General features: G+C 40.7%; 2 protein-coding genes across 4 annotated transcripts; one reads left to right on the top strand and one right to left on the bottom strand.

Moving 5' to 3' along the window:
- Positions 1-2,040: 2,040 nt before the first annotated feature.
- Positions 2,041-16,445, top strand: LOC139468109 (bifunctional apoptosis regulator-like). Its single transcript, XM_071249843.1, has 9 exons — positions 2,041-2,101; positions 2,210-2,305; positions 4,175-4,511; positions 5,306-5,489; positions 5,848-6,001; positions 7,345-7,493; positions 7,984-8,148; positions 8,286-8,485; positions 10,991-16,445. Exons 3-9 carry the CDS (start codon positions 4,303-4,305, stop codon positions 11,175-11,177), a joined length of 1,248 nt encoding a protein of 415 aa, XP_071105944.1. The 5' UTR covers positions 2,041-2,101; positions 2,210-2,305; positions 4,175-4,302; the 3' UTR covers positions 11,178-16,445.
- Positions 16,446-17,777: 1,332 nt separating this feature from the next.
- On the bottom strand, positions 17,778-44,313 carry LOC139468107 (inactive rhomboid protein 2-like). 3 transcript variants are annotated; one of them, XR_011653667.1, is made up of 16 exons: positions 44,262-44,313; positions 42,421-42,555; positions 39,379-39,694; positions 37,999-38,112; positions 36,896-37,032; positions 35,551-35,790; positions 32,299-32,410; positions 30,679-30,753; positions 29,873-30,034; positions 29,527-29,615; positions 28,862-28,925; positions 28,361-28,543; positions 25,948-26,048; positions 24,153-24,306; positions 20,408-23,398; positions 17,778-18,737 (listed from the first exon to the last, which is right to left on the bottom strand). XR_011653667.1 is itself a non-coding variant. In XM_071249841.1 (15 exons), the coding sequence occupies exons 2-15, from the start codon at positions 42,525-42,527 to the stop codon at positions 22,958-22,960; spliced, it is 2,295 nt and encodes a 764-aa protein (XP_071105942.1). In that variant the 5' UTR covers positions 42,528-42,555; positions 44,262-44,313; the 3' UTR covers positions 17,778-22,957. The 3 variants fall into 3 exon arrangements, 2 of the variants coding, with proteins under 2 accessions (XP_071105942.1, XP_071105943.1); XM_071249841.1 differs by having other exon boundaries at positions 17,778-23,398; XM_071249842.1 differs by having other exon boundaries at positions 17,778-23,398; positions 38,005-38,112.
- Between the last annotated feature and the right edge of the window lie 11,098 nt (positions 44,314-55,411).

The following is a 55,411-nucleotide window of genomic DNA, read 5'->3' as shown; positions in this document are numbered from 1 at the left end:
GCCATGTTGGTATATGCTTGGACTGTCAGCCAGCAATACAACCAGTGGCCATGTTGGTATATGCTTGGTCTGTCAGCCAGCAATACAACCAGAGGCCATGTTGGTATATGCTTGAACTGTCAGCCACCTATACAACCAGAAGCCATGTTGGTATATGCTTGGACTGTCAGCCAGCAATACAACCAGAGGCCATGTTGGTATATGCTTGGACTGTCAGCCACCTATACAACCAGAGGCCATGTTGGTATATGCTTGGTCTGTCAGCCAGCAATACAACCAGAGGCCATGTTGGTATATGCTTGGACTGTCAGCCACCTATACAACCAGTGGCCATGTTGGTATATGCTTGGTCTGTCAGCCAGCAATACAACCAGAGGCCATGTTGGTATATGCTTGGACTGTCAGCCAGCAATACAACCAGAGGCCATGTTGGTATATGCTTGGACTGTCAGCCAGCAATACAACCAGTGGCCATGTTGGTATATGCTTGAACTGTCAGCCAGCAATACAACCAGAGGCCATGTTGGTATATGCTTGGACTGTCAGCCAGCAATACAACCAGAGGCCATGTTGGTATATGCTTGGACTGTCAGCCAGCAATACAACCAGAGGCCATGTTGGTATATGCTTGGACTGTCAGCCAGCAATACAACCAGAGGCCATGTTGGTATATGCTTGGACTGTCAGCCAGCAATACAACCAGAGGCCATGTTGGTATATGCTTGGTCTGTCAGCCAGCAATACAACCAGAGGCCATGTTGGTATATGCTTGGACTGTCAGCCAGCAATACAACCAGAGGCCATGTTGGTATATGCTTGGACTGTCAGCCACCTATACAACCAGTGGCCATGCTGGTATATGCTTGGACTGTCAGCCACCTATACAACCAGTGGCCATGTTGGTATATGCTTGGACTGTCAGCCAGCAATACAACCAGTGGTCATGTTGGTATATGCTTGGACTGTCAGCCACCTATACAACCAGTGGCCATGTTGGTATATGCTTGGACTGTCAGCCAGCAATACAACCAGAGGCCATGTTGGTATATGCTTGGACTGTCAGCCACCTATACAACCAGTGGCCATGCTGGTATATGCTTGGACTGTCAGCCACCTATACAACCAGTGGCCATGCTGGTATATGCTTGGACTGTCAGCCAGCAATACAACCAGTGGTCATGTTGGTATATGCTTGGACTGTCAGCCACCTATACAACCAGAGGCCATGTTGGTATATGCTTGGACTGTCAGCCAGCAATACAACCAGTGGCCATGCTGGTATATGCTTGGACTGTCAGCCACCTATACAACCAGTGGCCATGCTGGTATATGCTTGGACTGTCAGCCACCTATACAACCAGAGGCCATGTTGGTATATGCTTGAACTGTCACCCAGCAATACAACCAGTGGCCATGATGGTATATGCTTGGTCTGTCAGCCACCTATACAACCAGAGGCCATGTTGGTATATGCTTGGACTGTCAGCCAGCAATACAACCAGTGGCCATGATGGTATATGCTTGGACTGTCAGCCAGCAATACAACCAGTGGTCATGTTGGTATATGCTTGGACTGTCAGCCACCTATACAATCAGAGGCCATGTTGGTATATGCTTGAACTGTCACCCAGCAATACAACCAGTGGCCATGATGGTATATGCTTGGTCTGTCACCCGGCTGTAACAATCAGTGGCCATTCCACCCCAACCCCTCACCAGACAGACAGACAGACGGACTGACAGCTCACACGCCCTCTAGAATATCTAACAGTCAGTCCGATATGCGATTCTCCAGTCCTCAACTGCATCCACAATTGCTATCAAGAAAGAGTGTGTTCGTTTTAAAGGGTAGATACGCGGTTGTTTTATACAACATATCCATGTTAGACTGACCACTTTCAACATACACGGATAGAAAAGATGTTAAATAGTGAAGTTCACATGAAGTGTATGTTGCCACCACCACATACATACATTGATTGTCGTCGGTATGCATTATTTACCTCGATGGCCTGTTCGATTGGATTAAAGGCTGGCACGGTTAACCATTAAATTGGGTGTCTCTTACGATGTGTACAAATATCAGCTTCAGAGATTTGCGGTATTTTGTGCCAACAAACACTACGTTATAATAGATGACGATGACCGAAACTAAGTATGGTTAAAAATGGTTCAGAATTTAAATTTTTTTTTTTTTTTATCTTTGTAGCACGCGACCAATCATGGGAAAGAAAACAACTGCATGTTCACGTCACAGATTACATACAGATTATCGTCGAGGGGCATGACACGACAGTGAAACAAGGTACATACTCATCAGAATTTAGAGATACCGAACTGTGGGTGTCAAATCTACCTCACAGACATATTGTCAGTGGGAATTTATAATCAGCAGCACCGGAATTCAACTAAGAATAAGGTTTTGTTTTGAAATTATGTCAATATGAAAATATTACTTATCTAGTTACAGGTATGTGCAATATCTCGTTCCATTTATTAATGATGTAGGTTCGACTTTTAACCGTGCATAGGTTACTATGACACAATGGCATATATGTAATATGATGTCATTACCTGGAACCCAGGTAAAATGATATGCTCTTGGCACATATAGTAACTTATAGTATTGTCCCAACACAGAGTAACTTTCTTCATCAGAGAGTTATAAATACCATAAAAAATACCATGGTCATGGAACCTGTGTCCTGCATGTGAGGATTGTCCCCGCAAAGTGAAACTGAAAGTGAGATGTTGTAACAGCTGCACCATCATACTGTGTTTTATTTATGTTTAAATTATTACAGCAGTACAGTAAAAGTTTCCAAGGATGGGCTCTTATCCTATTCAACTGTTGTAATGAAGACATGATTACAATATAGATATCGTACAAGGAAGGAATTCTCAACATCTTATCTTTATAAAGGCATAGAACACTATACTTATACTTTCAAAATGCTGAGACCTTTATAAGTGCAGAGTAGTTGTATGTCAAATAATTATTAATTAAAGAAATTATTCCTATTTGAGCTGGGATGGGTAACTCGGGTACTCAGGTCGGGTGGGTACTGAGTAGGACCCGGGTACCCACAGGATTACCAGGACCTGTGGTTAGTCATGTGATATATTGTTTAATGACAAAAATGATCTAGAACTCTATGGTTACACTACAAGTCACTGATATTCGCAATTCTTTTTTATATGAACGCATTCCTTCTGACTTTTTTATGTTTGAATAAAAATATAGCAACTTCAGTGAATGCATGATCGTTTTATGAGTGTATCTAAATACATTTTGCCAAGGCTACAGTTAAACTATTCCCAATTGGACATTTTGTACCCATCTCTTGAGAACTACAGCAAATACCAGAGTATGGTAGACCAATAGGGGGTTGGGTATCTGTGTAGTAAATTTGGACTCGTCCCAGCCCTAATTCCCATACTACAGTGTGAAATAGGTAGTTAACTTGTTAGGATATGTTGGCTTTGAAAAGCCTTATAGTTTGGTCAACTTAGACTCAGTGTGTCTTGTCTGATTTTAATAAAGAAATGAATGACTCATTGTCGTTGTTTATTATACATTAAAACACTGCAGGGAGAATAAACCATCAGGGTCGCCTCAAGGTTTTTTCTGCCTGCAGTGTTGTTTTGTAAGATAAACAACGACAACAAGGCATTCATTTCTTATTTGAGATATCAACATTATGTACAGCTTCTTTAAGAATGTTAAAAAAATGTACAAGCTTTAAAAATATTCACCCGTATTTAAATAATGATGACTCCCTGAATGGACTCCAGCCTTGTCAATGCAGGACAAATCTTTTTTATGAACAGGTCATTTAATTTGGTATTTCCTGCATATTCACACAATTTGTACATCAATTATCTGTATATTTTCTTCCAATGCCGATTGTCATATCGCTCCCACTTTTGGATGCGATCATTAGGCCATTGTTTATCTACGCTGCCCAGCTACATCTACGGGAAAGAACTCACTAGACACTTCCCTCTCAAAAATAACATCATCCAATTTACGACGTCATCAAATTCGAATCTACATAAATGACGTCTTAATAGAACAATGTTTTATTGTGAAATAAACCATGCTTCGTTCTTTATTGTTCTTTGCAATTTATTGCGTAGCCACCTTATATTGATTAAAAACATCTTTATGCAGTGACTGTGAATGGATGGGACTGCAGTTCGGATGTTGATGCCAGCTGCGAGGAGACTCCACCACCACAGACCTACTCTCATCACTGTTTGAACTCCAAATCAAGTTTCCTCTTGTTCTTGAGGATCTGAATGATGGCTACACTGTCTAGGACTGACTCGGATAGTGACTTTATGTGCAGCTGCTGCTATGAGCTGATGGTGGATCCGACGACGCTAGTGTGCGGCCACAACTTCTGCCGGGTGTGCCTGTCACGTTGGTTCCTCACATCCAACAAGAAAGAGTGCCCTACGTGTCGCCAGGAGTGGCAGGGACACCCCAAGATTAACACAGCACTCAGGTAGGACGATTAGAAGGGTTAGACCTGGCTCCAGCACCTTGAAATAACATGGTCCCCAGTATTCTATGTTTGTTGTAAGAGTCATCTAATGAGGATCTGGTGGTATGACTTCTTGCATGTCATCGTATCACGATGGCTTTGATTGTTGCTCATGCTTTCAGTCACTGGTTTGTCTGGTCCAGACTTATTGTTTACAGCCTTCCGTTATGTCATTGGAATATTGGAATTACTCACTCTTTCAGTGGTGTAAGAGTCATCTGAAATGATGGGTGTTATACTTAGGATTTGTCGTGTACAGATTTGATTTATTTACAGGCTGCTGTGAACAGTGTAAGAAATAACTGCCTGCCTGCCTGCCTGCCTGCCTTTTCAGTCTGGCTGCATGAAATTTTCCTCCACCTGCCCGACTGTCTGGCAGAGAATTTTAAGACTACTTATGTATTCAGTTTTATCATAACTCCTCGTAGATGCTCAAGTAATTGTTTGTATTATTTCAACTGAATAATGACGTGATTTGTCTCTTATTTTTCGCAAATTTTCAATGTTTATAATGTCGGAACATGGGCAGGTAAGTTTGAAGATGGGCAGGCAATATTTCGGGGTCACCTGCCTGACTGTCTTGTTGGGTTTTATAATTATTTCAAACACTGGGTGTGAAATAGCTAGAATATTGCTCACTGTGGAATAATACAGCCTCCATGCTCATGACCAACCATTCACTGATCAAGAATGTTTCATCTATGAGAAAAAAATGATCAGTTTTATGATTATGACAATCATCTGAATGTTTTCAGAAATATGATGAAGAAGATGTACAAAGACAGAATGATGGAAAGAGAAGAGGAAGTATTGAATTTAGAGAATGTAGGCAAGGTGCAGGAATTTGACCGGCGTCTTTCCGGCACAGGGAGCCACCTACAGAGAGTAAACCCGGGGGAGTTCTGTAAGGGGATCGTCATGACCCTAGGGGTTATTCTGGTGAGGGATATTCCAAGTACAGTAGTACTTAGTCCACAGTGACTTAGGTTGTAGACGTTTACCACTGAATTGACATCCATGACCATAATCAGAACAAAATTGGGATTGGAACTCACTATCAGCAGATCCTGGCATGGCTGAGGGATGTAATTCTGATCAACAAATTACCACTGGGCCCCTCAGAGTCTACATTGATCAGTTAGGTTGCTAAAATTAAGTTTGCTTATATTATCCCCTTTTGACTTTCAATATGGCTACCTTGAATTTTGTTTTATTTTTGTATGAATTAAATTCTGAATGCATAATAAAACAGTGGCAAAAGATATGGGCAACTTACACTTTGTATGTGTTTGTCTAGATAGCATACTTGGTTTGGTTTTGGAGGCACAGTGACGATGATCTCCTGATACACAAGCCTGTTGTGAGGTGGAAGCCAGACGACGTGGCAGCATGGCTGACACACATGGGCTGGGCAGAGGGCTATGCTGATGCCGTCCACCAGAAGGGCATTGGTAGGTGGGAGAGTTAGTGCCACTATCCACATGGGCTGTAGGTCTGTGTCCTGTTACACTAACCCATTCATTGCTATGCTTGCAGTCAGTGATAAGGCTGACATCTTATCTAGGTCCAAGAATATATGTATGACTGCCTTGAAATGACCTTCAATACCAAACTGAATTTAATAGTGAAGGAAGTATTTTCAGATCATTGTTTTGCTGCATTTTGATCTAATTCAAACAAAGAAACAATGATAGATGTCAGTGATAAGGTAATAGGCCTGTATCTTAGTAGCTGTACTTTTTAATTATCCATGATAACAAGTTGATTGGTTCAAAGTTCTGGTTGCAGAATTCATCAACTCACACACATTCAGTTTAAGCAGGGTTTAGGTATAGGTATAGGGTACAGGGAGTAGTTGGTACAGGGTACAGGGGATAGTTGGTATAGGGTACAGGGGATAGTTGGTATAGGGTACAGGGGATAGTTGGTATAGGGTACAGGGGGTAGTTGGTATAGGGTACAGGGGGTAGTTGGTATGGGGTACAGGGGGTAGTTGGTATAGGGTACAGGGGGTAGTTGGTATAGGGTACAGGGGGTAGTTGGTATAGGGTACAGGGGGTAGTTGGTATAGGGTACAGGGGATAGTTGGTATAGGGTACAGGGGGTAGTTGGTATAGGGTACAGGGGGTAGTTGGTATGGGGTACAGGGGGTAGTTGGTATTGGGTACAGGGGGTAGTTGGTATTGGGTACAGGGGGTAGTTGGTATAGGGTACAGGGGGTAGTTGGTATAGGGTACAGGGAGTAGTTGGTATAGGGTACAGGGGGTAGTTGGTATAGGGTACAGGGAGTTGCTGGTGTAGGGTACAGGGAGTTGCTGGTATAGGGTACAGGGAGTTGCTGGTATAGGGTACAGGGAGTTGTTGATACAGGGTACAGGGAGTTGCTGGTATAGGGTACAGGGAGTTGCTGGTATAGGGTACAGGCAGTTATTGGTACAGGGTACAGGGGGTAGTTGGTACAGGGTACAGGGGGTAGTTGGTATGATTGCTGATTTGGCTGATTAGAATGTATGATTTAGGGGCAAATCAAGTTAAACGCTTGCCACCAACAAAGCAACTTCACAATGATAGCTTGAAAGTTTTCATGACAGTATTGAGATGTTATGCAGATGTAGAGTTTGACAGGCGGCATCTTCCATGATATGCCAGTCATCCTTATGAGATGTTATTTTTTTTCACTTAAGCTTAGTTTTTTTTGTGATGGTTATGAATGCTGTTAGTTACAAGCTTATTGCAGCAGTCATCTTCTGATGTGAACTTCTGTGTGTGTAAATGATATCATCTCTTCCCACAGATGGTGCAGTGCTGCTCTCCCTGGACGAGGAGAATATTGGTGAGGTCCTGAATGTGACGAATCACCTCCATGAGAGGGCACTGGTCATTGCTATAGAGGATGTACGCCTGAAAGGGGTCAAGATGCCTTCGACACTCTGGGAATATAAGGTATGGAGGAGAGACTACAAATTTAGACATTCTGGCTGAGTAGACAGCAGGTTGGCACATTATGTCGTGTACCAGCAGTTGCTGATGAAGTGCACTACTTCTACTCGGAGGCCCAAGTGGGTATTCTGGTTTGGAATAGGTTCCCAGAGCTCATGCTTGTGATCAGGGAGTCAGTCTCTGTGACTTGACTAGTCATCATAGCCCTATGGTATGGTATTGTTGTTTATAGTCACTGATCTGCTGGAACAGACATGATTATCTGCAGGCCACTGTGTCAGGACAATTGTGACTGATGGGTTACACTAAGTTCACTCACTCCCCTGTCAAGCCTTCCCACAAGTAAGATCGACATATCCCTAGTATATCTGCACATGCAAAGTTTCCAGTGCACACGGAACTGGAAAAATGCAGAATACATGCACCAATGCCAGAGAATAAAGAATATTTATGAAGCTTGCAGAAGTCATGTTGACATTGTGACTGTTACCAGGCGCTGTACCCTGGTCGCTGTCTGTTCCTGCTGTATGGCATGAAGGACTTCCCTCGTACAACACTGCTGTATCTGTTCCTGTTCTACCATGAGGAAATCTTCCTGCCCTTCCTCCATCTCACAACACCAGCACAGGACGAAGACATCCCCTTCCGGTGGTCTCAGGTACGTCTTGCTCCCATACCAGATGAGGGCAAGCCTTTTTGCTGTTCTTGATGGTAAGGCTTTTAGGTGTTTTTCATCATTCCTGGAAATGTGTTCCAGTCTTTCCTGTAAGTAATGAGAAGGTCATCTGATTTCAGATTCCTTCCCCAACTAAGCAGCAGTGGGTGGTATTTCTGAGTAATGCAGTTCTCCTCCCCTACTGGCTAATTGCCAAGCTGACGTGGGCCCTGTTCAGTGGGCAGTTCTGGACCTCTTTTTTTGTCCTCTTCAGCTGTGCCTTCCTCTCCATGCAAGAGGCTTCCTTACTTAAACAGTGGATCCTGCTGCGGCAGTTCGGGTGAGTTGCTCACTGGGAGAGGCTTCCTTACTTATTCATTGGATCCTGCTCCGGCAGTTCGGGTAAGTTGCTCAATGGTAGAGGCTTCCTTACTTATTCATTGGATCCTGCTCCGGCAGTTCGGGTAAGTTGCTCAATGGTAGAGGCTTCCTTACTTATTCATTAGATCCTGCTCCGGCAGTTCGGGTAAGTTGCTCAATGGTACAGGCTTCCTTACTTATTCATTAGATCCTGCTCCGGCAGTTCGGGTAAGTTGCTCAATGGTAGAGGCTTTCTTACTTATTCATTGGATCCTGCTCCGGCAGTTTGGGTAAGTTGCTCAATGGTAGAGGCTTTCTTACTTATTCATTGGATCCTGCTCCGGCAGTTTGGGTAAGTTGCTCAATGGTAGAGGCTTTCTTACTTATTCGTTGGATCCTGCTCTGGCAGTTTGGGTAAGTTGCTCAATGGTAGAGGCTTCCTTACTTATTCATTGGATCCTGCTCCGGCAGTTCGGGTAAGTTGCTCAAGAGTAGAAGCTTCCTTACTTATTCATTGGATCCTGCTCCGGAAGTTCGGGTAAGTTGCTCAATGGTAGAGGCTTCCTTACTTATTCATTGGATCCTGCTCGGACAGTTCGGGTAAGTTGCTCAATGGTAGAGGCTTTCTTACTTATTCATTGGATCCTGCTCTGGCAGTTTGGGTAAGTTGCTCAATGGTAGAGGCTTCCTTACTTATTCATTGGATCCTGCTCCGGAAGTTCGGGTAAGTTGCTCAAGAGTAGAAGCTTCCTTACTTATTCATTGGATCCTGCTCCGGAAGTTCGGGTAAGTTGCTCAATGGTACAGGCTTCCTTACTTATTCATTGGATCCTGCTCGGACAGTTCGGGTAAGTTGCTCAATGGTAGAGGCTTCCTTACTTATTCATTGGATCCTGCTCTGGTAGTTCGGTGAGTTGCTCAATGGTAGAGGCTTCCTTACTTATTTATTGGATCCTGCTCCGGCAGTTAGGGTAAGTTGCTCAATGGTAGAGGCTTCCTTACTTATTCATTGGATCCTGCTCCGGCAGTTCTGGTAAGTTGCTCAATGGTAGAGGCTTCCTTACTTATTCATTGGATCCTGCTCCGGCAGTTCGGTGAGTTGCTCAATGGTAGAGGCTTCCTTACTTATTCATTGGATCCTGCTCCGGTAGAAAGAGTTGAAAGAGTTACTGCCTGGATGGGTGAGTTGCTGGGTAGGTGAAAGAGTTACTGCCTGGTTGGGTGAGTTCCTTGGTTGGTGAAAGAGTTACTGTCTGGTGGGTGAGTTGCTGGGTTGGTGAAAGAGTTAGTCTGGATGGGTGAGTTCCTGGTTGGGCGAAAGAGTTACTGTCTGGGTGGGTGAGTTGCTGGGTGGTTGAAAGAGTTACTGTCTGGATGGGTGAGTTGCTTGGTTGGTGAAAGAGTTACTGTCTGGATGGGTGAGTTTCTGGGTTGGTGAAAGAGTTACAGTCTGGATGGGTGAGTTGCTGAGTGGGCGAAAGACTCACTGTCTGGATGGGTGAGTTGCCGGGTTGGTAAAAAGAGTTACAATCTGGATGGGTGAGTTGATGGGTTGGTGAAAGAGTTACTGTCTGGATAGGTGAATTGCTTGGTTGGTGAAAGGGTTACTGTCTGGATGGGTGAGTTGCTGAGTGGGTGAAAGACTGACTGTCTTGATGGGTGAGTTGATGGGTTGGTGAAAGAGTTACTGTCTGGATGGGTGAATTGCTGGGTTGGTGAAAGGGTTACTGTGTGGATGGGTGAGTTGCTGGGTTGGTGAAAGAGTTACTGTGTGGATGGGTGAGTTGCTGGGTAGGTGAAAGAGTTACTGTGTGGATGGGTGAGTTTCTGGGTAGGTGAAAGAGTTACTGTGGGGATGGGTGAGTTACAGGGTGAGTGAAAGAGTAGCTGTACAGGTGTCTTGATGAGTGTGTTGATGGACATGTTGAACTTTGTCACTATGGTTACATTGTGTTACTTGGTGGACGTATAGGGCTTTCTTACTATGGCTACGTTGTGGGGCATGCTGGACATGTTGGACTTTTCACTATGACTACATTGTGGGACTTGGTGGACATGTTAGTCTTGGTCACTATGGTTACATTGTGTTACTTGGTGGACATTTAGGGCTTTCTTACTATGGCTACGTTGTGGGGCATGCTGGACATGTTGGACTTTTCACTATGACTACATTGTGGGACTTGGTGGACATGTTAGTCTTGGTCACTATGGTTACATTGTGTTACTTGGTGGACGTATAGGGCTTTCTTACTATGGCTACGTTGTGGGGCATGCTGGACATGTTGGACTTTTCACTATGACTACATTGTGGGACTTGGTGGACATGTTAGTCTCGGTCACTATGGCCTTGTTTAAGCACATTTTGGACATAGAATCGAAAGAAAAAGGAAGAAATGCATTGTATGAAATGGGCATAATGTGCGATAGGATAAGGATATAAATATACAATTCAAAGTAAAATATATAATTATGTTGCCTTTTCCAGCTCCACATTGAAGAACGTAAAGGACTTTGGCAAGACGCTATTGACTGTGTTTCTAACATCAATTGTATGGCCCATTATTCCCAGGCTGGTGTGTGACTTCTTCTTCTACGCGTCACTCTACTTCACCCCATTACAGCAGGCTAAACACTTCTACATGTCCTGGAGGAACAACCAACGCTTCTTGTAACACAGCAGTATTTCCCACAGTGTTCAGTTACATCACCAACTAGGACAGATATCTGAGGGAGTTAACAGGTCATTTACAGGGATAGTTTTCTTGGTTCATACTTGACCTGATTGACGACCACAGTATTTATCAGCCCAGAAAAAACCCAAACCCAAACCCATGTGAACTCTTGTTGATTCACTTGTTAATATGTATGTTTCTCAAGGTGGTTATTGGATAAATCCATGTATCCAGTGTTAGGTGTATGAGCCATCCTGGGGTTCAATGATTGAGCTGTGGTGTCGGGATGTACAGGGTTTGTCAAGAAAGGACATCCCACAATAAACAATAAATGTTGAAACTGCAGGTGTTGTTTTCAGTCAAACATTTGTCAATAAAGTCTTTACCTTAAGTAAGGCGGACCTGGGGAGTCAGGGTTCATTCTGTTCGACTACCCCCACCCCTTTTGAAATACTGTCCAGATAGTTTGATAGTCTTAGTGTGTCGGCGCTACAAGGACAGTAGAACGGCAAGTGTCAAGGTGCTACATGATTTAGTTACTGTTGAAGAAAGGTTTGAGTCTTTCACCACTTACAGCAATAGTACAGGCATATCGTGGCGGGGACCACCAATAGCTGGTTTCATACATTGTATTCCAACTTAGGATTCAGGGTGTATGGGGCCAACTTTTTAACCTCTAGGCTACTGAACCATTCCAAGAAACATGTATATATCACTTCTTGTAAGAAGTCTGTACAAAATGTTTTGTGTGTGAGTGTAGTGTTTTAAAATGAAGATGTTTTTAAATACCAGACTGTATGTCCATTGTACAGTGTTGTCATCTGTGGGAAGTCTGCTGCTGACAGACACATGGTCAGGGTATCCACTCACTGACTTCATATACAGGAGAGCTAGATTCATTAACATGTTGCCCTTGCTTCATTTGACATGTGTTGTGGGTGAGTTCTCCCAGAATGCACTTACTCATGTTCAGGACAGGTCTCTGTTTTTTCACATTACTCAGGCTAACCTTTCCTGATTTGGCAAAAGTAACAAAATAATAATAATCATTGCGATTTGATTCAAAATGTGTTTACAGAACGGTTGTTTCACTTTTTGCTAATATTTATTTTCAAGAGGTGTTTTTAAGGACCTTAACCTTCAATAAATGTTATAAAAGTAATGTAATATATGTGTGTACTGTGTCAAATGTTATGTGTATTCAGTGTCAAATGTTATATATGTGTTTGTATAGTGTTGACTGTTATATGTGTGTGTACAGTGATGGATGTTATATCTGTGTATTAAAGTTTTTTCCATGTTGCATGCTTTATCCATGGACTTTTTTGTATCTGCCAATTCATCAAGTTTGTTGTATATATTTGTGTCAAATGTTGAAATAAAGGGTCAATAAAACAGCCCATTACACTGATTTGAAAATGTAGTCATTTCCATTTTTGTCAAATTATGAAAGATATGTAATTGTGATGATGTTTTGTTACCATCCCATTTGATAATTGAGATCCCCTGTAGAACTGTTTCCTCACTTTGTAGGTGGGCATAAGTGCCTGTTGTGTATAGAGATCCCTGTAGAACTGTTTCCTCTTTTTGTAGGTGGGCATAAGTGCTGGTTGTGAATAGAGGCCCCAGTAGAAATGTTTCCTCTTTTTGTAGCTGGGCATCAATGCCTGTCCTAGAAAGAAACTCCTGTAGAACTGTTTCCTCACTTTGTAGTTGGGAATCAATGCCTGTCATCTATGGAGACCACGGGTAGAACTGTTTCCTCACTTTGTAGGTGGACATCAGTACCTGTTGTGTATAGAGATCCCTGTAGAACTGTTTCCTCACTTTGTAGGTAGGCATCAGTGCCTGTTGTGTATAGAGATCCCTGTAGAACTGTTTCCTCACTTTGTAGGTAGGCATCAGTGCCTGTTGTGTATAGAGATCCCTGTAGAACTGTTTCCTCACTTTGTAGGTAGGCATCAGTGCCTGTTGTGTATAGAGATCCCTGTAGAACTGTTTCCTCACTTTGTAGGTAGGCATCAGTGCCTGTTGTGTATAGAGATCCCTGTAGAACTGTTTCCTCACTTTGTAGGTAGGCATCAGTGCCTGTTGTGTATAGAGATCCCTGTAGAACTGTTTCCTCACTTTGTAGGTAGGCATCAGTGCCTGTTGTGTATAGAGATCCCCTGTAGAACCGTTTCCTCACTTTGTAGGTAGGCATCAGTGCCTGTTGTGTATAGAGATCCCCTGTAGAACTGTTTCCTCACTTTGTAGCTGGGCATCAATGCCTGTCCTAGAAAGAAACTCCTGTAGAACTGTTTCCTCACTTTGTAGTTGGGAATCAATGCCTGTCGTGTATGGAGACCACGGGTAGAACTGTTTCCTCACTTTGTAGCTGGGCATCAATGCCTGTTGTGTATGGAGACCCCTGTAGTATTAGTTTTAATTTTATTTATTTTTTTAATCAAGAATATGTCAAAATATGTTTCGAAGCTTGGTCGCCTGTTTGAAACTCATGCCGTAATGCTTGATTAAGCTGCCTTCTGATTGGCTATTGTCAACCTCTTGTCCGTCATTCCATTGGTCTTTCAAAGTTTGCGAAAGGTCTGTCTAATATGACCCGTAATGGGATGTCCTCAGATCTTTGTTTAGCGGTAGCGAGAACTAAGATCTGATTTTTATTAAATTGTATATTTCTTCACTTTATTACTGGCAGTCAGGTAACAGTTGAAAGTTCCTAAATTGGTGCAATTATAGGACACATCCAATCATTTCAAATAGGATCCGAATTAAGACTTGAAATACATAGATAGATGTATGAAATATAAGGTGTGTGTCAACTTGCCAATACATTCACTTGCCCGTTTACATATTCAGTGCACTCCCTGTGTAAGTATCCTCTAAAATAGATTTATCAGAAAACGTCATCGACAGATGACATCTTATCACTCTGTTATAGATATGTTGCATCTCCAAGATAAAGGCTCCATTACGTCCTTATATTGCAGCACATGACACAACTAGTTTTCTAGATATTTTCTATGTGGAACAGCATGTACACACACAAATGTGACACAAACATTGTTGGGATACATGAGTGAAAGAGGGTTCATGATAATGTAAAACTCTATTTCAGAATTAAAGAATTAATAACAAAATATTACTTAATTTCTGAAAATACCTTTAAAATGTCCAAAATTGAGTATTTCCAAGTAAAAGAATGGTCTCACACCTTTGAATATTCAACATGTAAGAATAGATTGCCATGGTAGAAGACTCCATCTTGTCAGCCCTTGCTAGTTGTATGTTGCACAAAGACATTTCCAAATCTCCCAGGGGGCTCGGGGGGGTCCAGTCGTCTATGGCGCTGTGATTCGCTGTGCAGAGTTGCGTCCCTTGGGCACGCCAGAAACCTATGATTGTGGGTTCGAATCACAGTTCGCCCCAATTGTTTCTAGGTTTGTCAGCACCACACCCGTGCTCATGGGTTTCACCGAAGTGGTAAACGTCTGAGATCAGCATCACTTCGGGCTTTCCTCGCACATTAAGCTGACATGCCCCGATATAACTGGTATACTGTTAAAAGCGGCGTTTAACCCAACTCACTCACTCACTCACTCAGATCTCCCAAGCAATGTGCTCAATGTGAGAGGTGTAGCCTATGATATGACTTTGGGTATATCACTGACTCGGTGATGTTCTTCATAACTGTTAATTTAGCAGTCTTGCATTGTGTATCATATCTTCTTGTTCCATCACTAACTGTTTTTCAATGGAAGGTGGAGCATATGTAGATAAGCTTTGAATTTAGTTACGTCCAAGTTGCACTTTGTCTCTGTAGATAGCAAAAGACAACAGTTTCTTTACCAATACTGGACATATGTTGTGTTTATCTGATAGAAAAAAATTGAAAACATCACAGATCCATCAATGGAAATTTGTTATCTGTGGATGTGATAACGTTTATATTCTAGATTGGAATCTGATTGTGTGAGTATAATGTTTCTCCTATTTATATATGTAGAAATTCCATTGCTATTGATTATGGCATTGTCTTTTATTGGAATTGTTTGTCATTTATGCTTGATAAATGGTTATCTCTTCTCTTATCTTCTTGGCAGATCAATGAGATGAAAGGAATAGTTTGTTGATATGATGTGGATGCTTTGCTTCATAATACTATACTGGTGAAAGGCTTTGTTTCACCATGTTTGATTGTGGACAACACAATCTTTCCTCTCTGTCGACACAGATTTAGTGGCACATCCAGGGGTGGTTCATGGGATTACAGATGAATTCAGAGGACGTAATATATCCCTCTTTCAAATGTTCTTAATTCCTCTTCATATTGTCTGTAGAAAAGGGTACAAAATCCTTGACAAGATCACTGGTCAACTAACTGATTTCAGAAATGAACCTGAACTTTTAGCTCACCTGACAGTGAACGTGAAGTGAGCTCGTGGTAACTCGTTTGTGGCCACCTCAAGTTAAGTGATGATATTTGCTAGTGAACAATCCCAATTAGCACCCTTCCGATTCATCAATGTACACAGGACATATTTATTCGTGTATAATACGCACTCCTGTGTTATATGCACCCTTAATTACGGGCAATTAAATTCTGGAAAAAAATATATCTGTCGTGAAAATACGCATCGACCTTTCTTTTGTATCATTTCAGGCTGTCGGCTTAAACCACAAATTTTACGATCTCTCAACTCTTTCACCAAAAATATATTCTAATAAGAGCCCCCTATTTCTAATTTTGAGAGCGCCCTTGGCGCTTATTTCGTCGAATACGGTACTTGGATGTTTGTCTTGTCTATGTCAGATATATGTTTGTGTTCAAGCGATAAACGTTGTCTCTTTCATTGATGTTCAGAATGCTAAGATCTGGGTGATATGGTTTTCATAGTGCTAAGTTCTCATTGTGATATGGTTTTCATAGTGCTAAGATCTCTTTGTGGAAGTAGAACAGCAGTTATGCATTGTATAAAACCAAAGAAAATATTGCCAGGTCGAATGTTAGGATCATTGAAGACAATGAATGTTGAGGCAAGATCCAAGGTCATGTATTATGTGCATATTACATGTTTTGTGCAGTAAAGGTGACTTCCTGTATCTAATAGTGCTTTGTGTTGTAGCTTCTTGATGTTCTGCATCTAGTTGTGTAATGTACATGAGAGCTGTGTCTGCATGTATTATGTGGATTCTACATCTTCATGTTGATGCTATTATGTGGTGATATCACAACAATAAACACTATGTGGTATATATTTTGATAATGATGGGTTATGAAATTATCATCCAATTTTCAAATAAATATGTTGATAATGAGGATTGCGTTGTAGTTAATTGTTTGTGGTTCTTGAAGTTACTTTGCATTGAGTGAAATGCCCAGCTTGACAGATAACCGCAGCTTCCTCCCTCGTTCCCACCCTATAACACAGGCCAATGAGTGAGGAGGTTTTGTTTGTTTGTTGTTTAATGCCGCACTTAGCAATATTCCAGCTTTATGATGGTGGTCTGGACCAGATAATCCATTGATTGACATCATGAACATCGATCTACGCAGTTGGGACACAATGACATGCATCAACGAGTGGCATGTTGCATTCAGGAGATTGGCTGTATGGTGGAGGGTGTGTTATGGTGTGGGGAGGAATTTGTGGGCAGGAGAGAACACCCATGGTCATCGTTAATGGAAATTTGGCAGCTCAGCGTTACATAGAAGACATTCTTTGTCCGATTGTCCTACCATTTCTACAACAGCTGCCACGTGGTATCCTTTATCAGCATGACAACGTCAGACCCCATACAGCCCGAAAGGTACAGAACTTCCTTGCAGCAAACAAATACAACGTGTTGCCGTGGCCTGCACGCTCCCAAGACATGTCCCCCACAGAACACCTCTGGGACGTCATGGATGGTGGTGTTTAACAGCAACCACGTCCTCCAGCCAACCGGCACAAACTGATCCAGGCACTCCCAAGAAGAACGTGACATATCCCATGTCATTCTTCCAGTTATGATCTGCTCCTTTGGTCCAATAATGTCTTCAGTTGTGGAGCACACACGCCACCTGCAGGACCTGGAATTTGACGATTTGTTTCTTGTTTGATGCAAGTCACAAACATTCCACCTCTATCACAGTAGTCTGTAAATAATAGCAACCCATGCTTGTCGTAAAAGGTGACTATGCTTCTTGTAAGAGGCGGGTAGTCAGGCTTGCTGACTTGGTCGATGCATGTCATCGTATCCCTATTGAGTCGATTGATGCTCATGATGTCAATCACTAGATTGGCTGGCCCAGATGCGATTATTTACAGACTGCCGTCATATAGCTCGAATATTGCAGAGTGCAGTGTTAAACAAACAAACTCTTGACAAGCATGGGATAGTGGGGACATATTGTAACATGGCATCCCCACAGACCACAGGAATATGACAGGTTGTCTCAAGTGACCAAATAGCTTTGACAAACACTAAAACACACATGAAGAAATGTTTCCATGTTCAACCTGCTAGGGCTGAATGCTTTGTGACTCACCTTAAATTTACACAGATCTGTATCCTCATTGCAAGCATAGGTGAAATATTAATAATTCCATTGGGAAATCAAGTTTATTTTCTACAAATCATTGAAGCAAACATAAATATTTAGTATGTAAAACATCAGTATAAAATCCATTCAAATGAACAACACATGTAAGTCAGTATATGACAGTGACAAGACTATATGTCCCTTCAGCGCCACGGTTACAGTCATTCATAAACTATCAACAACATAACAAAGTACAGTATGTACACTCTCTATAAGCAATAATTAAATATAAATATTCATTAAAAATGTTAAAAGCAATTTAAGTTTGAATGAAATCATCTTCGACCAGACCAATTTTTCCATAAGAATTAAACAAATAAACCATTAATGTGTGAAAAGAAAAAAACATTAAATACAAAAATAATATTCTCATATTTCGGATTCATAATCTCAAAAGATTTTTAAAATTTGGGCAGGTTCATTTGTAAAATTAAAAAAAGGTCTGGTTGTGAAGGCATTTGAGATTTATAAAATCAACTTTGAATAAAATTATTATTAAGACAGGCATTATGCCACCAAAATGCCATATAACAATTGTATTTCAAAATTAACAACGGCTGCAATGGCTTTTGATTGCTAAGCTTCCACTATTATTCCACAACAAAGCATCAGTGATTTCAGATAAACAAGCTGAAATGCATGAAGATAATATTATTGAAGAGATCTCTGACAGAGATCACAGAACCAATGTATAATGACATGAAACTTCATTGAGGGTATGACAGTATTTTGGTAGATATTTACAACGAAACATTCAAAAGGTATCAGCATGTAGAAATGTGCTCATGAATACTGTGCTCTGTTCCTCCCCGGTGACACTTCTGTCAAGTAGAGTGAGTGAGTGAGTTGGGTTTAACACCGTTTTGAACAGTATTTCAGTTACATCACGACATGTGATGTGGGAGGAAAGCCCAGAGTGATGCAGATCTCAGCCTTTTACCACTTTGGCGAAACCCATGAGCACAGGTATGGGGCTGACAAACCAAGAAATATAATTGGGGAAAAACTGGGATTAGAAGCAACAGTCCTAGGTCCCTGTCATGTATATGAGGGGCAGTGAATCATAGTGCCTCACACAACTGGGCCAAGCATGCTCCCTGTCCTTGTACGCTATAATCAGTATTAGGAGGGGCAGGGGTCAAGTCTGGAGCAGGGGAACCATGGCAACCTTCACCTTGAGGTTCAAGTTAGATGAACGGAGTACATGCAAAATTGTTTCATCTGTTTGAACACCTAAAGAAAACGTTTAACTTTGTGGATAACAAATTTGGGTGTATTGCATGAAGCAATGTTTCGATGTAGATTCTGACACCGTTATCAAGCTGGAGCAATAACGGTGTAAGAATCTAAATGGAATTTACAATCTACAAGAATCTACATCAAAACGTTGCTATATGCAATAAAACAGAAGTAGTTATACATAAAGTTGTACATTTTCTTATTTACTCCCCAACTACTAGAAAGCTTATTAAACAGTTACCTACCGGTTTGCATGTGAAAATATTTTGTTTTGTTTGATGTTTAACGCCGCGCTCAGCAATATTCCAGCTATGTGTCGGCAGTCTGTAAATAATCGTGTCTGGACCAGACAATCCAGTGATTGACATCATGAGCATCAATCCACACAATTGGGATACAATGACATGCATCAACCAAGTCAGGCATGTGTAAATGAGTACCTGGGCACATGCCACTTCTATTGTAAGACAGGTGATTCACAGATATGAACACCTGTGACAAACAATAGTGAACACCTGTCACACACTTTGGTGAGACCCACAAACATGGACATGTTGCTGCAAGACCAAGGATCATAATCAGAAAATCTAGGAACCTGTGACCAGCAGATCCTAAAAGAGCTAAGGGAGACAATTCTGCACAAATGGTCACGACTATGAATAAATATCACCCATTTGGTCATGTATTCAAATACTGTGCATAATGAGCAGCCATTGTGACGAACTGATCCTCATTTGTCTGCCCTTAATGACAAGCATGTGGTACCTAGTCTTCCCCGTGATTAATATCCTGTGAAAACCAAACATATTGAGGAAGGGACTTTCATTGTCAGAATCAATTATAATTCAATATCACAATTGTTCACTAGTACAACTGTTACAGTTGGACCTAAAGCATAAATTAAAGCACTTAGAACACTCAGACTTGCAGCATGGTTTGAGGCAATGGGTACAATAGTGATAAGCTCCTGAGTCTGAAGAACATGACAATTATTGCAAACTATTTGACAAGGCATATAAATAAATATTTTTTAATACCATGAAAATAGTAATACTCAGTTTCTGTGGTCTTTTTGCAATTTATTGCCTCATGAAAAATACTGACTTATGAATAATGATCAGTAGGTATTTGTAGTAATAAATATATAAAAACTGAGACTTGAGTTGTATCAGTACAATGCTCCATCCTTCATCTGTAAGACTGTTGATGGAGACACACACACACTACTAAGTCTGGTGTGGAATAAATGTATACCATATCAAAAGTGAACAAAATTATGCATAGAATGAAAGATTTCCCAAACCCTTTCCTTACGTTCATACTCTACAGCTATTCTCTTATCATATCATGCTATGACCAGCAGTTTATAAAAATACTTAAACCATACTGAAAATAATATACTTACAAAATGATGTTGCTTTGATGATGCACCAGCATCAGTGTAGATCATGTGGAAGGCACACAGGAGTGTTATAAGACAGTTGTAACATAGCCTGCATAAAGTGGGAATGGTACATAAATAACTCCAATGGTAATCTACAGTTGTACATGGGGAATGAAGTTGCATATGTATGAGAAGACAATCTCCACAAAAGTTTTGGATGCACATAAACCAATTACATGTGATGCAATAGATATTAAATAAAAAAAGACCATGGGCATGGTGGTAGAAGTACGATTTTAAATGGTATCTTAAATTTATATATGCTAGGATGAAATAATGTAAAACAATGTAAGAAAAGCATTTCTTTGATTCAAAAGTAAGAGCTACTTCCCTGCCCATATGGATTTTCTTCTTCAGAGTTTTTTTGTTGTAACAAACTTTGTTACAGACTCGTTAGGAAGAGTAAAACACTACCTATAAACATTCATGTTATTAAATCAATTTTAAAAACTTTTGCGAATAGTAAATGACTGGCAAGCTGAGACAGAGATATTAGGTTATATCCTACTAGTACTCATACCAGTCCATCAGTAATTATACTAGTCCATCAGTAATCACACTAGTCCATCAATAATCATATTAATCCATCAGTAATCACACTAGTCCATCAGTAATCATATTAATCCATCAATAACCACACTAGTCCACCAGTAATCACACAAGTCCCTCACTAATTATACTAGTCCATCAGTAATCACACTAGTAAATCAGTAGTCCAGTAATCACAATAGTCCATTAGTAATTACAATAGTCCATCGGTATTCATACTAATCCATCAGTAATCACACTAGTACATCAGTAATCATATTAATCGGTCAGTAATCACACTAGTCCATTGGCAATCATATTAGTCCATCAATAATCACACTTGCCCATCAGCAATTATACTAGTCCTTCAGTAATCATATTAATCAATCAGTAATCATATTAATCCATCAGAAATCACACTAGTCCATCAGTAATCATATTAATCCATCAGTTATCATACTAGTCCATCAGTTATCACACTAGTCCATCAATAATTACACTAGTCAATAGGTAATCATACTCATCCATCAGTAATCACAGAAATCTATCAGTAATTATACTAGTCTATCAGTAATCACACAAGTCCATCAGTAATTAAATTAATCCATCAGTAATCACACTCGTCCATTGGTAATCAAATTAGTCCATCAGTAACCATATTTGTCTATCAGTAATCATACTAGTCCATCAATAATTACACTAATCAATAGGTAATCATACTCATCCATCAGTAATCACAGAAATCTATCAGTAATTATACTAGTCTATCAGTAATCACACAAGTCCATCAGTAATTAAATTAATCCATCAGTAATCACACTAGTCCATTGGTAATCAAATTAGTTCATCAGTAACCATATTTGTCAATCAGTAATCACACTAGTCCATCAATAATCAAACAAGTCCATCAGTAATTATACCAGTCCATCAGTAACCATATTAGTCTATCATTAATTAAACCAGTTGATCAGTAATCACACTAGTCTACCAGTGAGATGACAGCCTCCACATTGAATAATAATGGAATGATTCTCAAGTCCTAGTAGAAAGATAATTGGTACAAAGAAAGGCACATTGTATTCGAATTGTATCTTGATTAGTGAGGCAAAATAATCTTAACCATCAATCAACATCATAGACATAACCCATGTTGAAATACATTAATCAGGAATGTGGAACAATTTAAAGAATTGGACAGCACTTTAAATCACATCAAGGAAGCAATGTTATACTTGTAAGATGACATCTTATATTTGGATTGACAAAAACATGCATTACACAAACACACTGCTTTACAGAAATATGTTCCTGTTGGTAGTCTGTTGTGGTTATCTGTGTCAGGAAGTGCTGCCAAAGATGAAGCTGCATGATTGGGTAATACAATCACCAACATTTATAGATAATGTACCGGTGAAACAGTGTTAATTGTGTCTTCTGCATCATCTATAAAAGAGAAGATACTTTTCTCATTACCTAATTTGTCAACAATATATCTTTGTGATATTCTCAGGCAAACATCTTACCTAAACTGGCTTAATCTAATAACAAACTGCAATCTTATACAAAAATAAGTTAATTCGAACGTAAATTTTTCTTCTGATAAGAAAATTAAAAAGATTTCTTTATGTTATTTCTCACAGTACATGTTTTTGATTACAATGAGGATACAGATCTGTGAAACAATAAGGAAGAACTATAAATTCTCAGTCATCAGTGCCATGTTTAGTTTGCTATCAGACAAAAACAGGCCACCAGATTGAAACCAATTTCACTCACAAAACACCATCTATCTGTCCATGATTTCTTTGCCTGAGAACCAACTATGTTGCCTAGAAACTAACACATACCATATTATGCAATGTCATCGGTAGACACTGGTGGCAGTTAATTAGTCAAACACTGGTTTGTCTGATCACAACATGCTTGATACTGTAACATCTTTCATATTGAGCAAATAAAAATAGATCTTACAGACAGCTTCAACTAAAATGTGCTATACGTAGAATTTCTCTTGATGGTGACGCCCATGTTTTTACAGAAATCGGCTGTAAAAGGAATACAGTTGAAATACTGGCACCCAGGACAGTTTGTGAGTGGGACTACATAAAACAAGATGACGAGCAGGACAAAGATGCCGACAGACAAGCACAGTGTGATGACAATAGTGATAATCTTCCGTCGCCGGTCCAGTTTTCCGAATGCCACGTACGGCAAAAATGCAAACGCGAGGAGGAAGCCAAAGAAGAAGCCAAACAAGTGAGCCCAGTTGTCAAACCACGGTAAAAGTCCCAGGAGGAAAAGTATGACGATCGGAACAACGAGTTTGAGCACGGCAATGGCTGGCTTCTTGTACCTGGGCCAACTCTGTAGCACCTCCACCAGCAGGCAGGCCAGGATGCCGAACTGGGAGCCGGACGGGCCAGCCTGGAATAGACACACCATTGTCAGCACAGGATTACCATAGAAACGGCATGCATGGATTGAAAACTTTCACAATAAGGGTGCACTTTTCTAAAAACTTTTTACCAAATTGTGTTAGTTGATATAAAAATAAGAAAAAACTTTTGTGTAGCTCAATAGTCTTCCTATTTCATTTGGCATTTGGTCGGTCAGCATAGTGGGAAAACATATATGCTAAATATTTTGTTCAAGGCAAAGAGGTGAAGTATATTACAGCAACATGCATATATATTCACAATGTCTACTTCTGAAAGTTTTGTTCTGTTTTTTCGAGGTCAGCAGTGGCCAGAGGCTGCATACAATACATGTGATTAATCATAGCTTAAAACATTCATAGTTTCATATGACTGTTTCTGCTGTATCTTTGTTATCTTATCTATCAAAGATAGGGCAGTCATGCAAACAAAAATACATCTGACCTATTTTTTTTTTTATTTTCTGATTGGGGTTCTTAGTTCCATTCAGTTGAATTTAATTTTGTTCATCTCTGAAACTACTCACTGAAAAGGAATTTGCCAAATACGTATTACCAGGGTCAGAAAATACCATCGTCTTGTCAATCTTATACAAAAAATGACCCACACATCTGATACTGAAACTAATGGTCAATAATTGGAATTGCTTTCAAATCTTGGAAAGGGCCTATTCCTAGGATGAAGGCAACTCAGGCTGCAATAAGTAGGGGTTGTTTAAGGTGAGCTGTGAAAGATGATCTCACCTCTACAACATACGGCAGGAAGACACTGCTGGCAAGGTTGCCACAGATGCCGGTGCCTAGGTAGATGATAGCCATACGAATAGCACCCGTCAGCTTCTCCATGTCCCTCATCACTAGGACCTGGAACCCCACTGTGATGACCAGGTGAATCAACCTGCAGAGAAGAGGTGAATAGTCATTATATATCACAGGTGAATCAACCTGGAAAGAGGAGGTGAATAGTCAGTATATATCACAGGTGAATCAACCTGCAGAGAAGAGGCGAATAGTCATTACATATAACAGGTGAATCAACCTGGAGAAGAGGCGAATAGTCATTATATATAACAGGTGAATCAACCTGGAGAAGAGTTGAATAGTCATTATTTATCAAAGGTAAATCAACCTGGAAAGAAGAGGTGAACAGTCAGTATATATCACAGGTGAATCAACCTGCAGAGAAGTGGTGAATAGTCAGTATATATCACAGGTGAATCAACCTGGAGAGAAGAGGTGAATAGTCATGGATATTTTACAGGTGAATCAACCTGGAGAGAAGCGGTGAATAGTCAGTATATATCACAGGTGAATCAACCTGGAGAGAAGAGGTGAATAGTCATGGATATTTTACAGGTGAATCAACCTGGAGAGAAGAGGTGAATAGTCAGTATATGTCACAGGTGAATCAACCTGGAGAGAAAAGGTGAATAGTCAGTATATATTACAGGTGAATCAACCTGGAGAGAAGAGGTGAATAGGCAGTATATATTACAGGTGAATCAACCTGGAGAGAAGAGGTGAATAGTCAGAATATTTCACAGGTGAATCAACCTGGAGAGAAGCAGTGAATAGTCATTGTATATCACAGGTGAATCAACCTGGAGAGAAGAGGTGAATTGTCAGAATATATCACAGGTGAATCAACCTGAGAGAAGAGGTGATTAGTCAGTATATATTACAGGTGAATCAACCTGAGAGAAGAGGTGAATAGTCATTATATATAACATCCAATTTCTTCATTGATCATAAATTTACAATTTGTGTAAGGTTTCAGGGCAAGCACTATGCTAAGTGTTGCTTTTATGTCATCAAGAGATTTGGAAGTTAGTGTGCCTTATGTCCCCAGTATGTTTTTATGTCAGACCCCACCACCCCCAACCCTCCCCAAACAATGAAATAACGCTTGAGAGCCCTCAGGCTCCACCAATCCCTGGAATTCACATCACATAAGTAGGACAAGAAAACATCCATAAGTGACTGTGAGGAGGGATTTACATGGCTTTGAGCAATATTCCCACATCACAGCAAGGAACATTGCATCCAAGTGGGGAATCACCTTCACCATGGTGCTACCCCACTGTAGTGTTTGAAATAATTACAAAACCAAACAAGACAGTCAGGCAGGTGACTCATAACTGTTGCCTGCCCATCTTCAAAGTTACATGCCCACATTCAAACATTATGAATATGGAAAAATCACAAAAACTAAGAGACAAATAACGTCTTGATTCAGTTGAAATAATGCAAACAATTACTTGAGAATCTACAAGGAGTTATAAAACTGAATACTGAGTAAGTAGTCTTAAAATTATCTGCCCGAGACTCGGGCAGGTGGAGGAAAATTTCATGCAGCCTGACAGAAAAGTTACCAGCTACGGGCAGGCAGGCAGGCAGTTATTTCTGACACTGCCTCACTGCATACAAGGATACACATGGGAACACCATATGTATACTGATACAAGCCCTGTCTTGAGTTGGAGGATGTGACTGATGTTGCTGGACCTATTCTATATGATGTAGCATGTATGTGACTGACCCGCCATGGAGGAAGAGAGATGTCCAGAGTCTGTAGAACTGGTCTGGGTGGTCGGGGTGGAAGAACACGATCATTCCACAGATCTGCTGCATACACTTCACCTAAAACACAAGCATGGAAAGGAACTATGTATACATCTTATTAATTATAACACTACATTTATGTCACAACATAATGAGTCGGGATCGGACGCGGAATAAGTACATCTGCATTGTTTACAAGCAGGACATTGTTTGTCCTTTTTTCCCATATTTATAGGCCGTAGGATACTTGACAACTTGGCGAAGGACAAACAATATTCTCTGATATTACAAACACGTCACCACACGGTGGCGATGAGAAAGGGAATGATTTGGTAGAGGTGTACACGTGGTCAGTTCAAGCAGGCAGGGTGTGCATGTGGTCAGTTCAAGCAGGCAGGGTGTGCATGTGGTCAGTTCAAGCAGGCAGGGTGTGCATGTGGTCAGTTCAAGCAAGCCCGGTGTGCATGTGGTCAGTTCAAGCAGGCACGGTGCGCATGTGGTCAGTTCAAGCAGGCACGGTGCGCATGTGGTCAGTTCAAGCAGGCAGGGTGTGCATGTGGTCAATTCAAGCAGGCACGCAGTGCATGTGGTCAATTCAAGCAGGCAGGGTGTGTATGTGGTCAGTTCAAGCAGGCACGGTGTGCATGTGGTCAGTTCAAGCAGGCACGGTGTGCATGTGGTCAGTTCAAGCAGGCACGGTGTGCATGTGGTCAGTTCAAGCAGGCACGGTGTGCATGTGGTCAGTTCAAGCAGGCAGGGTGTGCATGTGGTCAGTTCAAGCAGGCAGGGTGTGCATGTGGTCAGTTCAAGCAGGCAGGGTGTGCATGTGGTCAGTTCAAGCAGGCAGGGTGCGCATGTGGTCAGTTCAAGCAGGCAGGGTGTGCATGTGGTCAATTCAAGCAGGCACGGTGTGCATGTGGTCAATTCAAGCAGGCAGGGTGTGCATGTGGTCAGTTCAAGCAGGCAGGGTGTGCATGTGGTCAGTTCAAGCAGGCCCGGTGTGCATGTGGTCAGTTCAAGCAGGCACGGTGTGCATGTGGTCAGTTCAAGCAGGCAGGGTGTGCATGTGGTCAGTTCAAGCAGGCACGGTGTGCATGTGGTCAGTTCAAGCAGGCACGGTGTGCATGTGTTCAGTTCAAGCAGGCACGGTGTGCATGTGGTCAGTTCAAGCAGGCACGGTGTGCATGTGGTCAGTTCAAGCAGGCACGGTGTGCATGTGGTCAGTTCAAGCAGGCACGGTGTACAAGTGGTCAGTTCAAGCAGGCAGGGTGTGCATGTGGTCAGTTCAAGCAGGCAGGGTGTGCATGTGGTCAGTTCAAGCAGGCACGGTGTACACGTGGTCAGTTCAAGCAGGCACGGTGTGCATGAGAGGCATTTAATTGACCTAGCTTTTGGATGTAGCCATGGAGATGCAGGGGGGCTTGTGTGGCTATCTTTATTTCAGAAGCTGGAAACATGATTCAAGCACGTTCCCACATAGGATCAAAGAAGAAGGGAGAAATGCAAAGTGTGAGATAGGATAAGTTTAAATATTGAGAATTTCATTCCTACCCATCTCACTACCATACATCCAGCCCCACATCTTTCTACTGTCCCCACTCACCTACAGATGAAGAGAATCTCTACGTGTTGCCGTCCAAAAGAAATTCATTATATAGCATTACATAGTCCTAACAAACCTAACAAAAAATTGGAAGTGGATATAATACCTTTGGTGTTCAAACCATACGTAAAGGTAAATGCCATGTAGGTGATGAAGACTCTCTGCTCGCACTGTAAATGTCCAGCAGTTGAAAAGCATGTTTGTTTGGTATGTCCTCTGTATACCGATGCACATACTCATGTCAAGTCTTAACAAACAACCAAGCCCACAATATGATGTCTTTAATTATTTGTGAAATACTTGAGAATATATTTCACCTGTCAAAATATATGTATATTGTATTTAAAATTAGAACGGAAATGTAATGCAATACCATGATGCATGTGCAATGTAATATAACTGTATGATATACAGGTATGAAATATCGGTCAACCCGAGAAGATCCAGGGTAGAATAGTCTTCAGCAACCCATGCTTGCAGTAAAAGGCGACTATGCTTGTCGTAAGAGGCGAATTACAAGATCAGGTGGTCACACTCGCTGACTTGGTTTGAAAAACAATAAACTGACTGACTATAACAAAATGACAAACCTGCATGCTTCATGTGAATCAATCCACTGAAACTTAAACACACAGATGCCTTCAACAGAAAAAAATGTCTCCTGTCTCCTCTTTTTGACTAAGAGTACAACTACTGTTAAATAACATAGCTGCTACAGATGAAATGGAATATGTGCATGGTCCATTCACTAGATGGTACTGCGACAAAGTTCAAGCCAGCACGTTACCTGTGAACATAGGAATGCTTCTTCATGGTAGTAGCCTCGCTTCAGATTACAATGTTCTCTAGTTGTGATGAAACACTCTCCTTGGATACCATGGCAACAGGGATGACCTACCAACTCACAGGTCATGTGCCGATTTTCACTACTTGCTTTGGTTTGGTTCAGTGGGGTTGTTGTCTTGCAAAGCTGTAAATCAAACAACTGGATTGCCTCACTGGGAACACTTAAACATGCTGTGCAAGACTGTAAATCTGGACAATATGGTCCCAGTGAAATTGTCCTGATTAACATATTTCCAGAATACGGACCATGGGTATGGAATAATGTTTTTGTATCCATGTAAGCATTTGCAGCAGAAATTGTCCTGAATGAGGGATTTCCAGATTAATGGCGTCCATAATGAGGTTATAATGCATATGGCAGTATTTCAAAACTACATATCATTTAGGCTGGTCTTTTTGATATTGAGAATACTAGAAATTGTCATATGTGATATATGCTTACCGGCCACTTGGTGATGTCATCCTCCCACTCAAATGGAGGAACAGAGGCAGGGTCAGTGCAGAGTCTACAGGAAGAACACACAGGGAATTAACGGGGGCATTTAATTCATACACTTCACATGCCTTTGTCATGTACATGGAATTAACTAAATCAAATTACCAATAAGTTGGGCTTAACATTGCCTTCAACAGTATTTCAGTAGTGCGGCCACCACATAGATATTGTCCATCTAGTTAACTCCAGTTACCAAGAAGCTTTCTGATTTATGAGTTGTTGGACCAAGGAAATGTTCTATTTCTAGTTATCTGTTTGCAAACGATGAGAAATAAAAAAGGAAGCAGTCAAGCTCAAGCAAAAGTATCATTTTTTTCTACTCATTGGTTTCTATGCAACAAGATTGAATTATACCTTAAAAGGTCATCAGTTCCTGCTTAGTTTGGTTTGCAGCAGCTTCCCTACCACTGTTTATAATAGTGAGTGAGTGAACACCTGAAGGGATGTAAGTGTTACCGTTGGTGAAACTCATGAGCATGTGTATTGTACTGGCAAACCAAGAATGATCACCATGGCGAAACATTAGAACCTACGACCATGTGATTCTTGAACGCCTAAGGGACTCACAGTGAACTGTGGGGGTTAATATGATATATAATTATAGTGCTTACTGAGGGTCCTGGCCACACACTGATCCTGATGTTCTGTTGCCAGCCCCAGGGGTGTTACTGTCCCACTTGAGGAATGTAGATAATAAACTCTGGAAAATAAATACAGCCATCAACAGGTTGCAGGATGCAAGAGTTGGGGTGGATGGATGGTGGGGGTTTGTGGATGGTGGATGGCGGAGAGGATGTGAATGCCCTGTGACTGCTACTTTGAAATCAGACGAGGAATAAATCACAGCAAGAATCTAGGCATAATGTTGCAATGTATATATATAAGTGGATTTCCTACTTGTCCTATCAATACCTAATTCTACTTGATGAAGGGAACATCCACAAAATATCTACATACACTGCATCTCTTCTCTGTCATCTGAGCACATCCTGAGCCGTCGTTCCTCACACAGCAGGCCGATGTCTTCTCCTCATCTGTATCCAGCTCCAAGGCTCGGTTCAGCGTTTCGTCCCACCGCATACACGGAGCGTACTTGGCCCCCAGGTGGATCAAGTCAGCCTGGTAGAAGGCAACACACAATCAGTGGTACTACAGAAGTATTTGTGAACTGTACTCAACATACTTGATGAACTTGCCAGTATCTGCACCATCACAACTGAGTGAACACAAAAGGTCTCCATCCATCAATATTGTCAAAGTTATCAAGAAACCACACTGCTGTAGCCTGGCCATAAAACCTGTGACAATCAAACATCTCCCAGAATGACTCAGCTACAGAGATTACACCTTGACATATGATAAATTAGTTATGGTCAGTGAAGACGAGCATCATCTCTCTTATTCTGATTCGATACATTTCTCTGTCAAGATTGGACAAACCATCTATAGAAGTTAACATGGGGTGAACTTTGCAAGGAACTGGTTGAGGCATTCTCGGTATTAGTAAGAGAAACATTAGGGGTTACATGTATGATTTCTTCACAGTTGAACGGGAACATAAAGGTTCTGTTTTGAATGAAGAACAAGGTAGGCTGTGCTACATTTGTTGAACATAACATGTGAATTCTGTACATGTGTTTCTGAATCAAATTTCTGAAACAAGGTGGCAAACACAGTAAAAGAAAGAACTAATTCAGAAACCTGACACAAAACAGTCTATATTTTTATATTATAACTTTGCAGTTGCTTTATCCATTACAGACCTGTCTGGGCCCAATCCACAGATTGTCTCTCTCCCGGTGATGCTCCAGCTGCATGGCAAGGTTGGGCATGCGCACCTACAATACAAGGCATGTAGGCATGAGCAGTACAACACAGGGCATGTGAGTATGGACAGTACATGTACAACACAGGGCATGTAGGTATGCACACCTACAACACAAGGCATGTAGGCTTGAGCAGTACAACACAGGGCATATAGGCATGAGCAGTACAACACAGGGCATGTAGGCATGCGCACCTACAACACAAGGCATGTAGGCTTGAGCAGTACAACACAGGGCATGTAGGCATGCGCACCTACAACACAAGGCATGTAGGCTTGAGCAGTACAACACAGGGCATGTAGGCATGAGCAGTACAACACAGGGCATGTAGGCATGCACACCAATAACATAGGACATGTAGGCATGAGCAGTACAACACAGGGCATGTGAGTATGAGCTACAACACAGGGCATGTAGGCATGGACAGTACATGTACAACACGGGGCATGTAAGTATGGGCAGTACAACACAGGGCATGTAAGTGTGTACAGTACAACACAGGGCATGAAAGTATGGACAGTACCACACAGGGCATTTAAGTATGGGCAGTACAACATGTACAACACAGGGCATGTAACTGTAAGTGTGGACAGTACAACACAGGGCATGTAAGTATGGACAGTACAACATGTACAACACAGGGCATGTAAGTATGGACAGTACAACACAGGGCATGTAAGTATGGGCAGTACAACACAGGGCATGTAAGTATGGGCAGTACAACATGTACAACACAGGGCATGTAAGTATGGACAGTACAAAACAGGGCATGTAAGTATGGACAGTACAACATGTACAACACAGGGCATGTAAGCATGGACAGTACAACACAGGGCATGTAAGTATGGACAGTGCAACATGTACAACACAGGGCATGTAAGTATGGACAGTACAACACAGGGCATGTAAGTATGGACAGTACAACATGTACAACACAGGGCATGTAAGTATGGGCAGTACAACACAGGGCATGTAAGTATGGACAGTACAACATGTACAACACAGGGCATGTAAGTATGGACAGTACAACACAGGGCATGTAAGTATGGACAGTACAACATGTACAACACAGGGCATGTAAGCATGGACAGTACAACAAATGGCATGTAGGTATGGACAGTACAACATGTACAACACAGGGCATGTAAGCATGGACAGTACAACAAATGGCATGTAGGTATGGACAGTACAACACAGGGCATGTAAGTATGGACAGTACAACATGTACAACACAGGGCATGTAAGTATGGACAGTTTAACACAGGGCATGTAAGCATGGAAAGTACAACATGTACAACAAAGGGCATTTAAGTATGGGTAGTACAACAAGGGCATATAAGCATGGCCTATGTTTTTGTAGTGCCCATCTTTACATGTTCTGTGTTGTACTGCCCATGCTTACATTCCGTGCGTTGTAATTGCAATAAAGAAATATGGGCATAGACACAGAATGGAACATATCAAACTGTTGAGGCTTATATATAGGTGCATTGGTGAACAGTTTCAGGACTTACTGAGGAATATCTCTACTTAAATAGATCATTTTCTTGAACTTACAGTTTCAGAGTAGACAGTCTCACTGATGCCGATAGGAGCGATGCCATAGACAGCAACAGACACAATGAAGACAACAATCTGGACGAAGGTGACCCAGTAGGTGAAGTAGGGTCTGAAACAAGCTGTAGATCTCAGCACCAGCTTCAGGCTGCACAAGCCACACACTTTCATAAATAGGAAGACAAGTCATCGAACTGTATCTCTACAAATAAGTAACAACTATAAGCTGTACAGAGAATTTCCCCTACAAATTTGTTTGAAGACAAAGTTTCTTTTTTCCATTGTTTGTGGATGTCTTAAAAAATAAACAAAAATCCAAAACAAACAAAATAGGAATCCTCATCATCATGATTGTTTGGAAAATTTGCTGATAACTATCCATTTGTTTTTCTTATTGTTTAACTTCAAAACCAACTTTTTTTTCAACCAAAATGGAATTCTGAAAACATGTTACATGTTAAATTTTGTCTTTACTGCACATTCAACAAGAACCTTCAGAAATATGACACAAACTTTTACAAACCTGTAGAGGTTAACCGTTATGAATTCTCTGATGAAATCCTCCTTGGGGCACTTATTGCATTTTCCTTGCTCAAGAAAATCTACATGACATAGTTGTAACCATTTTTCCTTAATAAAAAATGTTACAACACAAAAAAAACGTTTTTGTATGATATACAACCACCTTTACAGTGCCTCACCCTCCACGGCGCCCCCGCACCAGGGGGAGTAACTCTCACCCAAATTCCTTTCCATATGTCTAATGCTGACGGAATGTGGGGAGGTGGGTGGCAGTGCCCCAAGGAGGATTTCATCAGAGAATTCATAACCTCTACAGGTTTGTAAAATTCTCTTTCAGATTAAATCCTCCTTGGGGCACTTATCGCATCAAGACAGACTCCTAAAGATAATCTAGGAAGTGGCATCCGTCCGCAACAAGCTTAAATAAATACATCGTATTCAGATTATTTCAATTAATAAAAAAAAGAGTTCAATAAATGGAACCAACCTTATCGTGAGGCACCACCGTCGAGAGGCGGGGGCTAGAGACAGGGCGCGGTTGACCATATACTATGAAATAGCCAGTGATGTGTGGCTTATTCACAATTCCAGAACTCGAACCCCCCCCCCCCCCCCCCCCCCCCCCCACCCCTTCTGTACTGCAGACAGATAGGCGGAGTGTATGGAGACGCGAAGCTGTTGGCATGCATTATGGTATTGCTCTTCGAAGCAAACGTATGCAGCCTTCAGCTCTGCACCGAACATGGGAAAGGGGGGCAACAGAAGTCCAGATGCATTTGTTGACCACTGGAACCTCGAAATCACCGTCCTCTGCTAAGGGGTACCGCTTAATAAGTTCAGGCAGGTCAAACTTCCTGTGGGCACCGAAAGCAGAGGATCAATGACCTCGTGCGCCAAGCTGGACAAAATGTGGAGCCGCACCTTGGGCGCTTTGCTAGGAGCAAAGGCATCCCCCGGAAGGTGGAACTCAGTCGGATCCGACGCGGGCATGGGCGCAGCCACCTGAGGCAGTACCTGGACGATCTTGTCCCGTACGTGCCTCAACGAGGATACAAAGGAGAATGTCCCCGAAGCCTCCGAGTCATCCCCTCCCTCCTCCAACCACTCCTCCTCTCTCGATTCCAAGCCGACCATAATTGACTCATCCTCGAGAGAGTAAGCGGACAAGATAGGAAGAGGACACCCAAAGGCCTGGGCCTTCGCATACCCGGGCTGCCCCCGGCCCTAAGCCGAGTCCCGGTCCCGAGGGTTCATGGCTGGCTCTGGGCCACAGATCCACTAGTGGAAGCCTCGGCCTTGGAGAAGGCATCTGGCTCCGCTAGGGAAAAAGGTGCGGAGGAAGTTAACGAGCCAGCGCCTGCCACCCCTCCGCTGGGGAGCGACCTCGAGCCGGAGCCGAAGCCCGGTCTCGGATCGTCCCCGAGGCCAAGTGGCCTACCTCGGCCGACGCCGGGCATTCCACAGGGCCTCGAGGCCTCGTCCGGTGCCGACAACGGGGAAGGCCCAGCCCGTAGCTCCTCTCGGAGTTGGGACTTAACCACCTCCATCATCGACGCCATCTGCGACTTAAGTAAATCAGAAAAATGTCTGTCAAAGAGGGTGCAGGTGTAGGAACCTTGGGGACCCTAGAGCCCTCTCCACCGGCCCTCAGAGAGGGGGCGGAGGAGACTTTAGCAGAAGGCGTAGATTTTGCCTTATTTTTACCCTTTTTAGACAGGGGGGGGGGGAGGGGGGGGGGGGGGGGGAATGGCCTTCTTGGGTGTAACCCTTAAAGTGGATGAGGTCGGTGTGCCGACGCTTCATAGTCCTAGGGGTAAACTCCCTTTTTGCCCCCTTTCTACCAAACACTCCAGGCAGCTTGAATGCTGGTCCTGGGGTGGGATGTTCGACCCACATCCCGAACAAAGTTTGAAGGTCTATAAAAAAGACCATATATTCTGAGTTGGGCGGGGGTAATAGTGTATCAGAGCGATATAAAGATCGGAAAGATACATGCAAAATTGTGAAAACAGAAGCAAAGGCGTAATGTAGAATGCAATTTGTAACGTGATACTAATAGCCAATGTCAGTAGTATAATTTTAACACCAAAGGGGCGTGTTACACGCTAAGGTGTAAAACCCGTAAAAAAGGTAAGTGTAGTTATAATATAGCACACCACCTTGGGTTTATGTAAAGGAAAACCTGTAGTTCAATTCTGTATGATATAACAAAAAACCAAGCCGTTTTGATGGCCTTGGTGTTGCATGTGTCAGACAGTGGAACTACACAATGGACGCCATTACAGCCATTTGAATTCAAATGTACCGTGCTCGGGGCGTTTCTCCTATTAGAATTACAACACTATAACTTTACAATGCGAGGTCTTACGCCTTTGCAAGGAAAGAAATGTACCATACATACAGTTTGGTCAGTCATGGTCTCTTAGTGAACGATTAGGTTCCTCTTTGAAACTTTCTTGAAAATTTCAAACCTCTTGACAGTCGAATGACATAAAGGAAAGTGATTTGGGTGAGAGTTACTCCCCCTGTGCGGGGCGCCATGGAGGGTGAGGCACTGTAAAGGTGGTCGTATATCATACAAAAACGAAGTTTTTTGTGTGGTAACATTTTTTATTAAGGAAAAATGGTTACAACTATGTCAAGTAGATTTTCTTGAGCAAGGAAAATGCAATAAGTGCCCCATGGAGGATTTAATCTGAAAAGGAATGTGTGGCCTAATCTGCTGCCTACCTGTGATCATCCATCTCATCGATCTGATGCTTGACATCCTCTGTCTGTCGGTCACTCCTGAAGCTCCGATTCATGAGGCGACCCACAAATCCCATCCCAACATTACGCTTGTTCCTCTCCAGTATTGAGTCCATCACCTTCTGTGTAATCTGACCCATTCCAAAGTCTACCTCATCCATGCCCGTCCCTGGTGTGGAGGGGTAGGCTTGGGGCGGGGTTCGACGCCACCCTGCAGCAGGTCTGAAGGTCAAGATGTTGTAAATGTTGTGTCACCATGAGAGTTGTTGTCAACACTTATATAAAATGCTACTGGAATAGTTACAGGTCAGCATTTAAGAACACATACAAATGGAATCATGGTACAGTGATCCTTCGCTACAACACTACCTTCGGGGGCCAAATAATTGATGAGCGTTATAGATGTTCAGTGATTTAACAAAACAGTATACATGCTATGCCTACCTAACATAATCTACGTTGAAGTTTCAGAGTTTAAAAAAAGATTAGAATAGAAATTGTTTATGATTCATAGTGTAAAATAATTCATATATATTAATATGCGCTTTCAAAAAAACACATGATATCCCTTCAGCAAATTCAGGTGAATAAACAGGTATAACAAACTTGGTCAATAAAAGTATGAAATTTGATATAAAACATTACTAGACATGATGATTTACCATTTAAATTGTATTTCCTGCTCTCCAAGGCATTTTTTATATATAAATTATTATACTAGCATGGGTATCAATTGATTTTATGAAACAAGTGTCAAACTTCTTGTCCTTCCCGAGTGAAAGTGAGGGTAATACCTGACTTCCTACACCAATTTTGTAAAATAAGTATCACACACATGCGAGTATAATAATTTCTTTATTACCCATTATTTCTTAATTCTTTTGAGTTCCCCTGCACTGATCATGACCGCTGTCTTAGAAAACCTCAATTTTTGAAAGACATGAACAGTATTCAGCATTGACACCGTTTCTAGTGTGACTTCATTCAGACCTTAAGTCACAATAAAATTCCAATGTCGTCAACAATGCTGTCCAGATGACGTAAACACTAAATGTGATTAGTATTTGCACAAGTGCACATACACGTTTTATGAACTGTTATTTCTAACTCTATGAGTAATAAATATCCTATGTGAGATTTCAGAATATTTTTCACTTAAATGTACTTATATGTTGGCCATTTTGAACATTTTAAGCTCAGTGCTAATGGATGGATGCAAGGCTGGACAATGGACGACAACGAGCCATGACATATACTCCCATTCTGTCCAGGTGAGCTAACCAGCTACAGCTCATCACGAACAGTGCTACCATGCATCCATCATTACCCAATATCCCGGGCAGCTTTGGCATCAGCAACATCTGACTCCTCCCGAATTCGGTCCAGTTTGGAAGGCTCTATGTCTGACACGGGTTCGTCATAGAACACATCGTCCTCCAGGCTGAAGTGGTCCTCAGTCATGGGCTGCAGAGGACATAGAACTTGGGTAATCTCTGGATGGCACAAGTGGGTACTGATAGGCATGCAAGTTGATCACATGTGACAGGTTCATACAGATATGGAACACTTCAAGGCTTTTGTAAGGCTTTTCAAGGCTGCCAACTGTTATTTTCAAGGTTTTTTAAGTTGGGTTTATTAGCCTTGGTCTGTCAATATTCTATTAAATCCACCATACTATGTATTACTGTAGCTAAAAAGCAGTATGACCATCACACATTTTCCAACAAGATTTATTTTTCAGCCAACTGAAATATTAAATTAGGTCTGTGATAAATCTCACTAAAACATCTTTGTACATATTTGTGGGTGCTTTATTACTCTGATCAACAACTATATGTCATTCTGTACAAATTCAAGGCTTTTCAAGCTATTTTGGTGACTTTCTAGTCTGTTCCAGGTTGACATTAATAATCAAGGTATTTTCAAGAGGGACCTTAAAATTCAAAACTTTTTCAAGCCTGTACAAACCCTCAGTATACATGGTATATACGGCTGCATATAAATAGACTGGGACACCCGACTAGTGGCCGATATTAATAGCTAGTCCAGTGCCATCAGGGTATAACACAGAATCAACCCATTCACCAAGCTGTACAACCTGATCCATGTTAGTTGCCCTTAGGATAAGCAACAGAGAGCAAACTGGGGACCTATTCTAACCTGGGTCCCCATGGGGTAAGTCAATGTCATATAATGTCCTAGTATTCTAGTTATATCATGATGGCATACATGGTGTATTGATAATCAAGTTCAGCAAACCAGTGGCTGATAGCAAGGCCCCAAATCAGAAGAATGTCAAACATTGTGAGCATCCAATGATCTAACAACAAGCATGACCTAATCTGCCCATCAGTCACCACAAGGCTATGTGTGTGGTCCTGCATGCATTTCCAGGCCTGTACAGCATGCAGAGAAAGACTGATGACCTACATATACCTGGGATGGGGTGTAGCTGGACGCATCCATCATATCCTCAGCCATGCTTGCTGGGGCGTAACTTCGATTTTTCATGCCTTTCTTTGTACGGAGATTTCTGCGAGCTCCCTAAAGGAAAGTAAATGAACTGACCGAGTCAATGTGTATGACGAAAACAACTTAAGATAAAACTCGATTAGCACTACTTCAGCATAGCAAGGAAGTCTGCAATATGAGGCTGGAAACGCAGAAAAAGCATCAAACACAAAGTGTTAAGTCTGAGGTTTTACTGTCTATTTAGACATATATTTTATCTACAAACTTATCTTAAAGACTTGTCCATAATTACTTTGATTGGAGTTTGTCAAATCAGAAGCAGTTTCAGAAGCCATGTCACTTTGTAATTGGTAGAGGTAGTTGTCCTTCCCAAAGCCATCAATTACATGTTTAACACTGCAACATTCCACCTATAACTGGCAAAACTACATGCAAATACCAACACCTGGGGCAGGCAAACCAGTGATTGATAGCATGAGCAATGATAAACACAACAGTGTATGCTAACATACACTCAACCTGATCACACATTGTAACTACTAAGGGTGCCTGATATTACCGGTATATCAGTAAACTGATCCATGATACTTATCACAATGTCATGTTTAAAAAGCTCTGCACCTCAGGTGATTTCAAATTGTGATTTTTATCATGTGTTTAATGCTACAAACATGTAGCTTCAAAATGTTTCCATAATTCCAAAGTGCAAGTTCCTCTGTGGCAGTTGTGTAACACCAAGTCATCGCTGGCCAAGAGCGTGCATACTTGCGTATTTATTGAATGAGCGAACATTATGTTGTTCCAACATCTTGTTTTGTTCCAAGAAACTTCAATTTCTGCATTGATGATTCAGATTGCTTCTGAATTCAAAATTTTGAGTGAGTGAGTGAGTGAGTTTGGTTTTATGCCGCTTTTAACAATATTCCAATTATATCGCGGCGTGTCAGCTTAATGTGGGAGAAAAGCCCGAAGTGATGCAGGTCTAAGATGTTTACCACTTCGGTGAAGCCCACGAGCAAGGGTATGGTGCTGACAAACCTGGAAACATAATCGGGGGAAACCGGGATTCGAACCCACATTCATAGGTTTCTGGCGTGCCCAAGGGATGCAACTCTGCACAGCAAATTGCGGCGCCTTAGATGACTGGTCAAAATTTTGAATTATACCATATATTGTGATAGAATTGCAATACAGCTTTGTGCATTGTAAAATACTGTGCTACACTTTAATCATCCAATAGCCATCCCCTAGTAACTACCCACTCCTCACGACAAAGGCTCTTACAACAAGCATGAAGCATCTATTCTACCTGGCATCCTTACAGGCTACAATACTTACAGCTAGGGTTGTGAGGCCCTTCAGTGTCATCTTCACGACTGAGTCTTTCCTTGTCGTCTTGCGTGGCAGTCCCTGAGTACTCCGATAGTAGGTACTGATGCTGGACATGGGTGTGCTGCGCCGAGATGCCCGGTCCGGATGTCGGAGGGGGTCAATGATGTGGGGAAGTCGTGACCCATCAATGTCATCCTCTGCTGTCTTCTTCAGCTTCCCTATAGAGCCAGCGTACCTCTTGCAGCGGTTGTCCCACTTGACTTTAGATTCCTCTGAATCCTCTCCAACACCAAAGAAATCAGCAATGCTTGATTTCATATACCTGGTGTAAATCAATATCATAAAAAGTATATTATTAAAAAGACAGTTTGGTTTCATTGTAAGTAAAATTGTCAAGCATGTCAAACATGAATTGTAAATTTTACAATAAATTGTATACTGTAAATCTTGAAATTAATGTGTCTCCAAATTAATATGACTGCCGACCCCAAACCCAAAATGCGTCTTGATATTAATGCTACTCCACCCAACCCCCATTTCCAGTGGAATGATATATATCCATCAATCAACAGAGATCAAGGCTATTTCATCCCATCCGCCTACTATGAACTCATCGAACACCTACCTATGTTATCCCACTCATGTATGCCCTTGTTGTTACTGTTAATCCTCTACTGTTAATCCTCCACTTGCTATATATATTCTGCACTATGTCCCTCATTCAGTCTTGCTTGACAACGGTATAAGGATCTATACCGAAACGTCGCTTTTTACAGTATTAAAGAAGTTGTTATCCATAAAAATTGTGTCTATCTGGCATTAAGGAAGTTGAAAGGCAATAAAATAATTGAACCAACAACAGTTCACTGATTGGCATGCGTCGAAGGTGTCAACACACTTGAAGGCAGACGACAGGACAAAGGCTGTAGATCTGTAGATAAGTGTGATGAAGCCTATCGGTGCACTTTGGGTTGTGTTGGCCTTTGACGCAGTGTTATGTGTGTGGCGTGCTGGACACAAGTGAGTAGAATGTGTCTGGACTGCTGGACACGAGTGAGTAGAATTCTTGACCCCAGCTGAGATAACTCACTGGACGCCCATTGTGTAATATCTATTCTTTGAATGACATTGTTATATACTTGTTACAATTGCTGCTCAATAAACCGTGATGTGGAATATATACCGTATTCGACGTAATAAGCGCCCAGGGCGCTCTCAAAATTAGGAATAGGGGGCTCTTATTAGAATATTGTTTTGGTGGAAAAAAACAGAGTTGAAAGATAAATTTTGTGGTTTAAGCTGACAACCTGAAATGTTTATGTACGACAGATATATTTTCCAGAATTAAATTGCCCATAATTCAGAGTTCATATAACACACGAGTGTGTATCATACACGAATAAATAAGTCTTGTGTACACTGATCAGTTGGAAGGGGTGCTAATTGGGATTGTTCACTTGCCAATATATTAACAAATATCGCCGTGGGCGCTTATTGGAGCTGGGCGCTTATTTCGTCGAATACGGTAGTTGTTTGTGTTTTTATTCAAGTTGGTTTTCTGGTTTCTAAACCGGCAATGAGGCCATCTTATTGTTGATAGTCATTATGGAGACATTAATGAGAAGTTTAGTTAATGCAAACAAACACCCCTCACATTAATTTCAAGATTTCCAGTATTTATAATACTTATCCTATCTCACACGATGCATTTCTCATTGTTCTTTCTATCTTAAGTGGAAAAATGCTTAAATAAAGATTTCCAGCTTCTAAAACAATTCACCTGAACACATCTCACATTACCATGGGCCTCCCATCAAGCATCTGGGTCATGTACACTTTTCAACCTACACGAGCTGAACACCTTTCCCCAGCCACCTTCTCCTGTCTAGAAGAATCATGGTGCAGGGATGAACAGGTGGGCATACAAAACTGTATCTGATTTCCATTCAGTTTATTGTGGCCTTACCATATGGCCTTAAAATCAGATCCTAGGTCTCACTATAGCTAAACAAAGAACTGAGGACATCCCAGTTCAGGTCCCATCAGAACGACCTTTCATCTGACTATCAGAGCGTGGCTTACCAGATCAGGAAAGTGACAGTCGGAATATATTTTCTAATCATGCAACCTCAAAAGATTTAACTCTGGGTATTTCGAACCACAGTTACAGGTTTTATGACAGAATCCATACAATCTAGGCTATCTATTAGCCATTCCAGAATGTTCCTTTGTTCAGTTTTCAAATTTTTTATCAAGAATTTGTGGAAATATGTTTCGAAGCACTTTGCCACTTTGAAACTAGTACCGTTGGCTAATGTCAACTTCTTGTCAGTCATTCCATTTGTTGGCCAAAGTTAGCAAGTTAGCAAAAGGTCGGTCTGCCGTGACCTGTAAAGTGATGTCATCAGATATTTGTTTAGCAATATCGATAACAAGATCTCATTTTAATGAGATTGATATGCTTACAAAATACATGATATAGGGGTCACCCAAACATTGGCTTCACACTGTCACATTGTACAGAGGCAACAAAACCTAGGTCTTCAGTTTGACTACACTACCCCACTGCCCCTCATAAAACCATACACATTTATTTATTTGCTAAAAATGTAGCAAAATACTAATCATGCTAATCATGCTAATAGCCAGTAGAAATTATTGTTTTCTTTTAGATGTATGTTTATCTACAAAAGATTAAATTTGTTCTTCAAGTTACTAAATCTTTCAAGTTACTTCTAATACTATTAGCTGATTAATCACACTTTAATGCAGAACTGTCAAAATGGTTAAGACTTTGAGTGTTATCATGTATATGTCTCTACACAAAAGTGTTATTTGAAGTTAACTTAGTTTATAAGTGTGTCTAATGCAATAAAATGAACACTAACCCCATGGTTTTCTTCAGTTTGAAAGTTAGACATTAAATCATCTAAATGTTATACTACCTTAGAGAACATTACATACTCTGAATATAGACCAGAGGACATCCTCATAAAAACGGCAAATTGTCGGGGAATTCTACGGAGGATATGAACCTGTGTGCCTTACCTCCCAAACCTCTGCATCTTAGTGCCGCCTTGATCCATTGAACTGTTCATTCTCATGGGTGGGGCACTGACAGTAGTGAGTCGGGAAACCTGCCGATTGTAGTCCATCTTGTGTTTGTCTTAGGATTCCTTCAACCTGTTTTAAAAAAACATCATCATAAAATTTGAAATGAACATCTCATCATTCAGGCTGCATTATCAAATATAAGCATGGTCTGTTGTCATGGATACTACTACAGGATCATGGACATGGGTGAATAGTCGTTTTTATGCTCTGTGAGATGGTAAGCAGTCTGTACCAAACACTTTTGACTTTATTAGTTTACTACTATAAAGGAATTTAGCCTAATTTTCCACAGATTTTATTGTTATTATTATAATATCATACAGACTATAATATTATTAGTTAAGCTTACTGGATAGAACAGATGTTTACATCATAGGGCTTCAGACAAGTTGCTAAAGTTGCAGACAATTTTTAGAGATTAGTCAGAACAGAACATTGCATTTTACATAATAAAAAAGTGCTTTTCAAATTATTTTGTCACCTTATCTTTTATTAGCCTTAGATCATGTAGATGGGATTGAGAACATACACATCCTGGATGTATTGTAGATCACATAGCAGAGTACAGCTGTCTGTGTTGTGAAGGAGTTTCCATGGTGACTTTGGACTTACACAGTTCTTAACCCTTGACTGGAATTGCTTTATTTTATTCTCAACTCTTGAACTCGGCAAACGTTTCTGATTGGTTAAAATCTGTAGTATAATATTAGCACATGGTGCAGGGAGGGAAATTCAAGACCGTCAATGATAACCTGCTTCGAAACGTTTAATTATGCTGTTATCAACCCCAACATTTTGAAAACAGGCTTACCATTGACGGTTTTTAATTTCCCTCCCTTCACCGTGTCCTAATATTTCAGAAACGTTCGCTGAGCTCAAACCTGTGTAGCACCTCAATTTCCGACCACCTTTTTCTTGTTTACCTCGGCGGCAAAGCTTAGGGTTGAGATTTGATGGTTGTTTTAAAATAATTATGAGGCAAAGTGACCACAGATAAAGATGATTATGTAACCTATGGTTTGTTTAGCAAGTACCAATGGGTTGAAATAAGTGACTTCATATTTCATGCGATATCAAGCTGTGATTCAAACAGAGTCCGAAATCTTGAATATGGACTAAGACGGCGGGTGTCACTCCTTGTCTATATGTACGGGTGTGATTTTTTTTCTATATGAATATATTATGCTTTACACGCTATCATCGAGTTCCTGTGCATGCCATTGATGGATAATGGTCCCTGAGCATCCATAGCTTGGCCCATCATATACATTTGATGGCAATATTGCTATAACATCATCAAATTAATGGAGGAAATATGTCAAGAATATCAACAGGAAGTACAAAAGACGAAAATATGTTTTTTTCTTTTATAGTCCTGACGACAGCAAGATTATGACATTCGATAGACAATCGTGTCAGTCCTCCAGGTCATCAGCATGTAGATATTACGGGTAGTGAATACCAACCTCCCAAATAAAACGTCCACCTTTGTTTCAGAATTAGGGTAGTATATTCACACGTCAAACGGCTGAATTATTCTTTATATAATGATACATGGTAGGAGCTTTGAGCCAACTTGTATAACGAAAACCGGACATGTCACTCCCTAGATACGAGAAAGCACTGAGCCGTGACGTTTCTGACCTTCCATCACATATATATCATACATATGGCTCCTGGTATCCTATCTGCATGATTCAACACAACCCAAATAATAACAATATCAACAAAAACTGGTACATAAATAAAAGAAAAACACGAAAACAGTTGCTTACATCGAACCAACCTACACCGTCTAATATTTCCGTGTTTTCTTTTCAATATTCCCTCTGCGCATGATCGGAAGTAAATTTTTATCATTCCACAGCAGCCGAAATGTGCTTTTCCCAATAAATGTAGAATTTAAATAAGATTGCAAATGCACTTTAGATCACACACACGGAAGTAAAATATGCTTTGGTTGAAGATATCCAGAAAAATGAGGGTAACGTATCATTCTAAAAATAGTGCTGTTGTCAATATAAACTAACTTTGCATCTTTCGATTGGACGATCCGATGTATTGTTAAGTGAAATGTATTTGTTGTTTTTTGTTCAAGCGTTGGAGCTTTCGTGAATGTAGGATTGAGGCGAGGGACCATGTAACTAACAATAATAGTAACAAACAATTTTAGAGGGTCCTCGGAACTATCAGTGTACATGTGGTACGCGGGAAGTAAATATAAGATCGTATTTGGTTATTCAGATTCAACATTTACAAAATAACAATGTGTAGAATTGACAATGGTCCTTCCGTTTGGTCAATGTAAACATTTCCTTTATGTATTTTTTTGCTGATATATTATCACATCTCACCATTTTGTAGGTACATTACAATTTTGATTTTTGTGTTTAATAGTATTCGGGGTTCAGGGGTGAGCAATGAGAGATTCAGGGTGGGGCGGTGGTGATGAATGACATGAATTTAGATACCATCCAAAATTTGGAGAGATATGACAATCGGTTTGGGAGAAAACGTTCAGGTTATTGAAGAGAGGATATTGCGGGAATATGCGGGAAATACCCACCTGTGTAGACTAACATCTAGTCTTTGAAATGAACATATCGTACAGAAAAAACACAGTTGTTCAATTATCTTAATAAAAATAAAATAAAAGGGAGCCGAGAGACTCACATCATTTTCAGATGCAGTACTCTAGACTTGCCAAACGTTATAGACTTGCATGGGCTGTATTTGATATACCTTTGTATCATTTGTATACTACCACCTGTGCATATCATGGACTTTTCCGACATTAGCTACCGAGGTCTGATTCTATTGAGGGAGTCATTGCAACGTTTTCATGAAATACAGGCGTTTGACATGACTCAAACTATATTTGTTAGTGTGAACCTTTCATATAATCTTATTATAGTGAAAATACATGTATATTAACTTTGCTCCATTTCGGGAGTAAATAAATATAACAGCGTTTTTAAGCCTTACGCTTACGTGACTTCTCCACGCGGGTACAATGTGTGAGGCCCATTTTTTGGTGTGTTCTTGGGGATAACATTGGAATCTCTGGCAATAAATACAGTTTCACAAAATGTCAAACTCGAAACCTGTACGTGACGAGCTAACGCACGACCCACAGTGCCCCCCGCTGTTCGACAGCCGGGAATATATCTCCTAGTATTACCGTAGTACTTATGGCAGTAGTATATTGAGTCTATATGAATTTGTAGAGCGTCACACGCACATGTATATATGTAAAACATATACTCCCACGCAAACGAAACGCAAGTGTTTTTAAGCAAATAGGTAACAAACACGGAACCATAAATTGATACGGCTATCGGACGTTTGGAAGCTGGAGAGTCTGTCCCTGATGTTGCCCGTCATTTCAATGTTAACATAACCACAATTTACCGTCTCCTACATCGATACAATGCTACACAGACCACAGATGACCTTCCTCGGAGCTGTCGTCCTAAGGTCACCACACCTCGACAAGATCGGCAGATTACCCGTCAACACCAGCGACATAAGTTCCTAACTGCAAGTGAAAGTGCTCGACAGGCCATAGGAACACATAATCGACACATTAGCCGGGACACTGTGATCCGACGTCTCCGTTCCAACATGGACGTTAATCTAGAAATTTGGAAGAAAATATGCATCGGAAAACGCCGACATGTCTGTATATATAAAAGTAGTTGTCCATACATCCTCAGCTGGGAGTGATCTCCCTTGTTGGCACTAAACGTAAACACAAACGCACAATGGTCACAGGAAATAATTAATGAGGTAAATACTGCTCATGCAAGACATATCACACAGTTAACGTTGGTATTGTAGCGAATATAAATTCAAATTATAAAGATTTATTAAAATATACAGTGAATATGCTTCGGGAAACGCCGACCCATACATTTCATTGATAGCAGCGTGCCACTTGCCATGTGCATCTTTATTAAATAGTAGGATAAATTGAATAGTTTGGCTAAATGATCGTAATGACGACAACCGTTGTGTAATATATATATATTTCTGATTTAATGAGACCAAAAACAAAAGTGCTAGTGGTATGAATTAGGCCTAGACACGGCGTACACCGTGAGAGGGCTGCCAAAGGTTAATACTGCTTTCCTCCTCGCTAATAATGATTACAAAGGCGTCTGTCGCTTTACACGTTCTAATAGCAGAACGCACAAAGAAAGCAAGTTGAATATTTTCTGTAAGAAAAACACAAGCACAGACTTATGATTTATTTACAGATTAATGAAGGTACCTTGCAATTCAAGCTACCCCAGCCCTCTAAAGCTGGCATCAGTAACTAAAAACTCAAAGTTCTCTTTTAATGATGTACACGAACAGTGTCTGATTTGTGGGCGACATCACATTAGGAACAATCCATGGTTCAAAAAGTGTAGTCTCAGCTGCACACAGTCGTCAAGATGAAGTATTGCGTCGCATCATTAACGTCAAGCATGATGATTCACTGACATTATCATACCATAGATCTTGTTTCAAATCCTACACCAGTAAACAAATGTCAAATATGCAACACAGGCAATACTCCCAAAAACTGTTTCTCAGGCGACTGTAAGTACAAACGCGTCGTCTTGTTTAATCTGTGGCTTCACTTGTCAAGGTTTGATGGTGGTGATGATGATGATGGGTAGGCTTTCAATGAGGAAAACAAAATGTTAACTCTTAGAAATGCAGTCACGATTTTGAGACACAACATAATGCAAGTCAAAAAGAAGGATTCTTATCCAGCCTCCAGTGGAGTTTCTCATGAGGCGTCCAAACAGCTTGTTCCTGACAGTTTGTTGCAGTTTGTACTATGGTTGATAGACAGAAAAGTTTCCGAGTTGAATGCAGCTTTATACACGCCGTCAGATGACATACATCGAAAGGCAGTTGCTCCTGCAGAGTGTTTAGTTTATGCCTCAACAAACACAACAACCCCTTTTCATTTGGGTCTAGCCATTCAAATGCACCATGAATTTGGATCTCGTAGCATAATAGATACGCTGCACTCCTATCGACTCTGTGTAAGTTACTCTGAATTGAGAATGTTCATGACAAGTTACGCTGAGTCGGAGTTACACAGAATCAGAGATGGCATCTATAAACCAAGTGGCATTGTCTCACCTGCAGATGGTGGATTGCTTATACAAGAGGGTGATGACAATGTGGATATTAACTGTGAAACAGTGAATGGGAAAAATATTTTCCATTCAATGGCAAGGGTTGTGTTTCAATGTACAGATAAGTCAAAGGCAGAAAGCACTGACGTACCGCGATGTAATGACTGATCCCTAAAGCTCAATGATGAAATAAACTCTACATTGCATGTACTTCCTTTCCTTTCCTTTCCCTTTTGTGCATACATTACTTTTAAAGCCTCACCAACGTTTGTGAGCTCTGGATTGAGGGTGGTATGGCATCAAGAAGTACAGACAGACGAAGGTTGATCCCCGTTCATGATATATGCAGACAGGTCCAGCTCAGCTTTTGCAAAGCTCTGCCAGCAGTACATGCTCTTACTGGGTGTGACTCTACTTCAGCCTTCTACAGAATTGGGAAGAAGACTGTGTACAATGCTTTGAAGGCTAACCCTGATGTCTATTCAGAGATGCACCACCTGGGTGGGAATGAAATCACACCTGCTGCTAATGCTGCAAGACGCCTTACTGCACATTTGTATGACCCCAAAGAAAGTATGAAACCCATTCACCATGGCCTCGACCTCATGAGAGCTAGGATGTGCATGAGAAAAAATGCAGACGTCTCTTGCCTTCCTCCTTGTGAGTCCAGCTTTGAACAGCACGTAAAACGTGCGATGTGGCAAACACAAATTTGGATGAAGTCACGTGAAGCACTGCCTGACCTTGGAAGTCCTCTAGACTTTGGGTGGACAAGAACTGTGAACATGTCGCTTGTACCAAACTTCTTTGAAGGGCAATCTGCATCAGAGCTGTTTGAGAGCCTTGTGTGCCACTGTTTACGTGGTATCTGTCACACCAGATGCAAATGCAGACAAAATAATTTGACATGCGTTGAATTATGTTCTTGTGGGGCTCAGGAGAAATGCAAAAACAATGCTGATGGACTTGTGTAAACGCTGTGAACGACGCTGTGGACGCTGCAAACGCTGTGAAGGTGTCTCGTTGAAACTGTTAAAATTATTGTTTATACAGCGCGAAATTGTCTAACAATATAACATACCATAAAGGGTAGTAGCTTTAGCGGGGGGCGCCACCTAGCGGTGTGTAGTGCAGCAGCAGAGAAATGTCGCTCTGAGAAAAAAAAATGAAATAACGTCAAAACCAATCTACCACCAAAAGTAACATTTTGAGAAGTTCCTCATATCAACAACGTCTAGAAGATGAGCTGTGAAAATGCAGATTATACAGCCATAATCGGCTGTTTTCACTCAATCTTTATCAACTTCATGTTCAAAAGAGCTAGACGAGCAGCCATGAGGCCGCACGTGCTGCGCGTGCCGAAGAACACCAGGTTACTTCTGCGTCTCTGTTTGTTTGTGTCTGTGTTGACGTTGACACAACGATGTTGAGTCCAACCCAGGCCCGCCAAAAACACGCCAACTGACGATTGTGGGAGAGTTTTCTGCTTCTGAAGTCCTAAAAGAACTGAAAGAAATGCGCCAGGAAATAAATGGGAACTTTGATAAACTTAATCGAAAAATTGAATCTGTTGAAAGAGATATGCAATTGGTGATGGAGGAAAACAAAGAACTGAAAGACACTGTGAATAATCTATCAAATAAAGTGGAATATCTGGAGGGACTTAGCAAGAGAGATAATCTGATATTCTATAATATTGAAGAATCTACTGGCGAAACCACAAGCGAAATCGAAAATAAACTTAAAGAAGTTATCACCAAAATGGAACTGAGACCCACAGACTTTGTATATGATGACATCAGACGACTTCCTACCAAATCACTGGGACCCAGACCTGTACTCGTGACTATTAGAAAATCACTTGACAGAAAATCGATATTGAAAGGATCAAGCAAACTGAAAGGATCGAAGTTTGGTATCTCTCAGGATTTTCCAGAAAAAGTACGACAAACCCGACGTAAGTTGAAAACGTTTCTAGATAAGGCAAGAGGTGAAATGAAGTATGCAGTACTGAGATATGATAAGATTCAAATTGATAACAAACTGTACAGACTTGATCACATAAATGAAAACCTAATACACATAAAGACATTATCACCAGTCACTGGGAGTGGTATAAACAAGGCAGCAGCAGTGACGGAATCAGCGGAAGCAACAGATACGAATGATGATGATTAGGGGTGTGGCCAACGTCCATTATGCACAGATATCAGCCTAAAACTGTCAGTGTGGAACTGTGAAGGTTTCAAGAGATTACTACAAAAGAGTCTTTCTTTAGATTTTATCAATAAACATCATATAGCATGTTTCGTGGAATCTTGGTTGAATTAAGAAGATAAAGTAGACATTAATGGATATAATACATACAGCAACACCAGAACTAAAGCAAGTGGTGCTATTAGAAACTCAGGCGGGATACTCACATTCGTGAATCAAGACATTTCATCTAACGTCTGTGCATTACATGGCTGTACTAAAACAGATAATGTCCAGTGGATAAAACTTCAATTAAACATTACTGTGGTGATAGGCACTGTGTATTACTCTCCAGAAGGATCAACCAGCCCACACTCAAAGGAACAATTGTTTGATATTCTAGAAGAGGATATTGATACGTTTCGAAGTTCTTTTCCTAATTGTGAATTCATTCTACATGGTGACTTTAACGCCAGAACTGGGAATTTAGCAGACTATTAAGAAAATGATAATACCACCTATTTGCCAATTGACGAAAATATAAACTATATAATGGATGAACCCGCCCCAAGAATATCTCAAGACAAAAATGTAAACAAAAGGGGAAAGTCATTGTTAGACTTTTGCAAGAAAAATGAACTCCGTATCTGCAATGGTCGTTTGTTTCAAGATAAAGACATTGGGAAAATAACTTGTGTTGTGAATGAGGGCCAAAGCGTTGTAGATTATGTTTTGTGCTCAAACAACATATTTCACCAGTTTACCAGTTTCGATATTTGTAACGAAGTTGAATCCACACACTTTCCTATCACATACTCTGTCTTGTTCAAGGGATATAGATCACCTAACGATACCAACGATACATTATCTAAAAAGTCAAGATATGTCTGGAACGAAAACAAAATGGTAAAATACACTGAAAATTGGAATTTAATATCGGAACATTCTATCCAAGAAATAACAACAATAGCAGCATGTGGGCGTGTCGAGGAAGTGGCTGAAACATTCCACGATTTGCTACCGTCATGTTCAAAGGACTTCAAGAAATCGTCAGTATCCACAGTCAACAAGGGACATAACTGGTGGGATGCGGAATGCTACCAAGCCAGGTGTGACGCACGCCGTAAACTTCGCGCATTTCATGCAACTAACTGTACACGCGACCGCCTCACCTATATCGAAGCATGGAAATCATACAAACATTTATGTCACCTGAAATGTACACGTGCTCTCAATATGAAAAAGGAAAAACTTCAGGAGAGCATTCTTAATAGGGACAACAAACTATTCTGGTCAATTCTAAAGGGAAAACGACAATTCACTAACCCAGTTATTACACCTGCTGAGTGGATAAGACATTTTGAAAGCCACTTTAATAGTATAAGCACTTCACCCGATGAACAATCCTTTATTGAAAGCATAATGGACTTTATTGACTCAATCACCGATGATTTGATAGATACAACTGTAAATACGAATGATTTAGATAGAGATATTAGTTATGATGAAATTACTGCTGCTATTTCAGGTATGAAAAAGGGCAAAGCTCCAGGATATAGTGGTATACCAATCGACTTTTTCAAAAATGCTCCATTTGCTTGCGTTAACCTATTACTGACTTTATACAATGCAGTATTGAGAACTGGCATCTATCCAAAACAGTGGTCACTTGGTGCAATTCTTCCAATTCATAAAAAAAGGAAATGTTAACAATCCTAAAAATTATCGCCCCATAACTTTATTGGAAGTTTCTGGTAAAATATTTGCTAAAATTATATGTGAAAGACTGACCAAATTTGTTGAAACTAATGATATTCTTATCCCTGAACAAGCTGGTTTTAGACATGGATTTCAAACACTGCACAACATCTTTGTTTTAGATACATTGATCGCTAAATACTTTGCTTTGTATAAAGGTCGACTATATTGTTGTTTTATTGACCTTAAAGCTGCATTTGATTCAATTAATAGAAAAAGTATGTTATATAAGATTTGGTTGTACAACATAAAAGGAAGTGTTTTCGCCTTATTAGAAATATGTATTCCAATGTTCAGTCATGTATTTCACTGCAGGATGGTTTTACTGATTTTTTCAACTGTTTAAACGGTGTGAAACAGGGATGCCAACTATCTCCATTACTTTTTTCATAGTATATTAATGATATTATAGATTTTTTGAATGTAGATGAGGACAGATGTATAGAACTGGGTATTTGTAATATTTTTGTTATTGTTTGCAGATGACATGGCACTCTTCGATAGTACAGTAAAGGATCTACAAAAAAGACTTGACAAACTATCTGTTTATTGTAAAAAATGGAGCCTCTGTGTTAATGTTGAGAAAACAAAAGTAGTTGTTTTTAGAAAAGGTGGTAGACTTAGGAAATATGAAAAGTTTTATCTTGACAATAGACCATTAGAAATAGTTCCTTCCTATAAATATTTAGGTGTTCAGTTCTCTAGCAGTGGTTCCTGGTATAAAACACAGAAAACTCTGTCTTTTCAAATGTCCAAGGTTTTGAATACAGTGCGCTCCCAATGCAATAATTTTAGAAATTTATCATTGCCAGTATTGCTGTGTATTTTTGATGTTAAATTGTTTCCAGTGTTGACTTATGGATCTGAAATTTGGGGTTTTCATCCATCGCCAGACGCAACCCGTGTTTATGATACTTACTTTAAGCAATTACTCTGTCTTGGTAGAAACACACCAAATGTTGTTGCTAGAGGTGAAGTTGGATATTGTTCATTAAAAGCTAAGATGTACATCAAAATAATTAAGTATTGGCTGAGATTAATTTATCAACAAGATAATGTGATTTTACAGCAGGCATATTCTGTTCAATATAGGTTAGCTGAATTAGATAAGAGTTGTTGGCATATAATGTTAAAATGCTTTTATTTAAGTACGGATTTGGATTTGTTTGGAAAAACCAAAATGTTAATTGTATCACTTCCTTTTTTATCAGAGTTTGAAGAGCGTTGTAAAGAGATTGATTACCAAATGTGGTTTGAGGATTTGTCAAAATATTCTAAATTGAAAATGTACTAGTCTGTTAAGACTGTCTTTAAATTCGAAGAATACCTATCACTTGTCATTGTACATCCTTATAGAAATGCTCTGACTAAATTTAGATGTTCAAACCATAAACTTATGATTGAATACGGACGTACACTTGGTATAAGTGCGAATGAAAGATTCTGTCCATTGTGTATCGTACCTTGTGTCGAAACTGAATACCATTTTTGTATGATATGCCCATTCTATAATGATATAAGAAGTCTATTACCGAAATAGTATGTACAAAACGCAACTCTTTTTAAATTCCAACAACTACTGTCATCACAAAATGCCTACACTGTAAATGTCTTAGCGAAATATATTTTCCTGTCAATGAAAAAAAGATGTAAACAACTCAATATTAATTAATTGTCACTTTGATTGACCAATGTATAATATTGTATGGCGCTCAATTGAATTGAAAAAAACAATGAAATATGTATTGTATAATGGGCCGGTGGCCCCTTTACTGCAATAAACTCTCTCTCTACATGGATAAAGCCATGTTAGTAGTTAACAAGGAATTATTAACTTTTAACTGTCTTCGCACAGGCTTACACTGATACTTAAGTACAATACCTATTTGGATGACTTACTGTACAAGTTGTTCTTCAGAATCTATATTTGTAAAGATTGCCGTCATTTTGTTTCGGAATAGCGTAGAATATTGACCGAAATTTACCTACATTCAAATGCCTGATATAAAAAAACTGTCCACATCGTTTTTATTACGACATGCATTTTTGTAATCCATATGTTTCAAGCTTTCATTTGATATATAATATGACTATACCTCTTCCTGTGGCAAAATGATCATCACTTTCTGGTCTCGTTTCCTGCTCTACAACAACCTCAGATGTCGCCGACCAGCACGTCGTCCTGTTCGCCAACCACGGCATCGACAAGCACGACTTCAGTGGGCACAGGGTCATCGCAATTGGCGTCATCGTGAGTGGAGGCGTGTCATCTTCACTGATGAAAGTCGCTTTTGTGTCTCCAATGCAGACGGAAGAGTCAGAATTTGGCGGCGTCGAGGTGATCGTTTCGCTGACAGAAACGTTGTGGAAAGGGATCCATGGGGTGGACCTAGCGTCATGATATGGGCAGGGATTGGACTTCGTGCGAGACTTGGACCCATGTACTTTCTGAATGTTGGTCAAGGTCGGGGACAGGGCGTCACTGCTCAGCGGTATATCGACCAAGTGATCAGACCCCTCGTTGTTCCATTTTTTGCACAACATCAACAACACATTGTCCAGCAGGACAACGCTCGTCCCCATGTTGCCAGAGCTACCATGGCCTTTCTGCAACAACACAACATCCGTGTTCTACTGTGGCCAGCCCTCAGCCCTGATCTGAACCCCATTGAACACTTGTGGGATGAGGTTCAAAGGCGTCTGCACATCGTGCGCTCAGTCCCGACAACTGCCGATGAACTACGCACAGCTGCTCTGGATAAGTGCAGGAGGATCCCTAGGGCGTTCACAAATCGTCTAATCCACTCAATGTACAAGAGAGATGTGGCATTGATCAAGGCTAATGGTGGTCACACCAGGTATTGACTGACATTTTGGGTATTGATCCGAAACTGTGTAAGCCCGTAACATTTGGAATTATTTTTTGTCATCTGTCTTTTATTCCATTAAACTGTCTTCAGACAAATTTTGTCAATCTTGCCCTATTAGTATTTCTTGTCTTTACTGTTGAAAATAAATAACATGTATACTGCATACTCGACTTGCGTTTCTTTTGCGTGTGAGTATACATTATAAAGATTAAAATGCAAGTTGTCATAAAAGGTACACTGGATTAAGAAAATGCAACCTCTACCATATTAATGTGTATATTGTTTCCTAAATGCCATATTACATGCAGTGCCTCTTAGACTAACATATAGTCTATGGTATCTTTTTAATTACACAATATAGTTATCTCCACAAATTAATTTTTCTGATGCTGATTTCTGACCCAAGCTATCTAGACCTAATTGCTTTTACATAAATCTAGATTAGTTTTGTTTTCATAAAATATACATATTCCACCGTCATGATGCAGGACTAAGTGCCTCTCGGCAAGTGGTATCAAGAGCTTGGCATATCTGCCGTTTTGGATATACAAAGGTAAAATAACACATCTAAATGTAGATAAACTCCTAAAAAAGAAACATTTCCGTTTTTTCCTATTTTAATTTTAAAAGGGTGTAAATTGCAGATTATTTGGCGCAGTGTTTTTGGTTCCCTGATCCTACACGATGAGGTGCGCGTGACGCCATCACACCGTCAAAAGGTCAGCTTTGGTCAAAATCTGGAACATATTTGGAGCTGTTCGTGCGACTCAAACCTGTCAAGATTAGGCGCGCTCCTATGGAGCATAGCAGATTGAACACGGTTCGGTTATGTCGAGTAACGTTTTACACACACATGCCTGGTTAAAAAACCCAACTTCTCAACATAGATACCTTGTCCACATATTAGAAAACAAACATTTCACAAAGGCGTTTGTCTGCCTGGTGGCTCTAAATCCTGTGTTA

This window comes from Haliotis cracherodii, unplaced genomic scaffold (genome assembly GCF_022045235.1).
Source record: "Haliotis cracherodii isolate W230 unplaced genomic scaffold, xgHalCrac1.p SCAF_2, whole genome shotgun sequence".
In the NCBI taxonomy this organism is placed as follows: Eukaryota; Metazoa; Mollusca; class Gastropoda; order Lepetellida; family Haliotidae; genus Haliotis; species Haliotis cracherodii.
This window is presented reverse-complemented; position numbering and strand designations above follow the sequence as displayed.

Coding starts and splice junctions, on each gene's coding strand:
- LOC139468109 (XM_071249843.1), top strand. CDS start 4,303: ATGATGGCTACACTGTCTAGGACTGACTCGGATAGTGACTTTATGTGC. Junction 5,490..5,847: donor TGACCCTAGGGGTTATTCTG/GTGAGGGATATT, acceptor GTGTTTGTCTAG/ATAGCATACTTGGTTTGGTT. Junction 8,149..8,285: donor TCCCCTTCCGGTGGTCTCAG/GTACGTCTTGCT, acceptor ATCTGATTTCAG/ATTCCTTCCCCAACTAAGCA.
- LOC139468107 (XM_071249841.1), bottom strand. CDS start 42,527: ATGGACTACAATCGGCAGGTTTCCCGACTCACTACTGTCAGTGCCCCA. Junction 28,926..29,526: donor GTGTGTGGCCAGGACCCTCA/GTAAGCACTATA, acceptor TTCTTCCTGTAG/ACTCTGCACTGACCCTGCCT. Junction 24,307..25,947: donor TCTCTCTTCCTCCATGGCGG/GTCAGTCACATA, acceptor TCTTCTCTGCAG/GTTGATTCACCTGGTCATCA.